Below are 72,089 nucleotides of genomic sequence, written 5' to 3' on the forward strand. Positions count from 1 at the left end.
TAATTGAAATAATGAAATTTTATAATTGGACCAGTGAACATTTGGATTCGGGCAACAGAAGACTGAATTACTAAACTTAATTGACCTTTATCAAAACGACAGAATTTAACTACACATCAATTGCGACTGATTTATAGGATGCATATTTGAGCTTGAAGGGGTGAGGGGCCATAAGAAATTTTGAATTCTTGATAATCTTAATTAAAAAAGAATACAGTAGGGCTTTAAATAAATACATTGACATTACCCTTGCGACAATTAATTTAAATGGCAATTTATGATCGGCACTTGGGGTTAAGATTAACAATCCATCCATCTATACATTACTGGTGCGGCTTGTCTTTACGAGGGTCACGGAGGATTAACAATGATAACTAGAATTTGTAATTTCTGTGGAAAGTGCGTGTGAAGGCGAAGAGACTGAATAAAAATTCAGGGAATGCTACAAGATTATGTTTAAATTTGGAACGTGTTGAATTAGTCAGAAAATGCATGAAAATATAGAAAGAATTTTGTAAAATTGGGTGTGAATTTTAAAGTTGAAAATTTGAAATTTTTCACAAGTGGGAAGTTTTGGAATAGGTAGGCATAAGACGAACAGTTAAAAAATTGAAATGGGTTGAGTCAGTGAGAAAAAAAAAAGGAAACTAAAAGAAATTAGAAGAGAAAAATGAAAATTTGCAAACTTTTACCGCAATGTCAAAAGTGAAAATGTAAAATTTTAATCTAGGAAGTGACAGAAGGTGAATTGGAGGAATTTTGAGGAAGAAAATGAGAAATGTTGAATGTGCCAGGAAGAATGAATGGTGAAAATTTGGCTTAAAATTTTTAAATTTCTCGCAAACCGTAAATATTTGGAATATTTGGCGTGAATATTTAGAATGTGTTAAAAGTGTAATGGAGTAAATCAGATGAATTATGTGTAAGTAGTTAAGATAAAAATAAAACAAAAGGCAGAAGAATGCAGAAAAAGTTGAATACCGTATTTGCCGGTGTATAAGTCGACTCGGTGTATAAGTCGACCCCCTAAAATTCGACGGAAATTTACGATTTTATGATATATCCTTTGTATAAGTCGAGCTCAATTGTTGCATTATATTAAATTTCAAAATTCAATCAGAAATATGCGAAATTTATTGACGAAATGTGTTCAAATTCCGGGAGGCCGTGCGCATACGCAGTGGCCGGAAATAGCTCCAGCCGAGCGGATCGGCTGTTTATAAGCACCGCGGAGGAGATCGCGGAGCCTCATTCGACTTCCAGCGGCCGGCGAGCTCGCGCACGCCGCCCGGCACCACCGGGAGGCCTGAAATAGCTTCAAGCCGAGCGGATCGGCACTTTATAAGCACCGCGGAGGAGATCGCGGAGCCTTATTCGACTTCCAGCGGCCAGCGCACTCGCGCACGCCGCCTGGCACCACCGGGAGGCTGTGCGCACGCGCCAAATGGCCGGAAATAGCTCCCGCCGAGCGGATCGGCTCTTTATAAGCACCGGGAGGAGATCGCGGAGCCTCATTCGACTTCCAGCGCCCAGCGAGCTCGCGCACGCCGACCGGCACATCCGGGAGGCCGTGCGCACGCGCCAAATGGCCGAAAATAGCTCCCGCCGAGCGGATCGGCACTTTATAAGCACCGCGGATGAAATCGCGGAGCCTCATTCGACTTCCAGCGGGCCGCGCACTCGCGCACGCCGCCCGGTTCAAATTTTCTAAGTGCCAATGCACAATGAGATGCATGAGAAACGGCCTTGGTTACCATCACATTTGAAGCGATGAATACGAAGTTACATTTTATGACTCGGTGTATAAGTCGAGGTTGATTTTTTTCGGTCGATTTTGGATGGAAAAAGGTCGACCAATACACCAGCAAATACGGTAATAATAAAGTCAAGTCAAGTTTATTTATATAGCCCACAAGCAAGTCTCAAAGGGCTTCAAATGTACACAAATTGACAATTTAAAGTGCAGGGATAACATGTGTGAGGGCAACAATGATGATCACGACAGCAAAAATATTTCTTATTGTTTTTTTTATAGCTGGGGGAACGTGGAAGAAGGTTTTCAAAATTTGTGATATAGCGTGACTCCATTATCAAGAGTAAGCATTTCTTTTTAATTCTAAGAATTGGCATCAACAAAAATGAGAACGATAATCTTCAAGGTGATAGTGTAAGTGGCGTATATTGTTTTTTTTAAACATTATTTTTAGTATCATTATTTTTTAGGAGGAGGGTCAGTAATGCTTGTGAGGAGATGAATGAAGGAACAAAGTAACAGTAAAAGGGAGTGCTCTATAAATTTTTGGTTCTTTGCAAGAGGTAGTTATTTGGAGGGATGAATTTAAACTGAAAGCAAAATGGAACTATTTCGTGGAAGAAATATGGGAAGGTGGAAATATTGAAGTTACAGCTCAACACAAAGTGTCAAATAGTCTAAGTGTGAGATGTGAGCAAACTAAATAGGGAGTTAAACCATGTTTCAGCATTATGCATATTGGCAAGCGATGAGAGGACAGGAGACCAGACAATTAGATATTAATTTTGGATTTAACAGAAAAAAGGGAAATTTTAATTGAGGAGAAAATTTTGCGTAGGAAGGGTTCCTTTTACAATTTAATATTGTATGGTTTTTTTTTTGTGTGTTGTGGGATGACAGTTTGTCTGTAATGGTGTATGAATGTCAAGTCTGTGCTTTTGGTGTGGTGTTTGTGTATTGTGAATGGTTCAAAGTTGGGGTGATGTATCACAGCAGAGGATAACATTCCTCTCACCTGAAAAATATAAAGATACTACAGATTTGAAAAAGCAAGATTGATCAGGGCTAATTTTGGACTAAATATGGGTTTAGGATTACTCTGGGGCACCATTGACAATGACCAGACGTGACTATACCAGCATTGACAATCAAGACTCTGAGCCAAGACAGTGTGTGACAACAACTCTGGACTTACCTGACAGTGTGATGAAATGTATGTGACGGAATTTGTGATGACTTGCTTTGTTTTGATGTTTTACCTAATTGTATTGCAGCCTCTAACAGCAATCCAGGGAGCAGATTGTGCTTTAGTTGTTAAACTCGTGTTTACTTTGCAGGTTGTCAACTGTAGTCTTGGAGAATTTTGTGTCATGTCTGTGAACATGCATTAACAACTAACCCCTTACTTTTCATAATGAGTTTGTAAATGTGATCGTTTTCAGGACAGGCTTGGCAGGCCCCAGTTTTCAATTTGATACGTTTGACATGCGTCCGTGTGTGGATTATCTTTTGTTTATCATTATGAATTTTACTTTTACCTTTTGGTATTATGGATGTTTATTGTGCGGAGAGCTGCATGCACAGCTACAGGAGGATGATGGCTTTTGTTCATACAGCCATGTGAGATGCTGCCAGTCGAGTTTCAGGGACTGAGAATTGGTGATTCTAGGCCAGATAGCATCTGGAGGTACCCCGAAGTCCAGCCAGCGACGGGTATGTTACAATGGACATTATTATTTTTACTTTTTAACCATAGTGACACATTTTTAGAATGTGTCAAAAGGGGGAGGGGGGGAAAAATAAAATAAAAATAAAGGGGGGAATTGTGAGATTTTAAGTGTTTTCAGATTTGATGTTTTTTAAGTCTTCAACATGCTAGACGGAGGAGAAGAACCAGCTCGGCAGAAATGAAGTGAATGGGAGACAACATCGTGAAATGGAGCCATAGCCTGATAACAAGTGTGGAGAGTTTTAAAGTAGCTTATAATAGACCTTTACAAGATAGGATCAAATAGGTGGGAGAGTATTAAATGTAAAAAATTGGAACAATAACATATAGACTACAAACGAATTGGGAACAGGTGGATAACTTATGAACGTTAAAGTTTGAATAACACATTATTCACGTGATTCATTTGCAGGATAAACAATGGAAGAGATTGATAAATTGAACAAATTTAAGATGACTGCAGGAGTATTATGTCGTAAACAAATAGATTCAACAAATTTTTCTTTCCCTATAAAATGGTGGCGTTTGGGTTTGAAGTACATCGTCACTTCGAAGGAGGAAAAGCATGATTTAAAATACGTGATTGATCAATGATTAAATGTTAGTAAAACAACAGATTGAATAAATTACGATGACTATGCTTTGAGAAGGCTATCCCTTATACCAGGGGTGTCAATTTTTTTTTTCGCGGGCCGCATTGTAGTCATAGCTTCTTTTGGAGGGCCGTTATGACTGTCACCCCAAATAAATGTATGAGCACCTCATATTATATACAGTAAAAGCTACAAAACAAACTGACAAGTAACTCGTTTTCAAATCAGACGAGGAAAAACTGGTCAAATATTTAAACATAAAATATTATTAAAAGTGAAGACAATTTGCAATTCGAGTAATGACACATGAATTTGAAGCACAATTTGCCTTCGCGGGCCACATAAAATGATGTGGCGGGCTGCATCTGGCCCCCGGGCCATGAGTTTGACACCTGTGCCTTATACAAAGGTAAAGTAGGATTAGAATTTGATAAAAATGATATGGACATTCACATATTCCATTAGAGTTTAAACTGCTTGCAATACTATTACAAATTAGTTAACACTTGTGAGTGAGTGAGTGAGTGAGTGAGTGAGTGAGTGAGTGAGTGAGTGAGTGAGTGAGTGAGTGAGTGAGTGAGTGAGTGAGAGATTGATTGATTGATTTATGGGTTGATTGATTGATTGACTGATTCATTGAGTGACTGACTGAATGACTGAGTGACCGAGTGACAGAATGACCGAGACTAAATGACTAAGTGACTGAATGGGCGATCGTTCGATGTCTGTCTGTATATATATGTACATATATATATGTATGTATGTATTTCGTTATTTGTTTATGTATTTTTCGCTCGCATTTTTTTCTCATCTTCCTCTTCTTTCGGGCGCTCCTGTTAGGGGCCGCGGCAACAGAGCAATCGTTTCCAAATCTTTCTGTCCTGTCACACCAACCATCTGCATGTCCCTTCTTCATCTCTGCCACACTCTCCATTATTTTGGCCAATAGAGATTTCCAAGCCTCGCTTCTAACATTCTTTCCCATAACTTCATGCTTTGCTTGATCAACATAACAACACCTCTGTAGCTACTACAGTTCTGCGCATCGCCGTGGTCTAAAATAATAGGAGTCAGCACCTTTCCAGGAATCTTCTCACTTTTTAAGGATCTCCCCTGCCATCTCTCCTTGATAGTTCCATGCTGTCACTGGAATGTCGTCTAGGCCAGGGGAGGACAATTAATTTTTACAAGGGGCCACATGAAAAACCTGAGTTGTGTCAGAGGGCCACACCTACGATAATGTAAACCTGCTCAATTTTCGTCCATTGTAAAACGCACTAAATTATGTATTTTAAATAGTTGGTACTGGTAATTAGAAGAATACAATTATTCTGTTTATATTTATATTAAGCTATGTGAAATTGTGGTGTAAAGGTCAAATAAAAAAACAATTATTAATCAATACAATTTATTCTTAACTTCTTTAACTTTTCCTCAAATGACAAAGCCGCTCCATCTCTGGGTGTGAAGTTTGATAAAAAGTCCTTGTTGGGCTTGCAGTTTTGCTAGCAATGCATCAGCCTCTGATGCGCCCTGTTTATCAGACAGATGTATTTTTTCTCATGCTTGGTTGTGTAGTGGCGACTCAAATTATATTCTTTAAACACAGCGACCTGTGTACCACAAATCAGGCACATGGCTTTACCTTTCATTTCTGTAAAGAAATACTTGGCAGTCCATGTCTTGTTGAAAACACGGCGCTCCTTGTCAACTTTTCTTTCTGAAGGTCAGCACACGTTTCTCGGGCAACATTACTTCGCACTATTCACCTTCACGCACAGCTCACATACACGTACGCTACACGGAAGTGCGACGCCTTTCAAAATAAAAGCGAAACAGTTGTATTGTACGCACGACACTAATTTAAAAAAAAAAAAATTATTACGATTGGCCTCATGCGGGCCGGACAGGGACGCACAAAGGGCCGGATGTGGCCCGCGGGCCGTAATTTGCCCAGGTTTGGTCTAGGCCAATTGCCTGGGTATGAATTTTATCTATATTTATTTTTCTCACTCATTGGCAGCCCCACAGAGGGACTTGAAGCTGCTCCACAGAGGGACGTGGTGTGCCAACAGAGGGACCCTGGTGGTATCAACGGTTTTGGTGACCTCAGTTTAACTGAGGTCAACAGAGGGAGTGAAGGAATGGGTTTGAAATACAAAAAGTCCTGCCTAGCTACAAAAACAGATATGCTCAAACCTCATTGAATAAAGTACACAAGCAGACAAGTATATTCATATATTGAATCAATAAAAGAAACATTTTAAGCATATAATTATACATACACACCAAATCAATAAAGAAGACATAACTAGACATTTTTGATAAGTGGTAATGAGAAAGGGTTTTGATCTGATATATATTTCTGAGCACTTTGAAATAACAAATGTTTTTGATATATTGCCCGAATAGCATAATGACCCTTAAGGAACTGTTTAATGCATGCCTGATGATTTTCTAAATCACGGACACTGCCAAAGTCGTCTAAAAATATTCAGTACTTGATTATATCTCATGTTTTGACTAATGCTAGACGCCAGTTTTTGATTACTACTGAACGTTCTGGACAGAGGGAAATATTTTACCTAACAAAGAAAAGATATGGTTGGAAGCATGATTAAACTAAGAATGTGATGACGTAAGCAAGTACAAGGAGTATCAAAAGAACAAACAAACAAAAACATGTTAAGTGGTGAGTACAAATTTTGCATAGTCAGGGAACATTAATAAATTGATGATGTCACAGCCAAAAGCTCACATAATTCCGTACAAAATGACAAAATTGAAAGAATGATGAATGGACGGTGTGCGACAGTGGGCGAAGTGGATGTATGTGCAAGAATGGTCTACAGGAAGGACACTTGGAGATAAAACCGGTAGAGGTGCCAGAGGAAGAGCGGCAGGAGGAAAAACAACCAAGAACCCGGCCAAAGGTGATCGCCAAGGCCCAAAGACGGTATGAAAGACAACAGCCCTCACACACACCGAATCGCCCATAATCAGCACCCACCACCACGGAACCAGCTCTCACCGAACCAGCACCCACTCCCATGGAACCAAACTCTACTGCGAACTTGCCCCACCCCAAAGACTCATCACCCATCAAACTCTGCCCACACCGGCATGTGCAACTGAATATAAGCTGACCAAAGAACCTTAAATGTTGCCTTTTCTGAATGGAGACCTTCTGCTCTTGAGCATGGTCGCACGAAAGGCCCAGCACTGTATTGTCCTTTCCTGAAAATAAAGCTTTCTTAACAAGAATTGTGATTGAACTCAACCAACCTGTGTAAGTCTAAATTTTGTTTCGGTGTCTTAGCCTTTTCCTAAAACTGAAGAAATAAAACAAGCATGCGGTGAGTAAATTGGATAACAGGTGATTGGCTATGCCTTTTGCCGTAAGGCGTGGATAGCGCGCTTCCCAAATTGTGGACCAAAAATCCAACAGTGGTAAACAGATCCCATCACTCAGCTTTTATGAAAATGACAATATTGAGTCTTTTATGGGGACAAGCAGCTTTGAGGACAATGACGTCACCCCTAAGAATCACACCGGTAAGTCAGTGACCTGATAGTTGTTGTGATACTTGCTGTTTTGGTAATCTTTGGCTTATTTTCCTTCCTGCTTGAAAGTCTGCGCTGAGCAGCTGGCGCCCACCTTTGCACGGATCTTCAATCGTTCCCTGGAGCTGTGTGAGGTGCCCTCGTGCTTCAAGAGCTCCACCATCGTTCCAGTGGCCAAGAAGCCCGCCATCACAGGTTTGAATGACTATAGACCTGTCGCACTGACATCTGTGGTCATGAAATCTTTCGAGAGGTTAGTGCTGAACTACCTGAAGGATGTCACAGGCCCCCTGCTGGACCCCCTCCAGTTTGCCTACCGGGCAAACAGGTCGGTGGATGATGCGGTCAACATGGGACTGCACTACATCCTGCAACACCTGGACACCCCAGGAACGTACGCCAGGATCCTGTTTGTGGACTTTAGCTCGGCGTTCAACACCATCGCTCCTGACATCCTCCAACAGAAGCTCATCCAGCTCGCGGTGCCTGCCTCCGCCTGTCAGTGGATCACCAGCTTCCTGACCAACAGGAGACAGCATGTGAGGCTGGGAAGCATCACATCTGACACCCGGACCATCAATACTGGAGCCCCTCAGGGGTGCGTCCTCTCCCCACTGCTCTTCTCTCTCTATACCAACGATTTCTCCGCAGGTGACTCTCCTGTGAAGCTCCTGAAGTATGCAGACGGCACCACTCTCATCGGACTGATCCAGGACGGTGATGAGACTGCGTACAGACAGGAGGTGGAGCGGCTGGTCCACTGGTGCAGCCAAAACCACCTGGAGCTGAACCCGCTCAAGACCGTGGAGATGACAGTGGACTTCAGGCGAGGCCCTTCACCACTTTCACCCCTCACTATTCGCAGTAATACTATTCTCTCCACAAACACCTTCAAGTTCCTGGGAACCACAATCTCTCGGGACCTGAAATGGACCGGCCAAATAGACTCTGTCTGGAAGAAGGCCCAGCAGAGGCTGTACTTCCTGAGACAGCTCAGGAAGTTCAACCTGCCGCGGGAGCTGCTGAAGACCTTCTACACTGCCATCATCCAGTCTGTCCTCTGCACCTCCATCACTGTCTGGTTTGGATCGGCCTCCAAACAAGACAAGCACAGACTGCAACGGACAATAAGGACTGCAGAAAAGATAATTGGAATCAACCTCCCATCTATCCAAGACTTGTACTTGTCCAGGACCAGGAAACGTGCAAGTAACATCTCTACAGACCCTTCTCACCCAGGTTGCAGTCTGTTTGAACTACTCCCCTCCGGACGGCGTTATTGAGCTCTGTACACTAAAACCAGCAGACACAGAGACAGCTTCTTCCCCCAGGCTGTCGCTCTGATGAACTCACACCACTCTTAGAGTCTCAGAGTCATTACTGTGCAATAACATCCCGCTTTCCATACCTTTTTTGTCTACACTGTTTGTACTATGTGTCCTCTCTGCATCCATTGCAGCCTGGTCATCCTAGAAGAGGGGACCCTCCCATCTGTGGTCTCTTCTCAAGGTTTCTCATTTCCCCTAGCTGGAGTTTTGAGTTTTTCCTTGCCCTCTTGGGAGTTTAAGATCAGTTTAAGATCAGGGGATGTTTGAGAATATCTTTCGTTCTTCACATGTCCTGAGTGTTGTTGTTAGTCACCTAAATGTTGAACAGAGGCTGTGATTTACCGAAGTCAAATTCCTTGTTTGGCACGCTCAAACATGGCGAATAAAAAACTCTTGAATCTTGAATCTTGAATAATGCCCCTCTGAAGGAAACTATGATGCGCCCATGACAAAAATGAGTTTGACATCCCTGCTCTAAAGGTACAACACATGCACAACAGTGTGAGAATGATTAACAAGGGAACGGGGAAGCTTTATCTTTTACACAAGTATGGGGGAGGTTTTATAAAGCCTTAATTTTAGTGTAAAGAACCACAATGCAACAGAAGATTTGTGGGCAACCACGACCCACTTTCGTTTTGCTCAGCATGATCTCCCCAGGGTTAGTGTGGTGTGTCAATCCTGATGGTGGACTCTTTGAATTGCTTGACAGGTAAACCACATTTTCTTCATACGATAAACTTGCACTACATCCGACTTACTGAGGGAAATGTGGACCTCACTCTGGCACCGGTGATAGTGCCCTTATCAGCACCCCTCACAGAACTCCCTGAGAGACAAGGCTGAACACCTTCTGCAAGTCCACAAAACACATGTGGACTGGTTGAGCGAACTCCCATGCACCCTCGAGGATCCTGTCGAAGGTAATAGAGCTGGTCCACTGTTCCAAGGCAAGGACGAAGACCAAGAGATCCGACCTCCCGACGGATCTCCAACACTCCTGACTAGACCCTACAAGGGAGTCTGAGGCAGTGTTCCCTTTAATTTTTCAAGTGTCTGTGCAAACAAACAAGCTCCCTCTGCACACTGTGGACCACTGTTTGCAAAACCAGATTGATTAAATAAATAAATAAATAAATAAATAAATAAATAAATAAATAAATAAATAAATAAATAAATAAAAAAAATATTGTCAACGACAACTTTAACTTGCTCGGGGTCGGATTTTGTTTTGTGTGACAGCTCGTTCCTTTTCTGTCGGACTTTTGCTATCTCTCGCAATAATGTACCAATCCTCTGTCCCATCTTGAGTCTTCAGACAATTTCAATAGCTTTCAAATGATATTTCTGCTGAATGTGACGCTTGAGGTAGTCCAACTTTCATTCCTTCCATATTTTTCCCTCCGTAAACTCGCCCACCACTTTGGCTTTCACTGCATGTTTAGCAGGAGACCTTTCTCATTCGAAAAAGAGAAATCCTCTTTCCTCTTGTACTTGCACACACTCCGGCAGCTATTCAATCTTAAAAGAACTGCCGCATCTCTTATTTATTTTGGCTTCGTGAGTCGATGCGTCGCTACTCATTCGTTTTGCCATGATTAGCTAATTTAGCATTTGCATCGCTTGACTCCACCGCACTGTCGTTAGCTAGTTAACCTGCGCGGCACGGATGGGTAGGACACATGTTCAGGCGCTGTCAATCCTATGATTGGCTATCTAGTGTAAGTGAACCATAACATATCATTGGCTGGACACCTGTCAATTACTGATTTACACTACAAAAAGGCCCAGAAAGAAAATCATCAATCAATCCACTTAGATTGATGCTGAATTTTATTTTGTGCGCATCATGGAGTTTCTTGTGCGACCAGTGCGCAATTGCGCAGCTGCGCAGCTTAGAGGGAACACTGGTCTGAGATGATTCCTCTGTCGTTGGAACACATCCTCCATTACTCCTACTTAAAAAGGGCGACCATAACCCCAGTCTGCCAAACAAGAAGCACTGTCCCCAATGTCCATGCGATGCTGTAGAGGCGTGTCATCCAGGACAGCCCCACACCATACAGAGCCTTTAAGAACTCCGGGCGATATGTACTCCCGGGGTCCTGCCAGCGAGGAGCTTTTTAACTACCTCTGTGACTTCAACCCCAGAGATGGGAGAGGCCATCTCAGAGTCTCCAGGCTCTACTTATACAATGGAAGGCGTGTCGGTAAAATTGAGGAGGTCTTTGAAGTATTCTCCCCACGTCCCGAGTCGAGGTCAGCTGCACTCCATCTCCACTGTACAGTGTTAAACAGTGCACTGCTTTCTCCTGAGGCATTGGATGGTGGACCATAATTTTCTCAAAGCCGCACAGAAGTCCTTCTCTATGGTGTCGCCGGACACCTCCCACACCCGAGTCTTTGTCTCAGCAACAGCCGAAACTGCGTGCTGCTTGGCCGCCCCGGTACCTGTCAGCTGCCTCTGAATTTCCACAGGCTAAAAAGACCTGACAGAACTCCTTCTGCTTGATGGCATTACTTACCACCGGTGTCCACCAGTGGGTTCGGCGGTTGCCGCCACAACAGGTATCGACTAGCTTACGGCCACAGGTCTCATCAGCCACTTCAACGATGAAGGCATGGAACATGGTTGACTCAGACACATCCAGACAGAGACACATGCCTCCCTCAGGATGTGGACAAAGCTCTGCTGGTGGTGGGAGTTCCGCCCCGTCTGTTCGTGATAGGGATGTTACAGACCGACTTTTGATTCAATCACATGAAATTTCGAAAATGGCCATTTACTAAAAAATAAAAGCAAAATTCACACCTACCAGGAAAACAGCTTCAATATACCAGGCTGCAGAAGCATAGATGAAGGCATCCACATAAAACATCCCTAAAAATGTAGCAAGGTTGAGTGTGTCTGGCTTCTTCTTACTGGACTCTAAATTGTGCCACTGTATCCCAACAACTCTGTGTTCGAAATGACCAAAATACCCAGAGCCATGTCCAAAGGCCACGGGAGACAGAAAGCTCTGAGAAAAGAAGCAAAAACAAAACACAGCAAAATAAAAACACTTTTAAAGGCGCATTTAGCAGACACGACACATTCATTGTAAAATGTTCATATTGCTTACAGCAAATATTATAGTTGTCTTAGAGACGCCTTTTGCGAATGAAAAAATCAGTGTGTATATCGCATGGAAGCTCAAGGACAGGAACCCCTCAAATACAGTAGCCATGTTGGCGGTGGAGAAGAATGTACTCATGAGGAAACACAGTGTGATATTGGCAATGGCAAATGATATCAGGAAAAAAAACACAATAGCCACACTGCTGTATGGCATGATCTCACCAAATTAGAAACAAAAAAAGAGAAACATTATTCAAAAAAGTTCACTCTATACCACAACACATGGGCAAAACTATACAATAAAAGCAGAGATGAAAAACTACTGCGTACACTACTACTACTACACTTGTGTCACGCCTCAGCCCCAGCTGTTCCACTAAGTGTCGGTTGTCTTGGTTTCTGTCTGTGTGATCGCCCCTCCCCTCCTGTGTGCCCATGATTAGTTTGATTATTCCCACCTGCCTCTTGTTACCTGTCGTGTATATAAGTCCTGTCTGCCCCTCACTCCCCGTCGGATCATTGTTGTGTGTTAATGTCATGATGTGTTTTTTGGTTCCAGTTGCTGTCATTGGTAATGTTACCCTGCCATTTTGTTTCACGTCTTTTTCGGTCAGTCTTGTTGTTAGGTTTTGTTAATCAGTTATGTCAGTTTACCGAGTCTGCATTTTGAGTTCCGCCAATAAACCCTGGTCCAAGCTGCACTTGGTCATCCTGCTCCTTTTCCACTCCGGTCCTGACAATTTGAGCCTGTTCGTTCAATTTCAGTATTATGCCTTAATGCATTAAATGACAATTGTTCTTGCCTTAAAAAGAGGAAGAAGGGGTATCGAAGACAGAAGGCAAACCACAAAAGTGCTGATGAACCAACTGAGCCACAGTGTGCCTACACTCAGACCCATTATTTTCATGGATTCTTTCAGCCTGGATTCCTTCTCGATAACCAGACGCTTAATGTTCATCATCACAAACAAGATCCAGGCCAATCCCATGGCAATTGGTAAAATTGTGGTGTGCAGCGATCTCATTCTATGAGAACAAGATGTAATTTTAGTTGAGAGATTTGTCAAATGAAACTAACAGGACATTCAATCAGGACGCAACAGAAAACACCATGAATGAATTGAGTACACTAACCAGCCAGAAGATTATCGACCTGCACCATTTACTACATTTACTATTAAGATTACAAAAGCTGCGTGAAAATTACATTCCTTTAAAGCAGAAGTCAAATATTTTGTTTGCAATAATATACTCTGTCGCTACTAGTCAATACATGGTATTCTGTAGATATTGCATGTGTGGAATATATTAAGCAGCAATATCCACCTCAGGCGACTCACCTGTTTTCTGGGCTGAGCCCAGGGCATTCTGAAATAATATTCAATCACCAGCAGGTGGCAGTGCAGTGTATAAGGCTCCCACTCATTGTTATTGCAATGTCTTCACTTAAGGGTGCACTTTGCAGGATTTTTCCCCGAAATATATGTCGATAATAGCCTTTTGATTTGAACATTTTTTACTCGCATATATTCTAAATAACTGATTAACACTTTAGCTGAAACTATACACGTGAGTAATTAATGCTTAGTAAATTGAAATTTAATAAATTTCACTCTTCTACCGCAAGGGGTAATACCGATTAGAAACGCAAAATCCTGCAAAGTGCATCTAACATATGTTAATTTTGTTCAAAGGTGAAAAGACTCTTCAGGTGAGTCTTTGCTGTTGTGAAATCAGAGTGGATAAGAACAAGTGTAAGAAGCAAGAGGAAAAAGACAAATAAAGGTATTATTTTGATTAAGTGTCTGTATTAAACCACCTTAGCCATATTGTTGTGGTAGATAGTGATGTCTTTCACCTCCAAACAAATTTAGAATTGAGTTAAAGTTGCATTATTCCGAATTTTGATACTGCATGACTTACATGTGAATCTTATTAGGTACAAAAATGTCATCGTCTCTTTCCTCAATTTCATATGATATGTTTTTACAAATATATGTTGTCTGATATGTTTTCCCCAATTAAACGGCCGATGTTTGGTTGCGCTTCTGTCAGAATATGGAAGATTGCCTTCTCCACCAGGTCCTGAACAGACACAAAGCTGTCCCAAATGTGTCGCATGTCACTGATTAGGTTAGTTGCTGGACCAGAATACCAAAACCTGGAGGGGAAAAATATCACACCAGTAACAGTGAGCATGCTCAGGGATTGTAAAAACATTTTCTTTGCCAGACAGTCAGGGGGAAGAAAATCCATCCATCCATCCATCCATCCATCCATCCATCCATCCATCCATCCATCCATCCATCCATCCATCCATCCATCCATCCATCCATCCATCCATCCATCCATCCATCCATCCATCCATCCATCCATCCATCCATCCATCCATCCATCCATCCATCCATCCCTCCCTCCCACTTCATACAAAAAGTTACAAAATAAGTTTTACGAAATTTATTAAAATGTTGTTGAAATTTGTTTCAAAACAGCTTACTGTACGTGTTTGAAAATGTAATAAATAACAGCAAGACTAGACCACAAATAACATAGGGCAAACCCCCACGTGCAGGCGTGCACACACAGCAATTATGGTACGAGGATGTTCCAAACGATGATATCCAGTTACAACCGTGAATTTACGAAATATGAGAGCCAAGACAAGTGCGTTATTTAATCGCATCTGGAATTCTTCCCCCCGTAAATACGACAAGCGACACAGCCAGAATCATTCGCGGATAACAAACAAATCTCACAATACTTTCACTTTACTCATTATTTTCCCAATATTATCACAACCACTTCCCTCCTTTCACCCGTAAAAAAAAAAAAACATGCCTCGTTGAGTACGAATTGTATCTTCGGCTGCTGTCAGCGCCGGTGCACGTATATTCACAATCTCTTAACTCACTCTCAAAACCATTAGCAGTGATAAGTCAAAAACCAACAATCAGGTTGCATGGATTGTGTCCCCTATGATAGCAGAAAGAGAGAGAATATAGAAGAGCTCCGCCTTTGATAGCCACAAAAATCTAAGAGTGATGGCGCCGAAGAAGGATCTTGCAAAGGGATCTGGCAACGGTGGAGTGTCTGTAATAAGTAAAAAATCAGCAGAAAGCTCTTGAAGAAGGAACTGATGGGGAGAGAAGCTCGGATGTAGGAGATCCAATTCCTCAAAAATGAGAAGGATCCAAGAAGGATCAGCTGATCAAAACCCTCACCAGCAGAGTGTAAGAGCTTTATCAGCAGAATAAGGTCAATGTCCTGATTTCAAATGCTCTCAAGATCACACGGAGAAAACACCAGACATCAAAGCAATGTGGATAAGAACAACCGATTCATGGAAGAAGCAAGTGTCGGAGTTAACACTGGATATTCCAAATATGGACTCATGCCACCTGCTTCCCAAGAGAGGAGACACCGGTGGTCAAGAACTGATGTTTTTATGATTTTTAAGCCGAAATGAATAGATTTTTTTGATCATTCGAATTTGGCAGTTATTAGCAACACTGTGGGGGTGTGTGAAATTTAGAAGGAATATTATCACTTGTGTGATAATTTGGCACAAAAAGCATCACACTACCTGTCCATCTTGTCAGTGGGGGTGGCATCATTAATGTCCATCCGGATCTTATAAATGATGTTGGGGGCAGCTCGGCAGAAGAATTGGGTACCTCAATCACCACACCTGCCAAAAACTGTCTGTCCTGCAGAAGCTCTAAAGCCCTGCTGATCAGCTGATCTTCATCCTTTAGACCAGGCATGTCCAAAGTCCGGCCCGCGGGCCAAATCCGGCCCCCGGTCATATTTCATACGGCCCACAGCTTCGGTCTTATAGTGTATTATTCATGGCCCGCCTGCACTGTCAAACTGAATTTAAAAAAAATAAAAATCATGAAACTTGAAACTGTAATTCCTCCTATTACCAAAAGGTGGCAGCACGAGCCCCCTCCGCTCATTTCTGCCATGGCGACTGCAACGAAAACGAGGAAAGTTGACATTGAGGGCCGCCGCTTTCAAGAGAAATGGGAATTACAATACTTCTTCACTGAAAATCAAGGCAATTGTGTTTGTCTAATTCGTAAAGGGACTGTTGCCTTGTTTAAGGATTTCAACCTTAAGAGACACTAGACTAAACATGCTAACACATACGACAAGCTAACAGGGAGTGACCGCGCTGATAAAGTGAAGCAGCTCCAAGCTGAACTGGCATCACAACAGCGATTCATCACGTGGGGCTGTGAGTCAAAAGTAAATCAAAAGTAAAAATTACTTAATATTAAATATTACGAAGTGGCCATGTTAATACTGTTGAAGTTATGAACCTGTAGACGTGACACAAACTATTACTTTCTGAAAAATATTTTAAATGACAAGAGCAAAATTCACTTGTTTTAAGTTTTAATAATAATAGACAACTTTGCATTACTTATAACTCCTGTTTAAAATGTTCATGAGGCAAAAATAATTTTAAACTCTTGTAAATTAAATTATTTCATACAGTTTGTTCAATGTTATCTGACTCTTCAGATATGAATGAAAGGCAGAATTTGTGTTTTTAAAGTTGTTCACATCTGCCTGAGTGGCTTATATTTGGTTATTTTGCCATTAAAAAAATAAAGACAATTGGGACAATGAAATTTATTTCATAACGGTATGTATTTGCATGAAATTTCTGTAGTTAAAAATGTCTGGGCCACTTCACTTTATCAAATCTGGCCCTCCTTGCAAAAAGTTTGGACACCCCTGCTTTAGACCCTCTAACTTGCTGATGAAAAAACACTAATGGAGATGAGAGATGTTGAAATGTATACTTGTTCCCAGTAGAAGAATAAATGAAAATTGCAATCAAAGATGGAAACCTCAGTGACTTGTGCAAGATAGCTGATGGTGTAATTGAGTTCTTTGTAGACGTCCTGCCACGTTGAAAATTCTCCAGGCGCATCTGGTGTAGGACTGGACAAGTAATGTGCCATGCTTGACGCTGTCCATGATGTGTGTTCTAGTTCCTGGTTGACCAGTTTAGTAATGTAGGGAAGCTGAAACAAACCCTGGCCCCACCAAGTAACCATGTACACACATAGTTACTATAAGGTACTAAAAATTGAGAAAAAAGAGTTTTCTCATGAATAAAACACGAGTTTCCATGAACAGACTGTCTATAGGGAGTTGAACCTGTAGAAGTGAAATCTCCACTCTAGTCTCCGTTGTTTGTTTTATTTCTGATCCCACCTTCAGCCAAGCATTCAGGTCCCTGAAGATCTGCAGGTCTTGAAAAGTTTTGTTCATCTTCAATTATAAGAAATGACAGGTGAAAATTCAAATATGTGCAATTGCTTAATCAATTTTTCAGTTGTCTTACAGGGAGATCAAATATGTGCAATTGCTTATTAAATTGTTCAGTTTTCTGACAGGGAGAGCTCAAATATGAAAAGTATACACGCATTTGTCTGACTGTTCTAAAACCAAAATTTAAAGTCTCTACATTCAAGTCTGGACCTCTATACCACTTTCATGACTTGTTGAACTGCAAGCGTGTCTGGTGTGTGCAGCAGTTTTCCAAGGAGAAGAGGTTTAATTGCTCGCCATATGATACCGGACACCGGCTTTGCCTTTACATCTTGAATCAAGCTCTTGCAGAAATAAGCTTTTTAAGATTCAAGATTCAAGAGTTTTTATTCGCCATGTTTGAGCGTGCCAAACAAGGAATTTGACTTCGGTAAATCACAGCCTCTGTTCAACATTTAGGTGACTAACAACAACACTCAGGACATGTGAAAAATGGCAGATATTCTCAAAACATCCCCTGATCTTAAACTCCCAAGAGGGCAAGGAAAAACTCAAAACTCCAGCTAGGGGAAATGAGAAACCTTGAGAAGAGACCACAGATGGGAGGGTCCCTCTTCTAGGATGACCAGGCTGCAATGGATGCAGAGAAGACACATAGTACAAACAGTGTAGACAATTCAAAAAAGGTGTGGAGAGTAGGATGGCATTGCACAGTAATGACTCTGAGACTCTAAGAGTGGTGTGAGTTCATCAGAGCAACAGCCTGGGGGAAGAAGCTTTCTCTGTGTCTGCTGGTTTTAGTGTACAGAGCTCTATAATGCCGTCCGGAGGGGAGTAGTTCAAACAGACTGCAACCTGGGTGAGAAGAGTCTGTAGAGATGTTACTTGCACGTTTCCTGGTCCTGGACAGGTACAAGTCTTGGATAGATGGGAGGCTGATTCCAATTATCTTTTCTGCAGTCCTTATTGTCCGTTGCAGTCTGTGCTTGTCTTGTTTGGAGGCCGATCCAAACCAGACAGTGATGGAGGTGCAGAGGACAGACTGGATGATGGCAGTGTAGAAGGTCTTCAGCAGCTCCCGCGGCAAGTTGAACTTCCTGAGCTGTCTCAGGAAGTACAGCCTCTGCTGGGCCTTCTTCCAGACAGAGTCTATTTGGCCGGTCCATTTCAGGTCCCGAGAGATTGTGGTTCCCAGGAACTTGAAGGTGTTTGTGGAGAGAATAGTATTACTGCGGATAGTGAGGGGTGAAAGTGGTGAAGGGCCTCGCCTGAAGTCCACTGTCATCTCCACGGTCTTGAGCGGGTTCAGCTCCAGGTGGTTTTGGCTGCACCAGTGGACCAGCCGCTCCACCTCCTGTCTGTACGCAGTCTCATCACCGTCCTGGATCAGTCCGATGAGAGTGGTGTCGTCTGCATACTTCAGGAGAGTCACCTGCGGAGAAATCGTTGGTATAGAGAGAGAAGAGCAGTGGGGAGAGGACGCACCCCTGAGGGGCTCCAGTATTGATGGTCCGGGTGTCAGATGTGATGCTTCCTAGCCTCACATGCTGTCTCCTGTTGGTCAGGAAGCTGGTGATCCACTGACAGGCGGAGGCAGGCACCGCGAGCTGGATGAGCTTCTGTTGGAGGATGTCAGGAGCGATGGTGTTGAACGCCGAGCTAAAGTCCACAAACAGGATCCTGGCGTACGTTCCTGGGGTGTCCAGGTGTTGCAGGATGTAGTGCAGTCCCATGTTGACCGCATCATCCACCGACCTGTTTGCCGGTAGGCAAACTGGAGGGGGTCCAGCAGGGGGCCTGTGACATCCTTCAGGTAGTTCAGCACTAACCTCTCGAAAGATTTCATGACCACAGATGTCAGTGCGACAGGTCTATAGTCATTCAAACCTGTGATGGCGGGCTTCTTGGCCACTGGAACGATGGTGGAGCTCTTGAAGCACGAGGGCACCTCACACAGCTCCAGGGAACGGTTGAAGATCCGTGCAAAGGTGGGCGCCAGCTGCTCAGCGCAGACTTTCAAGCAGGAAGGTGACACGCCGTCTGGGCCCGGTGCCTTCCTGATCTTTTGTCTCCGGAACATCTGGCGCACTTCCTCCTCGCGAATCTGGAGTGCGGGCGCGGCCTCTGCAAGAGAGAGAGTCGGTGACCACGGTGATGGAGGTGTGGACAGAGCAGTTGTGGGGGGAGGTGAGTATGTGGATTGTGCTGCAGAAGGTCCCGTTGTGTGGGAGGACCGATCAAACCTGCAGTAGAACCTGTTTAGCTGGTTAGCGAGCCTTGGGCTCGCCACAGGACGGGGGGTTCGTTTCTTGAAGCCCGTGATGCTCTGCAGGCCTTTCCACACTGTTGAGGGATCAGGATTGGCAGAGAGGTGTCTCTCCAGGCTCTCCCCGTAACACCTCCTGGCTTTCCTGACCTCTCGGTTCAGTGTGTTTCTGGTCTGCTTGAACAGGTCCCGGTCGCCGCTCCTGTAGGCCTCCTCCTTGACTTTGCGCAGCCTCCTAAGGTTCGGTGTAAACCAAGGTTTGTCGTTGTTGTACGTGCAGAAGGTCTTAGTCTGCACACACAGATCCTCACAAAAACTGATGTATGATGTGACAGTGTCAGTGAGTTCATGCAAGTCTGAATTTGCAGCTTCAAAAACTCTCCAATCGGTGCAGTCAAAGCAGGCTTGGAGGTCCTGCCTTGACTCCACTGTCCACTTCCTGACAGTCCTCACCACAGGCTTAGAAGTTTTTAGTTTCTGTCTGTAGGCAGGGATCAGATGAATTAGACAGTGGTCCGAGAGTCCTAAAGCGGCACGAGCCACAGAGTGGTATGCATCCTTAATTACGGTGTAGCAGTGGTCCAGTGTCTGTGCCCCTCTGGTGGGACACGTTATGTGCTGTCTGTATCTGGGGAGTTCGTGTGCAAGGTTTGCCCTGTTAAGATCACCCAGAACAATGATTAGTGAATTTGGTAGAAGTTTCTCCATGTCTGTCACCTGGTCAGCCAGCATCTGCGTGGCTTCACTCGCACGTGCGTGTGGTGGGATGTAAACAGCTGCCATGACGATCGAGGAGAACTCCCGTGGTGAATAGAACGGCTGGCAGTTTATGAAAAGTGTTTCTAGGAGAGGGCTGCAAAACTCTTTCAACACCATGACATCGGTACACCAACGTTCATTAATGTAGAAACAGGTTATGACTGTCAACCCAAATAAATGTATGAACGTGTACACAACAAACTGATGAAATCAAAGACTAGTAAAAACTGTTAAATATATAAAAAAGATGAATGATAGATAATAGAACTTGCTAGCAATATCTCTATTTGTAAAGACACTTTGTAATTTTAGTATTGACACGCAGTCGGTGCAGAATTTGTCCAAATTTGGCCGACGGGCCAGAGTTTGACACCCTTGCTTTACAGTAAAAGAACAACTATACTATTGTCCCGTGACTCGAGTCCCAACTCTTCCTGCACCGGCTGATTCTTTTCCCTCGCGCGTGGCTGGCTGCTGCCTCCCGCGCTTGTGATTAGTCAGCACATTGCTCACTGTGCGCCCTGCGCGAAAGCCGCTCATTGCTGCCATCTGTCCCTTGTTACCCGCTCATCAGGAGGGCATGTATTTAAATACTTTTTCCGTCATTCCTGGTCAGCTTGCCACAAATTATTTTTTTCCATGAAATTATCATAAAAATCCGCAAAATAGTGAAGCCACACAATAGGTGAAGCACAAAGTGGCGAACGATTACCGTATTTTCAAATTGGCTGTTTGAAGAAATCCTTCTTGTGGCTGACTTGGGTTCAAATTGAGAAGCCAATCCATCAGTATCCAAAGGCACAATGACAGACTTGAACTGAATATTTAAATTTTAGTGTTCATGTATTTCGTTTTATTGTTTCTAATTAATTACTATGGCAAAAATTGCTTTGATTCTGGTTTTGTAACAATAACATACCTGGATGATGTGTATGCTACAGGTGAATATGGCATACCTCAGCCATGGTACTTCTCTTTGACATCAACTATTGGAGAGGAGTTCTGGTGGTGGTCAGCGGGCAGATTCCGTCAGCTTCTAAGGACCTGGATGAAGGTTAAACTTACATACTGACTAATGCAGATAACTTAGTGGACTCTAACACAGTCTATGGGTTTAATACTCTTCCTGATAGCCCAAGTTTTGGCCACAGGTCCAGGGGTGGGCAAACCTTTTGACTGGCGGGCCGAATTTGGTTCTGAATTTAGACCGGGGGGCCGAACCAGGAGCAGATGGATGTAGTGTTTGTGTGAAGTAATAAAAATGACATGTAAAGGTCATTGCATAAAAGGTTTGTACTTTTAGTAGGTAGTAAAGCATGGATATTCAAAAAAAGCTTTTTGAAAACAAATGCATTTATTAACAGCATTAAAAAATATTTCACCAAAAAACTACTATCAGTGATTCTCATTATATACGACACTGTTATTATGAATAATAGTTTCCATCACTTCAGCGCCTGCAGGTCAGATTTATGAAACATGTTTATCTAATGAGGCGAAATCACATCAAACGGCAAACATTCTGACCAAGTACATCATCTTGAAGAATCAGTGAAAGAATACATCTAAATAAAGTAATAAAGAAATCAATAGTATTGTTGGTCTCCCTTTTTTGCAAGTGCATCATGGTCTGGAGTAAAATTTGTTGTGGTGATTCTTAGGACAGAGCCGAGGTGTCGGTCCGTTAACCTAGATCTGTGATGGGCTTTGTTGACGTTCATGTGGCTGAACGTCTGCTCACACATGAAGGTCGAGCCAAATTGTCCACTCTTTTTTTAAACACTCGGCACTTAGTGTCCACCTTTCTTTTCCACGGGCCACTCATTTTAATGGAAGGACTCCAGGGGAAGGTTTGTGGGTGCCATTAAAACTGTATCTGAAAGCTCAGCGCGCGAATTACGTGAATGCTGACGTCACAGCCCACACTCAAAATTCGGCACTGATGGAAATAGAGCGCGGAGTGCGCCGGGTCCGTACTACTTAGTACGTACACACACTTATGACTGTGCACCGAGCTTTCTGACACGGCTTCCGGGAGTAAATGCCCGGGCCGGCGCTTCCCCATCTATTGGGTAAACATGGTAATTGCAGGGAAAATGACCAAAGAAAAAGTTTAACAATACAATTTATTCAGGTTTGGCGGGCCGGATTAAACAGCCCCGTGGGCCTGATGTGGCCCGCGGGCCGTAGTTTGCCCATGTCTGGGTTAGACAGCTGCACAATACAGTGAGCTCAGAAATATGAGCCAGACACAGCTGAAGTTTCGGCCACAGGTTAGACAGTTGCACAATGTAGTGAGGTCCTAAATATGAGCCAGTTAAAAGGCACATAATTCACACGTTAAAAGTACCGTATTTTCCGGACTATAAGTCGCTCCGGAGTATAAGTCGCACCAGCCATAAAATGCCCCAAAAAGTGAAAAAAAAGATATATAAGTCGCTCCGGAGTATAAGTCGCATTTTGGGGGCAATTTATTCGACAAAATCCCACACGAAAAACAGTCATGAACGAGCAACAACAGGCTAAACGATAGCAACAACAGGCTAAACGATAGGTATGCTAACGTGACAAACACAAACAAAGAGCTGAGAACGGGCCTGACGTAATATATAGAGTGATTAAGGACAACTATTACATAAATAACATGTTTATAAAACCATCAGTGTCACTCCAATTCATTAAATAGCAACAACAGGCTAAACGATAGGTATGCTAACGTGACAAACTCAAACAAAGAGCTGAGAACGGGCCTGACGTAACATATAGAGTGATTAAGGACAACTATTACATGAATAACATGTTTATAAAACCATCGGTGTCACTCCAATTCATTAAATAGCAACAACAGGCTAAACGATAGGTATGCTAACGTGACAAACTCAAACAAAGAGCTGAGAACGGGCCTGACGTAACATATAGAGTGATTAAGGACAACTATTACATGAATAACATGTTTATAAAACCACCGGTGTCACTCCAATTCATTAAATAGCAACAACAGGCTAAACGATAGGTATGCTAACGTGACAAACACAAACAAAGAGCTGAGAACGGGCCTGACGTAACATATAGAGTGATTAAGGACAACTATTACATGAATAACATGTTTATAAAACCATCGGTGTCACTTCAATTCATTAAATCCATCGATCGTTCTTTGTCAACAATGGGTGCGCACGGTGAGGACGCTTGCATTTATATTCCACAGGCTCATATAACGATAGATGAACTATATTTCAAATAACTATAATACAAGCCAATAATATTATCAAACCATCCGTGCATTTTAATTCCATTAAATCCATCGATCAAATTCCTCGTCCTTTGTCAACATCGCCGCGCGTGCGCCCTGACGTCAGCCTCGTCTTTATTCCACAGATCTACTATATAACTATATTGTAGCGTTAACAAAGTACAAAGATAGACGTGGGTTTGGTAAACGGCTCTTTATTAAACAAAACAAACTTCCAAGCGTGTGGCGGCGTGGACTTCCAGACAGACCGGGCGTGCGTAATGGCCATGTCCGAGCCCCGCGCACCGTTCGCGGACAACCACTCGGCCGAGCGCCGGCCCCCGACTCAGTAGAGTAGGACCGGGCGTGCGTAAAAGCCATAATAGTTTTTCAAACCTTCTATGTCACTCCAAATCCTTAATTCCTTCAAACTCTTTGTCCTCCGTGTCACTTAGAAATGATCACCGCTAATGATGTCCTTGTGTGGGCACGTTTGTATGTAAACAACTGCCGCGCCGCGCTACTGACGTCACTTGAAATAGTAATCCATTGGTACATCACGGTTCTCCAAACTTTCTTTCTGCTGCTCGATTACTGTTTTCAGCTGCATATTTTACAACTTGAAGTTTGGAACGTGCAAAATATGAGTTTCTCTTTGGTGCCATTTTTCTTAAGCCCACCCAGTTGATGAGTCACGGCCAACGGTGAAATTTAGAGCGCCCTCATCCAGTTTCGTCTGAAAATATAATTTTTTTTTGGTTGTTTTATCAAAGTCAAAGTCTGCTTTATCGTTGATTTTTTTTTTTTTTTTTTTATATACTAAGACACGCAAAGAGATTGAAATTACGTTTCCACTATCCCTTGGTGAGATAGTACACATGTGCATACAAGCAACACAAAAAAAAACAAGAAGGCACAAACAATGAATAAATAAGAGTGTTGAATAAATGATAAATAAACAAATAATAATTATTAATAATAATAAATATAATAGGAGCAAAAATGGAGCAAGTGTACATACAGCAGACAGTGGACTTGGATATGGTGCTTTAAAGTGTTAATTGCTTTATTTGATGTTTTCTCTATTTTTTATGTTTTGAATATGTTCAAGATAAAGATATAAAAGCATGTGAAGTGATCAACTATACTAAAAATAACATGGGAAGTGGTCAACTATACTTGTAAGTGATGTCTTAATGATCAAGTAAAAATTTGTGAAAAAAAACATATATAAGTCGCTCCTGAGTATAAGTCGCCCCCCCACCCAAACTATGAAAAAAAACGCGACTTATAGTCCGGAAATTACGGTAGATTTTTGGGTAGTAGCAAGTGAGACAGCATTGTGCAGCCATCAAGCAATAAAAATACAGTGTACTATAAACACATTTATATACGTATTGTGTTTTACTATAATTATAATGATCATTTGTATTAAGCTATAATTGCGTCATTTAAGGGGAAATTAGTTAATGGTTCAGGTGGGAGCCAATTGTTACAAACTGGCTTTTGTCCAAAAGTATACCATATTTTCCGCACTATAAGGTCCACTTAAAAACTTAAAGTTAAAGTCCCAATGATCGTCACACACATCTGGGAGTGGTGAAATGTGTCCTCTGCATTTAACCCATCCCCCTGTGATTTTGATCTATCCCCTCGGGGAGAGGGGAGCAGTAGCGATGCCGCGCTCGGGAATCATTTGGTGATCAAACCCCCCAATTCCAAGGAAACAAGTCCCATTTTCATAGTCTTTGGTATGACCCGGCCAGTCTCAGGGCGGACACTCTACCACTTGGCTACTGAGCTTTTTACTCAAAATTTACTCAAAAAACAACAGTGTGCCTTATAATGCAGAACGCCTTATATATAGATCAATTGATGACTTTGTTGATCCATACTGGTTGTACACAGCCCTCTGCCAAAATATTTCAGTATGTTTTAGTATGACTAGTGAATTACAAGGTTGCATCGCTTTCAGCATTATGGCAACCGTGGTCAGATGCGTCACTGAAGTAAGCTACGACTGGTCGATCGCATGACATTTAAAAAGACAACATTCTTTGTATAGGCTAGAATCCATCCCATCACTTGATTGACATACAAGTAAGCCTGTCAGGAGGCAGTCACAGTGAACCGCCATTCCTCACCGCAGCACATAAACAAGCCCTTCACCAAAGCTAACAAGCTAATCAACGCATTACGCATCAACGCACGCACTCGCTTCTTTCTTTTCAACTAAAGAAAGTTCATGACAATAAAAAAAAAAAAATGGGTGGGGTTGCCGGACCAAGTAAGAAGCTAAACCGTATCACTTTCATACGGAAAGGGAGTTGGACTTTACCTCATTGACTGGGTTGACATTCCCTTTAGCACAGCACCATCTAGTGGATGCATACCGCAACCCTAGTCAACCTGTTTGATGCTGTAGCTTTCTTTTCTATGCGCCTTTTAATCCGGTGCGCCCTATATATGAAGTAATTTATAAAATAAATTCAATGAAAGTGTGCTTTATAATCCAGTGTGCTTTATAGTGCAGAAAATATGGTAATTTGAAATTTGTTTTTTAATAACACGACTCTGTTATAATCGATTGTAATGTAATTGACACCTCAGCAATTTTACCTGGGATGGCAGTTGTGAACGGACGCACGCACATGCACCCACACAAAGAAAGATTTCCATCCATTGACAAGCAATCTAGCAATCCACTCAATTGCAAGTGGTGGATTAACATCATGACATGATCCATTCCAACATGACGCCGTGTATTAAATGATAGAGAGGGGGATTATTTTGGCAAATATAAGACTAGACACAGACATGGGGTACACCACATCTAGGACCTCCTCGTGTACACTTTAAGGTCACAGACTCATTTTGACCTATGTTATGATTTTGTCAGTGTGTGATCTTCAGGGACAAAAATCAGGGCATACTATATTTAAATTATTGTATGGTCATTTTAACATTGGTGTAGTTTGTTGATATAGCAGTTGATAGTCTCTTCATAGCATTTTTTTTTTTTGTGAATTTAGATTGCGTTGAGGCAGATCCAAGTGACCTGGTGCTTGGTATCAGCATAAAAAACCTGGTGAAATCTACAAGAGAGGAGACATGATGGCTGTCAACCACCTCAACATGAACTTCTATGAGGGACAGATCACCTCATTTCTGGGTCATAATGGAGAAGGAAAAACTACTGCCATGTACTAGCAGATTGAGGTTTGCAATGTTTCACAAATGTTTGTCTCAGTTAAAGCTGCAGCTATGTCCCTTTTTCCATTATCTAATGCCAAAATTGTCACGTCCCGTCTCCAATTGTTTCCTTGTGTGTTCCTCAGTGTTGTCATGGTTTCCGTTCGCGTCCCTGCACTTGCCCCCCATAATCAGTGTAATCGTCACCTGCGTCTCGTTACTTGTCTTGTATTTAAGTCCTGTCTGCGTGTCACTCTCGGTCGGATTGTTCTGTTAGTTCCTCGGTTCTTCCTGTTATTCTGCCTCTGTTAGTTTGTCGGTTCCTCTTGTTACCCTGCCTCAGTTCTGTTTCTGTTAGCCACTGTTAGAGTGGTGCTCACTCTAACTTATTTTGCAAGAACCACACGGGAGACAGTATGCCCTTTAAGCACTTGCAAGTGGAGAATTTGCTCGTTACTGTAGGTACAGCAATGTTCGAACAAAGTCTGCCTTTGGTCTCTTGCAAGAGCATATTTATTGAGAACAAGTAGGGTGGGGGTGACATTGGACATGTTTGGTGGTCACCTCAGCAACTGGTTAATCAGTGCGGAGGGTCCCAGCTCATTGTTTTACAAGGTCGTGGAAACAGGAACTAGTGGAGCATTTTAGATAACTAACTAAGCAAGAATGTTTCCACACCATTTGGAAAGTTTCAACAACTGAATGGTTAAACTTTTCAGAGTCAAGGAATGGTAAAAGGTTTAAACAAAGTTAATAATTCTAGTCTACATTCCAACATAATCATACGATCAAGATAATCTGTAAACCCTAACAGCCACCCCTGTCGGTCAGTCCCGTTGTTGTTTTGTTAGCCCGTCCTATTAGTTTGCCCCCCTGTTTTTCCAAGTTTGTTCCTGCCATGTTCTCCTGCTTGTTTGTTCCCCTCATCCTCTCCTCTACCACCCTTTTCCCTCAATAAACCCTGGTCCAAGCTACATTTGGTCGCCCTGCTCCATTACTGCCTGTGACACAAATACTTAAATTTCAGTTGTATTTACTTTGTACTTGTTACACAGTTACTTTCATATTGCTAAATGCTATTTAGATAATTCCATTTTAATATGACATGTATACTAATGACAAAACTGTGCATGTGTGTGTGTTGGGGGTGTGTGCGTGTGCATGTGTCAGATCTATATTGACTGGTCTGTTCCCACCCACCTCGGGGACGGCGTACATCAATGGAATGGACATCCGTTGCAACATGGACATCATCCGAAAGACCCTAGGAGTTTGTCCACAACACAATGTATTGTTTGATGCGTAAAGATTGTCTTGTGTCTACTATGCTAATGAATCCCATAATTTAAAAAATACTCTTGCACCATCACAATACATTCGAGGAAAGTGGGATGTCAGACTTGGAACTTCCAACTTGGAAAAGTGCACAAGAACACGCCTTCAAAGTGGCAGGTTCAAGTTGAGAAGTCGGTTGAAAAAAAAGGACAGAGTTCACAGATCAATGTGACGTCACTGATTAATGGTAATCACGTGGAGACAGTTGTGAATTGCAAGGAGAGGAGGCCCCAAATGCAAGGAAGTAGAAAGGCAGGCCCTTTTGTTCAAGAAGAAGCGGAACTAATGGCAAAAAGTTACAAATAATGGCTGTCCAAGTGAAATTTGAACGTTGAACATAAGTTCAAAGTCCTTTTACCTGTAAAGGTTTGAATCCACATGTTCAACTGTTACATGTTTTAGTCACCTTGTTTTAGTCACCTTGCAAATTTATGGTTATGAGCAGCAATGTTTAATAACTGTCATCGTCACATTGCCTCTCTCTCTTTGCTGCAGTCTAACAGTGGAGGAGCATGTACGGTTTTATGGATGACTGAAGGGTATGTCTGAAGAAGAGGTTATGTCTGACCTGGAGTGTTGGCTTGATGAAGTCGGACTTGTTGATAAACGTCACGAACAAGTAAAAAAACTCTCTGGTAAGCTCATAAGTTTCTATTATGGTAACAATTACGGGAGGAAAATCTTGTTCTACAAAGCCAAAAGTTGAAATGAGAGATTGCCATTTGATCAAATGTCAAAACTACAGAATGAGCTGACAGCGGCACGAGTAAAACGATCTGTAAAGAATGTTGTCCTCTCTGCCACCATATCCGTCTCTAATTTGATTTTCAAGAAACCTCTGCGGCAGAAAAAAAACAACCAATCAACCGGAAATTTTAATCATGTATGTCTGACTGCTTCAACAAATCAGTTATTTTTTGGGGGAAATTGCAAAATCCCCTTTTATATCCTAACAGGGGGAATGAAGAGGAATCTCTCGGTGATGCTTACATTTGTCGGAAGCACCAAGGTAGTGATTTTGGATGAGCCTACATCAGGGGTGTACCCATTCTCCCGTCGGCGCATTTGGGATTTGTTCCTGAAATATCGCAAAGGTGAATTTAGATTGTCAGTTTGAGGTGCATACTATCATTCTTTTGCTCAAATTATCAGTTTGAGGTGCATACTATCATTCTTTTGCTCTTCAAGATGGCATAACATCAGTTCAATTATTAAAAAAATTTTTGTTGGTGAATTTTTGGGTCGAGTAAGAATGCTCGAGGTATCTTAGTTCCATTCATGCTAACCATATGACAATGAATGCATTTTTTTTGTCTTTCAGACCAAACCATATTGCTCTGTACGCACTACATGGACGAGGCAGAACTACTTAGTGATCGTATTGCCATCATCTCCCAGGGAAAGCTGTACTGCTGTGGCTCATCGCTTTTTCTTAAGTCCAAACTGGGATCTGGCTATTCCCTAACGGTGGTCAAAAAGGCACGAACACAATTATCCTACCTTGCATTCTCTCACCACTTAATTTTTTTATTTTAGTACTTAAAAGTCAATTTAGAAGTATAATTCTCTTCAAACAGATTACCTTCAAGTCCCTCTAAAGCAGTGGTTCTTAACCTTGTTGGAGGTACCGAACCCCACCAGTTTCATAGGCGCATTCACCGAAGCCTTCTTTAGTGAATTTTTTTTTTCTTCAAATTCAGAAGTTTTTTACTGATGCACAAAATGAGCCGTGCATGAACATCACCTTGTTAAATGAACAAAACCAACACAATGCATCAGGGCCGGACGAGAGATTTTTAAAGGCCAGGTTTGCTGGTATGCGAGATTACAGGTGAATGCAAATGTTCTAACATGGGTTTTATCTTGGGGGCTACTCCACTAAAATGTTCTAGATAAACCAGTATACAGTATCCACAATGCATTAGGTTTACTATGAATAACACAAGTAACACTTGGGCATTTAAATATTGACAAACTGACAGTTGCATTGTGATGTCCAGGGAAGATGCATTTTAGCTATCTTAGCATAACATATCCAACCACACATTATTGTGGTCGAAATGGGTCATAGTCACTGATCCAAACAGATGGGTGCCCTTTTAGCAATGCCCAAAAAATCCAGAAAACTGAAACATGAGCAGTTTACCTTGTAGCTTCACAATGGAGTACGAGACAGTTCTCTTTTTGCACATTTTCAGCAGTTTTATCCAAACATGTATATCAGAACAATTTACTTTACAGGGTCTTGAAGATAGCTCATGGTTTTTTTTTTAGCTCTGAAAGATTCAAGATACCAAATCAGCGCAAATGTAATATGTTTCAGGACAGTGATTCATTAGGGAATGTAGACCCATCCAGTCTGGATACCAATGTGGACAAATGCTCACGTGAGTGTTTTATGTAAATCTAACACGAGAGACATGTTTAAAAAGTAAATTTCAGATGATCATACAGGCACAGTTTGAGTATTATTGATTAGCATTTTATGAGTATGTGCTGATTGGCATTTCATGTGGTAGCCATGAGAGCGCTGCTATCTCTGGCACAGCGCCACTGTCCAAGTGCCAGGCTTATGGATGACTCAGCGCATGAAGCAGTGATCAGACTACCACAGGAAGCCTCCAAGGACGGCCGCCTAGCTGGCCTTCTGTCTGAACTGGAAAATAATCTCAGTGAGATTGGAATTACCAGCTATGGCTTGTCTGACTGTAAACTGGAGGAAGTAAGCAAATCTCTGCCCACATAAAAACACATAGGTTTTTCACAAGATTTTTCTCAAAAGCTTCCATATACCCTTACACCTTTGATGTACTATTTAAATATGTGAAAGAGTCATACATTGTCCAGATCTTTCTACAACTGGCGGAGGAAAGTGAAATTGAAGTGGAACTAGAGCAACAATCCCAAACACAGCAGAGGGAACGGAGGCAACATGAAGAGCCTGGGATAGGTGTGTGTGCATGTGCGCGTACCGATATTGCTCATTAAACCCTCCACAGTTGCACTTATGGCATAGGTCAAAAGTTCTTGTACTTAGGTGATAAAACATTTTTTTTTATTTTGACCAGTTACTGCTGCTGCATATTTCAATTAATGGTTCCAGACTTTTTAAACATTTCCTTGATATTTAAGAAATATTGTTGATTCAGGAAATTAGTATCAATACCCATCCGTACAAATTACTCTGTCCAGGTGTGCTCTAAATCTTCAATTCATCCATGACTTTGGTGGGTCAGGGAAAATGAGCCACATAATTCATTTAATGGTCTATATCAGGGGTCATCAACCTTTCTTAAACCTAGGGCTACTTCCTAGGTACTGATTAAGGCAAGGAGCTACCAGTTTGACACACTTCTGAAATAGCCAAATTGCTCAATTTAGCAATTTATTTGTGTTATTGTCATTTCCAGTTCACTTGTCAGTGTGATTTAAACAAGAATAGCAAAAATAAAATAAATAGATGCAGATAAGTGCTGCTATTTGAGCTAATTTTAGAACAGCCCTGCGGGCGACTCACGCGGTCCTCAGGGACCACTGGGCTATATTAAACAATAACCTATTGTACTCTTTTGAAAACCACACTAAAATTGTATGCACGACCCCTGCAACCCTGCATATATGCTACCTGTGCAGACCCTAACCCTAACCCTAACCCTAACCATTTACACTCACTTTGGGCCTCATTTACTCATACACGCATAGGAATATTTATACAAATTTAGCATATACGGAAAATCTCTGCACTCGTGTGCACATGTTGATGAATCAGAATTCCCCCTTAATAGCAGCATATGTGTCAGGACTCGTCCCCGATCGTTTCATAGTTCTGTTCGTGTGTCTGTGTGCTCGCCCCTCCCCTCCTGTGTGCCCATGATCAGTGTGATTATTCCCACCTGCCTCTCGTTACCTGTCGTGTATATAAGTCCTGTCTGCCCCTCACTCCCTGTCGGATCGTCGCTGTCGTCCCGTTTGCTGTCCCTGTGGTTCCTGTCTGTTTCGAGTCTGGTTTTGTTTGCCATCCCTGTCGGTCAGTCTGCCATGTTATTAGTTTGCCAGTTCTCGTCTGCTTTCCTCAATGCCTCGTTCCACTTCCCTTTTCCCTCAATAAACCCTGGTCCAAGCTGCACTTGGTCGCCCTGCTCCATGTTCCATCCGATCCGTGACAATATGCCTGCAGCGCACGAATTTGCAAAAGGCGCGCCCCTATTTCTCCCAAAAAGGGTGTCCGTTTGGCGCGTCTCAGCCGGTGTGTGTATGTAAAAAGTTAAATGATAAAAATGTTTCATGAGATGGCATTAACAATATTGCTGTCAATACAAATAATATTGCTACTGCTATTGGGTCATATCAGAGGGCTTGAAGAAACACTGTCAAGTGGCATGGAGGTTCGGATGGTACGTAGTTGGGTATTGGATTTGCCCCAGGCTATTTGGCAATCCTAAAACATGTAGTAATTCCAAATTTCACCAGGAGATGGTGTTAGAGTAGTAATTCCAAATTTCACGAGATGCTGTTGGCATAATTTTAATCTGTAACAGTTTGAACAATATCACTATATATGTTAAAGTTAGAAGAACCCATTATTATGGCTAACGTGGATTATCTGTTATGTTGACTATTGTGAAAACATGCTTTATTGATGTTGAAATGTTTAAGTGGTATCCAACATGTATTTAACATTGTCGTTCCATCTATACATGAATGTATTAAGTTGAGAGGAGACATCAAGGGTTAATAGTGATACTAGCGATGCAGTTAGCAGCATCGATATGAAAACAGTAAAATCTAATTGGATGTTCATTCTGTGGTTGTATGAAGACATACAGTAATTGCCACCACCTTGCTTACATAGTAGTATTTCTGCACAAAAAAACCCCGAATTACATTGAATTGTAATGTGTTCTTACAGAAGTTCAGGAGACAGAACTGCTGAGTGGATATGGTGATGGGGTCACCCTCACCGGATGGTGGCTGACCTGGCAGCACCTGAGAGCTCTTTTTAGTAAACGATGGCTACATAGTCGCAGAAATATTCTTGGCGTCTTTGGTCAGGTGATAACAAATTGCAAGTAGAAACATGTCAGTATTGAGGACCTGGCACTCAGAAATGAAAAATGGTGTTCTGCATTCGCAATGCATTTAAAATGTGAGTTTAAATACCAGCGCCATTCAATATAATGTATATAGTGACTTGCTGAGGTAGGGCTGCTCACTTTTGACTAAAATCATAATCATGATTATTTTGTTCAATTTTGAAATCAAGATTAGGGAACAGCATTTATTTAACGTATTTAGGCATGTTTGGAGTAGTACTTTTGTAAAATTTGATCAATTGAATAGGCCTACTTAAACATGTTGCACCATGCACAGCAGACATTATTTTAAATGTTTCACTTGGTTTGAACCCTTCTAACCAAAAGTATCACTCAAGCTTGAAGCAAAATTTTAAAACCTTATTGGAGAATTTTAAAACTGAATGCAAAAATATCAAGATGTAAAACAAGGACAACAAATAATGGCCAAAGAAGAAGTCATAAGCTTCTATTTCTATTATCTATCTACACTTCATATGAATGGCAACTTGTGTAAGCCTGGGTTGCACCGACAATGTTTAATTTACCGTATTTTCCGAATTTTAGGGCGCACTTAAAAGTTGATAATTTACTCAAAAAACCACAGTTCGCTTATAATGCAGAGCGCCTTATATATGAATCAATTGCTGAATTTGTTGATCCATACTGGTTGTACACAGCAGTCTGCCAAAATCTTTCAGTACGTTTCAGCACGACTAGTAAATTAAAAGGTCGCATTGCTTTCAGCATTACGGCAACCGTGGTCAGGGTCGTCACCGAAGTAAGCGACTACTGTTCGATCGCATGACATTTAATTATTTTTTTTTTTCCATAGGCTAGAATCCATCCCATCGCTTGATTGACATACAGGTAAACCTTACGGGAGGCAATCACAGTGAACCACACATATGCAATAGACAGTGACCACTCCCCCTCACCGCAGCTAGTTTGGCTGCACATATGTAAACCTGGAACGCAGCCTATCAAACGGCCTCAATATCGTTGGCCGAAAGAGGCGGACCAAGGCTTGGAAGACACTCTGTGTGGCCTCTGGGACGCAGGGGTGTTGGAAGTGTCCGACGGCCAAATCGCACTCCTTGCTGTGGCGTTACCAAACTGGGTGGAGCTTGGGTCAAGGTGGACAGGAGCTTCATTGTGCACTGAGTTTGACAGAACTGAGGAGATTTGATAAAAAATTGAATAATGCGTAGAGCTACAGAGAAAAGCATCATAGTCAGAGATTGAACAGATTTAGATAAAACAAATAGGCTAAAACGGTAAGAAACAAGAGCGAGATCTGATATTTTGGCTCGTCAGGCTTAAGAAGTAGAAGTTGAGTTAGATACATTTTAGAATAGGACATTTGGACTAAAGTGGATTCAGTCAAGAGGAAGAGGGGCATTTTGGCATTTTAACAGGGATTGACAGCAAGGGAGATTGAGGATACAAGATCTGGACAGCAATGACGTAAATTACATTAAAAACTGCCCATTCTAGGGAGAGGTGCTGGATGGTGTGACAGGCAGGATTTTTAGGAAGAGAAAAAGGGGGGAGTTAGACTCGCCAAGAGGGGCAATAAAGAGAAGCAGACTGAGAAACATATTTGAGCTAGACAACAGGAAAAAGGGGGAGAGCCAAATGATGACGTAAAAATCCAGAGGGAATAGTCGGACCCATCTTTATTGAATTTAATTAGGATAATTAATAGAGATCGAGTTTGTAGGAGCAATCTGAGGTTATGGAGGCTCCCCTGACACGCGGGTCCCACAGTCGTCCCCCCCCAGATAGACATATATGACAATTTGCGATGAATCTGATGGGTGAGTTTATGGAAAATTGAATTGGAGATTTTACAATAGGTCATGTTGACAAGTATGTCCAAATGTGAAGAGTTACTATTAGGAGTCAATGTTTGCCTGCACACTAACATACTAACTTTGCTTAGTGTGGGAGGAGAGCTGAGTGATAGAGACGGATGTGTGTGTCTGCGAGTGTGTGGATGGGTGCGTGCGCATGAGATCATCTATGACTGTGTGTGCGCAGTATGATTGGCCAGAGAGGTCTGAAGTTGGGGTGATGTGTTTGCAATTGAGGATAAAATTCCTCTCACCTGAAGGGGTGGTACAGACTGGAGGGTCTGGAACTGGTAAGTGATGAGTTCTGACCGGAACCATGGCTCAATGATCAATCAGGGGCACCATCGACAACAAAACGGTGCGATGGAGAAGGCCCATTTCAGTGATATGGTCAGACAAGACAGAACTAGTATCGAACAGCAAGACTTTGGACGATTTGACGTGTGACGACTTTGAGCTCACCCGACTGGGTGACGGACTAGGTGGACAGTGACCAATTGTTTGACGCTTGAACGTGTTTGCGACAATAGCACGCTCTGCTTTGTTTTTCTGTGTGACTTGATTTTTTTTGCAGCATCAGCCACCAGCTAAGGAGCGGATTGCGCGTTGCTTGCGTAACTTGTTTTCCTTTTTGCAGGTTGTCGATTGCATTCGTGGAAAGTTTGTGTTGGATTTACAAGAATATGTTAACCCTTGCCCTTTTGGTTTTTATGATGAACTTGTTGATGACGTGGTTTTCAGGACATGATCCGCGGGCGCCAGGATTCATTTTATGACTGTTTTTATTTTGATACTTGATGTCTGTTTTTGTGTGTACAAATGTCCGCTGTCAGCCGAGCTATAAGCTCACTGACAGGAGTGCGATGATTTTTGTTTGTGTTGCCGAGTGTGTGTGGTGGACAGTCAAGTTTCAAGGACTTGGGGTGATGGTCCCGGGGCCCAGATGGTAACTAGAGGTTCCGTGGGCCTGTCTACAATGAGTGTGGTGATGAGAGGGGACGCTTTGCAGGTTCCTTTTGATACGTAATGACACATTGGGTGAATGTGTCAAAGGGGGAGTGGTAAAATAGAAATGGGTGAGTAGGTTTCAATGTGTAATTGTGATATACAATTTTTTTTCCAAATTCACTTGCTTTCAAGCTTTAACAGGACATGCCAGAATTCACCCAGCAGTGATGGAAGGAGCAGAGGAAGACCAGTGACATCTGGTTGTGGTGTGGAGATGACAAATTATAGGATCGCTTGCCGAAGAATGCATCAGGTATCTGTGCCCTCGTGTCGTTGATAATGCCCGTGGTGGTTGTCCCCATTGAAATACAGAATCTCAATTGGAACCTGGAGTCCCCACTGGCGGGGCTCCTGAAGCAAGCAAAAGAGACGTTTTGCCCCAGTGGTTGAGCGACGACGATCCAACATATATTGACACTATAGGAGTGCCCCGGGGTGTGCCAGATAAGTATAAACTCGTTAATCAAGTGTTCTCGGGATTCGAAAGTATCTTCCTATGGATCACTCCCAATAAAAATGTAGACCGTACTAATTACTTTCATTACAATGTCCAACGACTGGGTAATTATACAGCTGAATCATTTGTCGCAGTTCATGAACAATTGGCTGCAACGTCGTTAATGGCGTTCCAAAATAGAATTGCGTTGGACAGGCTATTGACTAAGGAACATGGTGTGTGTGGAATGTTTGGTGATGCATGTTGTACTTTCATCCCAAACAACACGGCACCAGGAGGCCGACTGACCAGGGCGTTGGAAGGACTAAGGACACTGAACAAAAAGATGAAAGATCATTCAGGTGTACACACCGATATTTGGTCTGATTGGATAAAAACTTCCGGAAGCTAGAAAAGCCTCATCATGTCTGTGCTTGTTGCTGTGGCTATTTTTACTACAGTTATGATTTTATGCAGTTGTTATTGTATTCCATGTATTAGGTCACTCACTGTCCGGTTGATCGAGAAAACCGTTGGCCCGTTGCCACCGATGGGCCAATATACCCTGGTGACTCAACATGAGCAGCGGGGGGAAGGAAGGATCGACAGCGCGCTGGTAGCTGTTTGCTAGAGTAACGGGTGATGACCTCATAAATGAGGTCATGAGAGGGAATAAAGGAAAATGTGCTTTCGGGAGTTTGCAAACATATTTTTTAAGGTTGTGTTAAACTTATAATCATATTCATATCTAGTATTGGAGTGCTCGTGTGGATTGGTGGGGGCCGAGGAATGTGCAGGCAAACTGCATGAACTTGTTTTCTTCGAAGTGTTGTGGAATAGGCCCGGATAGGGAGTACCGGAGGAGACCGTCTCAAGGTCGGTGAGGAACGAGAACAACAGCACGTCTATGAGACCGGCCTTCGAGGGGAAAACCCAACCGTCTGACCTCAGCGACACCTGGACCGGAGAGGAGATGGCCATCGCCCAATCATCTCACAATATTTTGCATGCTTTAATATTCATATTGTGTTTCTTTAAAACTGGGCAACCCGGAAGAATGTGTCGTCTTTTGGTGGTCACAAAAACGCACGAGTTTTAGTGTGAGGGACCCGGGACCCAGGCCTGTATTAGTGCGCTTTGTCAGGAAGAAATAATTGGTAAATTTGGTCTAATTGATCTACTGGTCTTCTCTTTGACAGAACGAACTCGCAAAATTGTTAGGTGCGCCAGTGTGTGGATTAGGACATAGCAATTTATGTGTTAAGTGTTGATCGCAATTTGGAGTCAGATCAATAACTAGAATCCGTAACCTAACACTCATATGTATATATAAAAAAAATAAAAAAGTTCAATGAAGGTGCACTTTATAATCCAGTGTGCCTTATAGTGCAGAAAATACTGTAATCTATGACAGTTAAAAAACAGTGCCGTTGTAGTCACAGATTCAACTTGTACTTGTTAGTATAATTGCACCAAGCGCAATGAGCTCCCAAGGCATGCAAGACATTTTTTCAATGCAATTAGGGTGAATGATCGCTTAGAAAAGGGGTAGAAGAAAACTGTTCAAAAACACCGCTCCGTAAAGTAAAACGCATTATAACCAATGAGAGCATTTTACTGGAAGTCTCATACTGGAAGTTCTTCCCACGTTTGTTTTTCCATAAAAGCCCTCAGGAATAGGCTACACCACTACAACACTACCAAGTTCCTGTGTCAAAGGGTGCTCCTGTGTCCCCCCCCCCCCTCACCTGTGTCAAAGGGCGCGGGTGCCCACCCCCCGGGTGCCCACCCCCCCCGCCAACGAAACATTACAGTCCGTATCTCACCGAGCGGCAGAGAATTGGTTTGCTAGTGTGCGCACGTCGCGAATGTTGTTTTTTGAGGGGGTGTATTTGAAGTTTACCACACACTCACAAACGGTTTATCATGTCCCAATCAAAATTTGAGACCCCTGGCCGAATGAGGGAGCGTTCACTGCATGCGCGCACACACACACACGGACCTTCGCCGCTCAGCTAGCACAAACCTTCGGCTAGGTCGCATTTGCTGACCAAATTAATGGTTCAGTTCCCCGACAGTTATAATAGATTAACCACAGAGAAAAGGAAACGAGACATCGCTCAGTTCAAGCTTGCTGCAAAAACAAGAGCTGCAGTACCATTCATCGTATAACTGCATTTCTGTCACTACCATGGATGACAGTTGAACAGATGTGTGTTAAGCTGCAAAACTGTTTACTTATAGTACTATTCTCATCCAAAATTCCTTTTCATTATAAAAGGAATTTTCTATCAATTTTCTTTGAGAAACTTAGTTTTGCTCTATACACCTAAAAAATGTAGCCTTTGTTCAAATAAAACAATCTTAACTGTCCTCTTAAGATAGAATTTCAGTCACAATTTCAACTGGAGGTAAATGCTCTGGTGCAACATGATTAAATTCAAATGTAGTTTAACAGTAAAAAAGTAGAGTTTAAAGACCAATTATGATTGAATCTTGTATTAATTTGAAATTAGGCTTAGACTTTGGTGCAGCAGAATTTAAACATAAATTAAACTTGTTTCTAAATTAAAAGTTGTTGATGCATTCCTGCCTATGTGTATTAAACTTGTGAGAGAAGTAATACTATTCATATACTATTCGCAGATTGTTCAACTATAGCAGGTAATGGGGGATGTATATCCCCAGCGATAAGTGTTTTCACTGTAATGTATTTTGCTACAGATTGTGCTGCCAATATACTTTTGCAGGTCTTTCTGTTGAACAGAGAGAGTGAAGAAGGCATCAAGCTTGACAATGGTCCAAACTATCGATATCAGTATGCGAAAAAGATGTACGGTAAAAAACTCAAACTATTTGCTCTACTCTGCAAGTAGTACTGCAAGTACTACCGTATTTTTCAGACTACAAGTTGCTCCGGAATATACGTCACATCAGCCATAAAATGCACGATAGTGTGAAAAAAAACCATATGTAAGTCGCACCAGAGTATAAGTCGTATTTTGGGGGAAATTTATTTGACAAAATCCAACACCAAGAACAGACATGAACGAGCAACAACAGGCTAAACAATACGGTATGCTAACGTGACATAAACACAAATGAAGTTTCTGCCCATAGTCTATATATATATATAGACGCTCCAATTTCCATAACATCTGGCGCCCTCAAATGACGACCAACATTCGTGCCGATTGTATCCGGTTATAACCAGTCTTTCACCTGTCGAAAACGGAATCGCCGCCATCTGCCCAGTGTATGAGTCAGTCGTGCTAGGTGATCGAAGCCGGACAGTTGCGATTCACGATGGAACATGATCAAAGGTAAGCTCCGGGATATTATGATAGAATCGACATAGGGGCGTGAAACTTTTAGGGAACAACTATCATATAATGGTTATTGACTGATGTGATTGTTGTGATGATTCGCCTTGACGTATTTCCTCCATGTATTATTTCACGCAAAACATCTATATATAGACTATGGGCGTCTACGCGTACAAAATCGGTGCTGGATGTCCTCGATGCAATCGAAGATGAAGACGCAGCTGTGGATGAAATCTTCGTTTCTCCCCCCGCAGTCAGTGTGGAGTCTGATGAAGACAGCGGCGAGGAAGACGGCGGAGGAATGATCGATAATCTCTCGGGCTTTGCGCTCCCGCCGTGGCGGTCCTCGCCGACGGATGTGTGATCGGAGATAATGATGGCGACACGGAAGAAGAAGAGGAGCCCCAACAGGCCTCCACCTTGAAGAAATGAGCGAAGAAACGCTCACAAAAAGATGGGGTGGACTAAAAATGGACCAACAGTAAAAAGCGCCTGACAAAATTCCCGGACGCCAGCCCTCTCGCCGCCCCCACGATTGTCGTCGGAAAGAGCGCAAATCAGAAGCTGGACTTCTTCCTTTCTGATGTACATCCTCACGTTGTTCGAGAGACCATCAAGTATGCGGCGGTGACTGACTCCAACTTCCAGCTCACCATCGGAGAATTGAAGCGCGTGTTGGGGATCTTGCTGCTCTCGGGTTACCACTCTCTCCCCAGTCGCCGACACTACTGGAGCACAGATGAAGATCTCCAGTGCGCCCTCGTTGCTGGGGCCATATCACGCAACAGGTTCGAGGAGATCATCCGCTACATTCACTGCGCCGACAACGCGCACCTGAACCTCAGCGATCGGATGACAAAGTTGCGTCCCATGATGGACATCCTCAACGCTCGGTTTGGCGAGGCGTATCCAATGGACTGCAATGTTGATCTGGACGAGGCAATGATCGAATATTTTGGAAGACACGGATGCAAGCAAGCAATCCGAAACAAGCCGGTGCGGTTCGGCTTCAAGGCCTGGTGCCTGAACAGTGGGACCAGCGGCTTCCTGCTCCGCTTTGACATCTACCAGGGGGCGAGTGGAGATGCCTCTGAAGTGGAACGCAAGTTCGGCAAGGGCGGTGGCACGCTCCTTCGACTTCTGGACGACCTCCCCGATGCTGTGCGTGCACTTCCACTACGCGTCTACATCGACAACTATTTCACCGGCCTCCCGCTAGTTGCAGAGCTGCGCAGGCGGGGCTATGCTTGCACGGGGACGATCCGAGAAAACTGCATCCCGCGCTCCTGCCCGATCACAGATCAGAAAGCTATGAAGAACAAGCCGCGTGGTGCCGTGTCTGTCGTGTACGACATGGCAAACAAGATTGGCTCACTCGGTGGAAGGATAACGCCGTGGTCACCATCGCCTCCACCCTCGCCGCCGAGCATCCTCTGCAGAAGGCGTCACGCTGGTCAGCGAAGGAGAAGAAGAAGGTGGCAGTGGACCAGCCATTTGTTGTCCAGCTGTACAACCGCAGCATGGGCGGCACGGACCGCGCCGACCAGAGCATCGGGCTCTACCGCATCAACATGCGTCGGAAGAAGTGGTGGTGACCGATATTCACCTGGATGCTGGACGCGGCCGTCTTCAACGCATGGGTGCTGCACCGGCTGGATGAGCATAGCGGGATGTCTCTGCTGGACTTCCGACGCGAGGTGGCCCGAACTCTGCTTGCAGCACCAGGCGTCTCTCGAGCTCGGAGAGTGGGCAGACCACGCCTGTGCGCAGTTGCCGATGACTCACGCTTCGACGGCATGGAGCACTGGCCAGAAGTGGCGGAGCAAGGCCGAAAGTGCGCACTGCCGACTTGCAAATTGCGTCCGTCCAGTGCGTGCTCCAAGTGCCGCGTGGCACTGTGCATGAAGTGCTTCCGTGGTTACCACCAGCCGGAACAGAATGTGTGAGAAGCACTGATCCGTTTTCTGACCGGAAGTGGCGGCGCAAGGCTGAACAAATCACGGCCGTCCACTGCGTTTATGGTACCGCAATCTTCAGTCCACTGCGTTTATTGTACCATGGTTTTGTACCGTTTTCCCAGAAAGTTTGTTGCCAATAAATACGGCTATGAAAGCCAACTTGTGTTCATAGAAACTTCAGCATTTTCTTACGACTGGTCCCCATACCCCATACAGACGGCCGCTGTTGACTGGAGGCGTTGCACATGCATGCCCATTGAAAATTGCGAAAATGGTCCCTTTCATGTTGCAGACAGCTGTTACGTGTAAAACACAACTAACTCTGAACATTCAAATAAATTACATCATGTTACACTTGTAAATCATCAGAATGCTCCGATTTTTGTGCACGTATCAGCCCATAGTCTATATATAGATGCCGCATATCTCGTGTACGCGACGTCATGAACAAAAAAGCGCGGTGTATTCGTACTTAGGGACACCTAAGGACCCAGAAAATATGCACCTTTTAAGAAAAAAAAATGTGGGCAGATCCGGGATAATTATTAACAGTTATCCAAATAACTATAACATAAAGAACACCTTTATCAAACCATCTGTGTCACTCCAAATCATTAAATCCATTGATCGTCCTTTATGTAAACAATGCCACGTGTGCGCTGCGCCGCTGACGTCGGACTCGTCAGTTGCAGTTCAAATTATTCCACAGGCCCATATAACGATATATAAATTATATATCAAATAACTATTATATAAACAACATTATCAAACCATCTGTGTCACTACAAATAATTAAATCCATCGATCGTCCATTATCCTTAATCAACGCCGCGTGTGCGCCGCACCGCTGACGTCAGACTCGTCCTCAGTTAAAGTTCAAATTATTCCACAGGCCCATATAACGATATATAAAGTATATATCAAATTCCTATTATATAAGCAACAATATTATCAAACTACCTGTGTCACTCCAACTCATTAAATCATTCTGAACCCTGCAGCACAATAACCCCACTACAACAACACCTGTATTACCTGCATATAAGTCAAAGTCTGCTTTATTGTCAATTTCTTCACATGTCAAGACACACAAAGAGATCGAAATTGCGTTCCCTACTATCCCACGGTGACAAGACATTACGTATTTACATATATATATATATATATATATATATATATATATATATATATATATATATATATATATATATATATATATATATATATATAATAATAAATATTATTAAATATAAAAATAATATTTTACTATATTGGTCCACGGACAAACAAAACATTCAAGTAAACAATACAAAAAGTAAAAACAAGAAGGCACATACAATGAATAAATAAGAGCAATGAATAAATAATAAATAAATAAATAAATAAATAAATAAATAAATAAATAAATAAATAAATAAATAAATATAGTACTGTCCATATCTGCATATAATTCTATATAGTCAATATATTTATTCATCACTCTTATTCCGCTTGTACATATCTGTTCATATCTGATTATACAGACACTATATATAGTTATAACCCTATATTTCTAATTAGCATTCTAGTACCGCCTGCAAATTTTTGTTCTACTGCACCTTATTGTAAATACTTAGTCAGTCATATCCTCACTCGTCCCTCTTGTATATCATACTCACCTCATATTTACCTGATTGCACTGTACCTACTGCTCAGTATTTTTACTCTGCACTGTCACGCCTTCGCCCCAGCTGTTCCACTAAGTGTCGGTTGTCTTGGTTTCTGTCTGTGTGCTCGCCCCTCCCTTCCTATGTGCCCATGATGAGTTTGATTATTCCCACCTGCCTCTTGTTACCTGTCTTGTATATAAGTCCTGTCTGCCCCTCACTCCCGGTCGGATCATGGTTGTGTGTTCATGTCATGATGTCTTTTTGGTTCCTGTTCCTGTCATTGGTAATGTCACCCTGTCCTTTTGTTTCACGTCTTTTTGGTCAGTCTCGTTGTTAGGTTTTGTTAAGTCATGTCAGTTGCCGAGTCTGTTAGTTTGCGTTCTTCAATAAACCCTGGTCCAAGCTGCACTTGGTCGTCCTGCTCCATTTCCACCCAATCCGTGACATGCACTTTACTGCCTTTTGCACTTCTGGTTGGATGTCAAAGTTCTTTTCGCTGTACTGCACTAGTGGTGTACATTGACAATAAATTTGAATCTAATCTAATCTAAATCCATCGATCAAAATCTTCGCCCTTTATGTAAACATCGCCGCGTGTGTGCTGCGCCGCTGACGCCGGACTTGTCGTCAGTTACAGTTCAAATTCTTCCACAGGCCCATGTAATTAGAGTCAAACCTCGGTTTTCGAACGTCCCGGTTCTCGAACAAATCGGAATTTGAACAAAACATTCGAGATTTTTTTGCTTCAGTGTGTCAAACAAAATACGGACCAACCTCGTGAGATGAGCCGGGAGGACCCGAGAAAACCCGACCGCGCGGCCTGGATGCCAACTGACTCCAATGTTATTGTATTTTCGTTACTTTGAGGATTGTATTAACCCCTAATCATGCCTCTAAAGAAAGCAAGTGGGAGCAGTAAAGCCATCCTAAAACGCAAAGACGGTCTTAAAGCAATGCGACAGTGAGCGCCCGGCGCGCTGCGGTTGCGCGACCGGACCATATTAACCTCCCTGCGCACTGAGGACCACTTAAATTTTGGAAAGTACATCAGGACTTTAAAAATCTTTTCTAAATTTCAGCGACGGCTCTGTCACAATAATGCGACCAGCGCGGTGCAGTTGTGCGATCGGTGACGCGCTACGGTTGCGCGTTCGGCGGTGCGGTGCAGTTGCGCGATCGGACAAAATTCAGCCCCCTGCGCACATAGGTCCACTTAAATTTTGGAAAGTACATCAGGACTTTAAAAATATATTCTAAATTTCAGCGACAGCTCTGTCACAATAATGCGACCAGCGCGGTGCAGTTGCGCGGTTGGCGATGCGCTACGGTTGCGCGTTCGGCGATGCGCTGCAGTTGCGCGATCGGACAAAAATGCTCAAATGAAAAAAATGCTTAAGAATGACGGTTTTTTTTTTGTCTTGGAACGGATTAAATTTTTTTCCATTATTTGTAATGGGAAAATTAGATACGGAATTCAACCAATTCACTTCTTGAACCGCCTTCTGGAACGGATTGTGGTCGAAAACCAAGGCTGGACTGTATGAACAACAATTTTATCAAACACTCTCTGTCACCCAAGTCATTAAATCCCGTGATCAAATCCTTTGTCCTTTATGTAAACAACGCCGCGTGTGCGCCGCGCCGCTGACTTCAGTTGCAGTTCATATTACAGTAATCCCTTGCTACAACGTGGTTCGTTTATCGCGGTTTCACTACATCGTGGATTTTTGAATTTTGAGCATTTATGAATAATTTCACATATAAGTCACTCCTGAGTATAAGTCATCCCCCCACCCAAACTATGAAAAAAATTGCGACTTATAGTCCGAAAAATACGAGACTCTACTCTAACTTCCAATGATAGTTTTCCCCCACTCTACCTTTTATGCAGGAAACACACGAGAGACAGTTTGCCCGTTTTATGCTTGCAAGCGGAGAAAGCCATCAGCACCCTGTGTGGTACAGAGGTGCTTGAAAACAGTCTGACTTTTGCCTCTTTCAAGGGTATTTATTGCGAGAAAGCAGGGTGGCGGTGAGACGGAACATGATTCGGGGGTTACCTCTGCAAACTGGTTAATCAGTACAGAGGGTCTTAGGTCTTTGTTTCTGGAAACAGATACCAGTGGAGCATTTTTGATAACTAAGCAAGAATGCTCCTGGAGAATATTTTAAATTGATGACCAGTGATTGTCAATAAATACTGATTGCTTCCGTATGTCCAAATAACCAGAATCTAATCCAATACAATGCTCAAATAGCATTTTTATTTAATTTAGTACCGTCATTTTTGTACTATAAGGCGCACGGGACCATAACCCGCACCAGCTAAAATTCTGGGATATTTTAGTTTTTTCCTTACATAAGCCGCACCGGACTATAAGCCGCATGTGCACACAAGTTTTTTACAAAGAAAGACAGTACACAGAAAGCCTTTTTAAAGTTTGAATAACATACTTTAACATGTCTTTCTAAACATAGCCTCTGACGCAGCAGTAGTACCGCAGCAACACGGAAGTGTGCACGCGAGTTATTAACAAAGAAAGACTAGACACAGAAAGCTTTTTTAAAGTTTTAATAACATACCTTAACATTTCTTTCCAAACACTGCCTGTAAACATACCGGTAAAAGTCACTGAGACGCGGCGGTAACACAGCAGCAACACGGTAGCACAGCACTAACAGGACTGGTTAAAGTAAAAGTAAAAAGAAAGCGCTTCATCGTCTTCATCTTCCTCCTGTGCACTGAAACCATCGAAGTCTTCCTCAGTGTCCGATTGGAATAGCGTTAGATATCCTTCGCCTCACACTTTCTCAGTCTCTCTTTTGTCGTCGCTTTTATGCATTTCTTCGAGTGTGATGAGGGTCTGTTCATGCTAATCTTATTCATGCACGAAGCACTAAATTACATTAAACTAGCGAGCGACACATATAGCTCCAGAGTAGATGGGACCACGAAATAAAGAAAAGGGTGCCGCAACACAATGTCATCAACATCGACTGCCTTTAGCTTAAAAGCGGCATCATATGCATTTCTTTTGTCCCCCATAATGACGGTTTGTGTATAAAGGCTTCCTTTCAGTAATGTCCGTCTTGATCGCGTTCTGCGTGATGCGCGAAACACAAACTAGCACGTCTTCTCGGCGCATTATCTCTTCTTCGCCTGTCTCGCTCTTGCTTCCTGCTAGAGCGCCCCCTGGAGGCTGGAGGCCGTACAAATCCATAAGTACGCCGCACCGCCATTTAAGCATCAGGGTTCAAAGTAACCTTCTGAATAAAATGCATTAAAAGTTCACATTCATTACAACTTGTTTTTGGTGAGCAAAATGTCAGAAGAATTGAATTTAAATGCTGATTGATTGGGTTTTAATACAATGCAGAGCGCCACTGCTTTGTGTAATCTCCGAGTCACATGGCAGAGTAAGAGAAAGGGTTTAGAGCACAGGTGTCAAACTCAAGGCATGGGGGCCAGATACGGCCCGCCACATCATTCTATGTGGCCCACGAAGACAAATTGTGCATTAAATTCGTGTGTCATTACTAGATTTGCAAATTGTCTTCACTTTTAATCATATCTTTTTTAAAAAATATTTGACCAGTTTTTACTCGTCTGATTTGAAAATGAGTTATTTGTCAGTTTGTTTTGTAGCTTTTACTGTATATAATATGAGGTGCTCATACATTTATTTGGGTTGACAGTCATAATGGCCCTCCAAAAGAAGCTATGACTACAAGGCGGCCCGCGAAAGAAATTAGTTTGACACCCCTGGTTTAGAGCCCTTTGACGCAGGTCATCTACCGTGCATTCCTACTAAAGCTCATAATAGTCACAAGCAAGACAGCCAGAATAAGCAGCAGTCATAGTAGTGTTTCAAAATAGTATTTTTGTTGTAGTTTTTTTCTTCAAGATACCGCACAACAGTGGTCCACAGCCTTTTTACGAGTGTATAAAAGTGATCAAATCATCACAAAAATCACGAAAAAAATCTTATATAAGCCGCACCTGATTATAAACCGCAGGTGTTCAAAATTTTGGAAAAAAGTCGCGGCTTATAGTCCGGAAATTACGGTAGTTTGATTATTCTCACCTGCCTCTTGTTACCTGTCGTGTATATAAGGCCTGTCTGCCTCTCACGCCCTGTCGGATCATTGTGTGTTGTTGTCTTGATGTTTTTTTGGTTCCTGTTGGCGGTTAATATCTTCACGTCCTTTCTGTCACGTCCCTGTCGGTTAGTCCTCTAGTTATTTTGTTAAGTCATGTCAGTTTGCCGAGTCTGTTTTTGAGTTCCTCCACTAAACCCTGGTCTAAGCTGCATTTGGTCGCCCTGCTCCATCCGATCCCGTGACAGATTTCACCTTCTGCCTGGACAGTTTTGGACTCAAACAACACATTGATTTCCCTACCCACACCAAAGGCCATATTTTAGATGTAGACTGCTGCTCCGGTGTCCATCCATCCATCCATCCATCTTCTTCCGCTTATCCGGGGTCGGGTCGCGGGGGCAGCAGCTTTAGGAGGGACTCCCAGACTTCCCTCTCCCCAGCCACTTCATCCAGCTCATCCCGGGGGATCCCAAGGCGTTCCCAGGCCAGCTGAGAGACATAGTCTCTCCAGCGCGTCCTGGGTCGTCCCCGGGGTCTCCTACCGGTGGGACATGCCCGGAACACCTCCCCAGGGAGGCGTCCAGGAGGCATCCTGATAAGATGCCCGAGCCACCTCATCTGGCTCCTCTCAACGTGGAGGAGTAGCGACTCTACTCCGAGTCTCTCCCGGATGACCGAGCTTCTCACCCTATCTCTAAGGGAGAGCCCGGACATCCTGCGGAGAAAACTCATTTCGGCCGCTTGTATCCGAGATCTCGTTCTTTCGGTCACGACCCATAGCTCGTGACCATAGGTGAGGGTAGGAGCGTAAATCGACCGGTAAATTGAGAGCTTTGCCTTTTGGCTCAGCTCTCTCTTCACCACAACGGACCGGTACAGGGTCCGCATTACTGCCGACGCTGCACCGATCCGCCTGTCGATCTCACGCTCCATCCTCCCCTCACTCGTGAACAAGACTCCAAGATACTTGAACTCCTCCACTTGGGGCAGGATCTCATCCCCGATCCGGAGAGGGCATTCCACCCTTTTCCGATCGAGGACCATGGACTCGGATTTGGAGGTGCTGACCCTCATCCCGACCGCTTCACACTCGGCTGCGAATCGTTCCAGCGAGAGCTGGAGATCACGGCCTGAAGAAGCCAACAGCACCACGTCATCTGCAAAAAGCAGAGACGCGATGCTGAGGTCCCCAAACCGGACCCCCTCAACGCCTCGGCTGCGCCTAGAAATTCTGTCCATAAAAATTATGAACAGAATCGGTGACAAAGGGCAGCCTTGGCGGAGTCCAACCCTCACTGGGAACGAATCCGTCTTACTGCCGGAAATGCGGACCAGACTCTGGCATCGGTGATACAGGGACCGAACCGCCCTTATCAGTTGGCTCGGCACCCCGTACTCCCGAAGCACCCTCCACAGAACCTCCCGAGGGACACGGTCGAACGCCTTCTCCAAGTCCACAAAACACATGTGGACTGGTTGGGCGAACTCCCATGCACCCTCGAGGATCCTGCCGAGGGTGTAGAGCTGGTCCACTGTTCCACGGCCAGGACGAAAGCCACACTGCTCCTCCTGAATCCGAGGTTCGACCTCCCGACGGACCCTCCTCTCCAACACCCCTGAATAGACCTTACCAGGGAGGCTGAGGAGTGTGATTCCCCTGTAATTGGAACACACCCTCCGGTCCCCCTTCTTAAAGAGGGGGACCACCACCCCAGTCTGCCAATCCAGAGGCACTGTCCCCGATGTCCACGCAACGTTGTAGAGGCGTGTCAGCCATGACAGCCCCACAACATCCAGAGCCTTTAAGAACTCCGGGCGGATCTCATCCACCCCCGGGGCCTTGCCACCGAGGAGTTTTTTGACTACCTCAGTGACTTCGACCCCAGAGATTGGAGAATCCGCCTCAGAGTCTCCAGGCCCTGCTTCCTCAATGGAAGGCGTGTAGGTGGAATTGAGGAGGTCTTCGAAGTATTCTCCCCACCGACTCACGAAGTCCCGAGTCGAGGTCAGCAGCACGCCATCCCCACTGTAAACAGTGTTGACGTTGCACTGCTTCCCCCTCCTGAGACACCGGATGGTGGACCAGAATTTCCTCGAAGCCGTCCGAAAGTCATTCTCCATGGCCTCACCGAACTCCTCCCACGCCCGGGTTTTTGCCTCAGCAACCGCCGAAGCCGCGTTCCGCTTGGCCATCCGGTACCTGTCAGCTGCCTCCGGAGTCCCGCAGGCCAAAACGGCCCGATAGGACTCCTTCTTCAGCTTGACGGCATCCCTTACCGCCGGTGTCCACCAGCGGGTTCGGGGATTGCCGCCACGACAGGCACCAACGACCTTACGGCCACAGCTCCGGTCGGCCGCCTCAACAATGGAGGCGCGGAACATGGTCCACTCAGACTCAATGTCCCCCGCCTCCCCCGGGACGTGGGAAAAGCTCTGCCGGAGGTGGGAGTTGAAGCTCTTCCTGACAGGAGATTCTGCCAGACGTTCCCAGCAGACCCTCACAGAGCGTTTGGGTCTGCCAGGTCGGACCGGCATCTTCCCCCACCATCGGAGCCAACCCACCACCAGGTGGTGATCAGTTGACAGCTCCGCCCCTCTCTTCACCCGAGTGTCCAAAACATGCGGCCGCAAATCCGATGACACGACTACAAAGTCGATCATCGAACTGCGGCCTAGGGTGTCCTGGTGCCAAGTGCACACATGGACACCCTTATGTTTGAACATGGTGTTCATTATTGAAAATCCGTGTCGAGCACAGAAGTCCAACAATAGAACACCGCTCGGGTTCAGATCAGGGGGGCCGTTCCTCCCAATCACGCCCTTCCAGGTCTCACTGTCATTGCCCACGTGAGCATTGAAGTCACCCAGTAGAACGATAGAGTCCCCAGAAGGAGCGCTCTCCAGCACTTCCTCCAGGGACCCCAAGAAGGGTGGGTACTCTGAGCTGCTGTTTGGTGCATAGACACAAACAACAGTCAGGACCCGTCCCCCCACCCGAAGGCGGAGGGAGGCTACCCTCTCGTTCACCGGGGTGAACCCCAATGTGCAGGCGCCCAGCCGGGGGGCAATAAGTATACCCACACCTGCTGGACGCCTCTCACCGTGGGCAACTCCAGAGTGGAAGAGAGTCCAGCCCCTCTCGAGAGGGCTTGTACCGGAACCCAAACTGTGTGTGGAGGCTAGTCCGACTATATCTAGTCGGAATCTTTCTGCCTCGCACACCAGCTCGGGCTCCTTTCCAGCCAGAGAGGTGACATTCCATGTCCCAAGAGCCAGCTTCTGCAGCCGGGGATCAGACCGCCAAGGTCCCTGCCTTTGGCTGCCGCCCAGCTCACATTGCACCCGACCCCTTCGGCCCCTCCCACAGGTGGTGAGCCCATGGGAAGGGGGACCCACGTTTCCATTTCGGGCTATGCCCGGCCGGACCCCATGGGCGAAGGCCCGGCCACCAGACGCTCGCCTTCGAGCCCCGCCTCCAGGCCTGGCTCCAGAGGGGGGCCCCGGTGACCCGCGTCCGGGCGAGGGAAAACAAAGTCCATTTATGGTTTTCATCATAAGGGGCTTGGGTGAGCCGTGCTTTGTCTGACCCCTCACCTAGGACCCGTTTGCCATGGGTGACCCTACCAGGGGCATGAAGCCCCCGACAACATGGCTCCTAGGATCATAGGGGCACGCAAACCCCTCCACCACGATAAGGTGACGACTCGCGGAGGGGTGCTCCGGTGTCACTCCTTCTAACTGCTGTGCTGTGGATCTGGGAGCAGGCTTGTCCGATCACTTGCTGATTTCTTCTAATCTTAGTCTTACACTGTCCAAAACCAAACAGTCACGCGTCATATCTTACCACAACATCAAAAACATCAATTTAGCAAATTTCACAACAGCCATTGGACATGATCATGCTCACAATATTGGCGTTGCAATTGCTCCACCAATCTCCCTAATAACAAAAAGAGAAAATACCAAATTATCATTTGCTATAATTCATTTACAAAGTGTACATTCGTGCCAATCAAACGGGAAAGGAGTAGCCTGAGGATAATGAGGGACTTTGGGTAAATATCATGTTTAGCTTATTTAATTTAAACCCATTCACTGATCAGCAATTGTGCTTTAAGTCATACTGTCAGAAAAAGACATACAAGGGTCACATGTCTCACTATTAAAAATCAAAAAACAACAGAGAAGGGCACATTACCAAACCAAATAAAAATTGCTTAATTTGACTGTACAAGATTGGAAGGAATACCATTTTACAAACTACAAACCTGTTTCACTACTGCCTCATTTCACCATCTTTTTTTTAGAAAAGTTCAATAAAATGTTCGATTCATTCTCAGCAAATTCAATTTACACTCAGAAAGTCAATGTGGATTCATAAGTAACAGATGAACAGCACATGCAATAATAGAATCAATTGAAATAATAAGAGACACAATAAACATGCAATTAGCCTTGGCATATTCATTAATTAAAAAAAATATTTGAGATGATTGTTTTTTTAATTTGACCTTTACATTCCAGTTTCACATAGTTTAATATAAACCAGCAACTGGTGTTAGCCATCTTTGCGGCTTGCTCAGCCATAAGCAGCCAGTTGTTGGTTTGACCGGTTATTCCTGTGGGGGCTACAAAATAGCTGTCTACATCAGTGAGGAGCACCCTTGTGATTTTTGCTCCTACTGACACGGTGTAATTATTTATAACGGGACGGTCTGCGATCGACATTGTTTTGTTAATGCAAATAGCAATAGGAAAGTGAGGATCAATTCCAGAGGACCAAGCCCACAGTTGAAAACCCCAACAGGAAGTGTTAAACAAGGTGGCATTTGGAGGACGAATTTGACCATCAGGGAGTGTAAGAGTCAAAAGGAGGCTTGTGCCCTGAATCTTCAAAGTTACTCGTTTAGCAAAGAACACAGCCTCTTCACTGGAACCAGAGGGCCAAAAATTTTGCGTTTGTGTGGTGACAAGGGTGCCCCAGTCGGTGCTAACCGGGTGACCAGTTAAATACCACCAATATCCGAGCCATTTATCCCCAGTAGTGGGGTGACCATTTCAAAAACCTTTCAAACTTTTCATAGGTAAAATAATAGAAGAAGATGTATTAGGAGCCACAGTAAACATTAATGAGTCATTTTAAGTCCAAGACAAAAGCCATGGCACGCAAGTTGGAACGCGGCCGGTTTCTGGTGTACAAACAACATGATCAAAAGGGGATTTTGTGTTGCGCTTATGTCTAGCAATTTTTCCCATGAGCCATATTGATTAGAATCAGCGTTGGTAGCTGCCTGAGAGAAGAATGTTCGAGGCTCATGGTACTCTATCCATACAAATAAAATAACCCCCCCCCCCCAAAAAAAAAATAACAATAACGCAAACCGGCAAAAGCAACCAAAAGCACATGGTAGACTTTGCGCAGGCTACACCCCGATTAAAGCACTTTACGAATGACTCTCTAATGCTCATGTTTTGGATCTCCTCAGAGTCAACACCCTGAGCTTCGGGTTGGTGTCTTGGAAATTGGCTTCTGTTAGCTTTCGTGTCAACCCTGGATCTTGGCACCAGGATCAGGCACTATTACCAGACTTTGCTCACCTTCCGTACTTAGGTTGGGTCTGTGTAGATCACCTTTTTACAATGAGATAAATGCAGAAAACAAATAAATGCAGAAAAAACAATATTCTTTCCCTTCACATTTATGTAATTGGATATAAACCATATGTATTGTCTGAAACGGATACAATGGAGTCGGGAACTTTCCTCTCTGAGGTCTTAAATTGCCTTGTGAAAAAGCTGCAAAACCGTATGTTGTATAAATAGCTTCAACTTGTTTCACTATACCCCCCTGTCGAGACATGGGTGACCCCATGACTCAAAATAGCAGCCCATTTGAACAAGTTACGAGGCAAGACAGGTTTGCCCAAAGGTCACACAAAAAGACCATCAGTTTTTAGTTGCACCCCGCTATTCCCAAGAGAGTCATTCCTGGGAGGGGCTCTGAGACTGCATGTCAAGCAACACATCAGGGGAGATGTGTGACATCGAATCATGATCAGTGAGAGACGAGAGGACATGGAGCAGGCCTTCTGCAGCGGCCTTAGCGGATTTGTCAGCAAAAGCATTACCGAGAGAAACAGGATCAGAGCTTGCAGTGTGAGCAGCACATTTGCAAACCGCCACCTTTAAGGGCAGCTGGACAGCGTCCAAAAGTTGAAGTAGTAATGTGGAATGGGTGATGGGCTTGCCCGTAGAAGTTATCACGCCACGGTTGCTCCACTGCTGAGCAAAAATGTGCACTGTAGCAAAAGCCTACTGACTACAGTCCAGATAGCGACGGATTTGTTTGCAAACAATTTGCATGCCCCAGTCAAAGCAATGAGCTCAGCGGCCTGTGCTGACATATAGGATGGCAGATTAGCAGCCTCCAAAACTTTGTCAGCAGTAACAATGGCATACTCAGTAAGGGTCACACCAAATTCATTTTTCTTAGAAGACCCATCAACAAAAAACACATGACCATCTGGCAGAGGAGTATCTCCCAAATCAGGCCGAGCCCTTGCAATCTGTTGAGCAGCATCGACACAATTATGGAATTCACCGTCTTCAGGAAGGGGAATGAGAGTGGCAGGATTGAGTGTCGTGCATCTTTCAACGGTCAGGTGCGGCTGAGACAGCAACGTAGCCATGCAAGAAAGATGACGTGCAGGCGACAGAAAGGTCATATTAGTCTGTAGCAGAAGAGCCGAGACAGCATGAGGAACTTTCAGTGTCAAAGGATGAAACAACACAACACCAGCACTGCTCTCCGCAGCTATGGAGGCCGCCACCACGGCCCTCACGCATGGTGGGAGAGCACATGCAACACTGTCCAGTTTAGAGGAATAAAAAGCAATAGGTCGCAACTTTGAGCCATGTGATTGGAGCAAAACAGAGGTCATGTAATGCCCTTTGCAGTCAACAGTTTGCACAAATGCCTTATCATAGTTGGGTAAGGCCAGAGTGGAGCTGGAGACCAAAGTCTGTTTGAGCAAAACAAAAGCATCCTCCGCTTCAGGAGTCCATTTTAAGTGAGTGGACATTGAGATGTTTTCCACATACATCAATTTGGACAGAGGAGCAACAATTTGGGCATAATCAAGTATCCAGCTTCTACAATGTATGTTTTCTCTTACTCTCACATTTTTATGAGGGTTGGGCACTCTCCTCGTCGGACGAGTTTCTGCCCACAACCCTCATATTATTCTATAATTTCTAATTTTTACATTTAACAATGTAAATCTGATAAACCATTGTCTAGCACACCGTTTTCGTGCACCAATTTAACGCAATTCCAACCTTTATAACAAACTGATACACAAAGACAAACATACACAGAAACAAACACACGGGCCCACAACATAGACATGACAATCTTCCCAGCTGATAACAAGGGTGGGGGGAGCAACTGAAGTGCGGAGAGCCTCGCCACCGCCACGTCTGCTCTGCTGCTGTTCCAGGTGTCTCAACACAGCATGCCCGGTATGCGAACTGATGGGGTCGAGTGTGGGAGGGAGGCAGTCCTTGATGTATTGGAGAACCAGTCTCTCGAAGCACTTCATTATTACTGGGGTGAGGGCAACAGGGCAGTAGTCGTTGAGGCTGGTTGGGGGTGAATTTTTTGGTATGGGGATTATTGTGGCTGACTTCAGGCAGGTAGGAATGACTGCTTGTGCCAGTGAGAGGTTAAAGATCGTGCAGAAAACCGGGGACAGTTGGTGGGCGCAGGCTCTGAGCACTTTGCCATGTACTCCATCTGGACCAGGAGCCTTTCTGGGGTTTACTGCTTGAAGCACACGCCTTACCTCCTGCTCCTTTACAGTGAATTGAGGGATGCTGGGATCTGGTGTGGATGGGGGTGGGGGGAGGGCTACAGCAGGTGAGTGAGGCTTTGGTGATTCAAAGCGGACAAAGAAGCAGTTGAGCTCCTCTGCCAGCTTAGTTTGTCACTTGGGTCTGACGTCACCTCACAGCCCCTGAAGTTGGTGATGGTCCGGATGCCCTGCCACACCTCTCGTGGTCTGTTGCTGGCGAGGTGGGACTCCATCTTCCTCATGTACTCTGCTTTGGCTTTTTTAATCCCTTTCTTCAGGTCAGCCCAAGTTGAGCTGTAAAGGGCTCTGTCGCCTGACCCGAAGGCAGAGTCACGGTCCCTGAGGAGTGAGCGGACCTGGCTGGTCATCCAGGGTCTCTGGTTGGGAAAGACCCGAACGGTTTTGTCAACACATACGGTTCCCATGCAGAATTTGATGTAGTCCAGGACTGACTCCGTGAACATGGCCAGGTCTTGGTGGTGAAATAGGTCCCAGTCCGTGTTTTGAAGGCAGTCCTGGAGTTGACCGAGTGTATTTCCAGGCCAAGTTGTTACAGTCCTAATGGTGGACCTGGATCTGCGTCTGAGAGGAGTGTATGCGGGGATGAGTAGCGAGGAGAGCTGGTTTGACTGTCCGAGGTGGGGGAGGGGCATGGCTCTGTACCCATGCTTGATGTTGGAGTACACGTGATCCAAAGTCCTTTCCCCTCTTGTTGGGCACTTAACGTGCTGGTGAAACTGTGGGAGTACAGTCTTCAGATTGTTCCTATTAAAGTCTCCTGCTATTATGTGAACACCCTCGGGGTGGGCCCGCTGCTGTTCATTGATGGTGTTCAGCAGGAGAGAGAGCGCTGCGCTAGCGTTAGCATTCGGCCAGATGTAAACAGCAGTGATGATCACCACTGTTACCTCTCTCGGTAGAAAAAGGGGCCGAAATTTAACAGACATGTACTCAATATCGGTGGAGCAGTGCCTCGCTGTGATGCTGCTGTTGTTGCACCAGTTCTCATGCACGTAGATACAGAGCTCCCCACCTCTTATATTGCGGGAGTCCACAGTCCGATCCCAGCGGTGTAGCGAACATCCTGCGAGCTGCACGCTAGCATCGGGGATCTTCAGATTCAGCCAGGTCTCCGTGATAATGAGGGCGCAGCAGTCACGAACATAGCGATTTCCCGCAAGCTGTAGTTCCAGATGTTCCATCTTGTGGGTGAGGGATCTCGCGTTGGTGAGATACAGGCTCGGGAGGGGTGGCTTGTGTGGTAGGTTCTTTAGCCTTAGCAGGAGGCCGGACCTGCGGCCTCGCTTCTGCTTTCTCTCCCTCCTCCGCCTGCGGCGCTTTCCAGTCCCGACAACAATCCACGGAGAGTCTAGCGGTCTTGCTAGTTCGTCTGGGATGTTTTGGCTGTATTGCAATTCCCTCGAGTCTGCGGTCTTATGTCGATAGCCGATGTCTACGAGGTCCTGTCGGCTGTAGTGGTGTGCCGCCGAAGCAAAAATACAAAAAGTCCACAAATAGACACATAGAAAAAACAAAAACAAACACTGAAGGGGAGAACCGTGAGCCGCAGCGTCTGAACGCGCTGCCATCTTGTGTTTTTTTTACTGATTTAGTTTGGCATGAACAAAAATTTACAGACTTACGTCCATTTTCTATACCGCTTGTCCCCACGAGGGTTGCGGGCGTGCTGGAGCTTATCCCAGCAGTAAGGCTGTAAGCGGAAAACACCCTGAACCAGTTGCCAGCAGGGCACAAAGAGACGAACACCCATTCCACACTAACACCTAGGCGCAATTTGGAGAGCTCAATCGGCCTACCAAAGACGTGTTTGGGATGTGGGAGGAAATCGGAGTGCCCGGAGAAAACCCACTCTGGCACAGGGAGAACATGCAAATTCCACACAGGGTGGAATCAAACCCATACCCTCCTCACTGTGAGGCGGCTGTGTTAACCAGGGCTCCACCGAGCCGCCCTACAGACTTACATGTAAAAGGTAATTTAAAATCAATCAAACGGCAAAAAATCACAGTCACTCGTGGCCACCATTACCATGTACAGTAAATTTATTACATTGAAATAAGAACAGGCAGCACGATAGCGCATTGGTTAGCACGTCTGCCTCACAGTTAGGAGGGTGGGGGTTCCTGTGTGGAGTTTGCATGTTCTCGCTTGAGTTTTCTCCGGGCATTCCCACATCCCAAAAACATGCTTGGTGAGCCGATTGATCATTCCAGTGTTAGGTTACGGATTCTAGTTATTGATCTGACTCCAAATTGCGATCAACACTTAACACATAAATTGCTATGTCCTAATCCACACACTGGCGCACCTAACAATTTTGCGAGTTCGTTCTGTCAAAGAGAAGACCAGTAGATCAATTAGACCAAATTTACCAATTATCTATTCCTGACAAAGCGCACTAATACAGGCCTGGGTCCCGGGTCCCTCACACTAAAACTCGTGCGTTTTTGTGACCACCAAAAGACGACACATTCTTCCGGGTTGCCCAGTTTTAAAGAAACACAATATGAATATTAAAGCATGCAAAATATTGTGAGATGATTGGTCGATGGCCATCTCCTCCCCGTGTCGGTGTTATCGCTGAGGTCAGGTGGTTGGATTTCCCTGCGAAGCCGGGCCACATAGACGTGCTGTTGTTCTCGTTCCTCAACGACCTTGAGGTGTTCTCGTCCGGTACTCCCTGTCTGGGCCTATACACAACACTTCAACGAAAACAAGTTCATGCAGTTTGCCTGCACATTCTTCGGCCCCCACCAGTCCACACGAGCACTCCAATACTAGATATTAATATGATTATAAGTTTAACACAACCTTAAAAAATATGTTTGCAAACTCCCGAAAGCACATTTCCCTTTACCAGTGAGTGCGAGTGCGGATGCTTGTTCGTCTGCTCTGCAATTGGCTGGTTCACCCAAGCCTACTGCCCAATGACTGCTGGGATAGGCTCCAGCACGCCTGTGACTCCTGTGGGGACAAGCAATATAGAAAATGGATTGATGGATGGAAAACAAAACACATGCCTTCAAGTGCCCGTGGCTGAGGCTGGAGAGCGGGCAGTTTGAACTGGCTCCAGGCTGTTCATTGTAAGAGCAAGACACTTCACACACTTTGCCTCCAGGGCCACTTTCACTGGTGCCTGAGTGCCAATGTTTGGTGGTGGTCAGAGGCGCTCACTGGCAGCCTTTTTTTTTTTTTTTTTTTTTTGTCACACACATATTCACACTATCATATGCGGGGATCGAACTCATGGTGTCGGCACACAAGACAGGCAAGTGTACCTTTACACCAGGGGTCGGCAAGCCAAAATGTTCAAAGAGCCATATTGCCCCCAAAAAACAAAAACCATACCTGTCTGGAGCCACAAAAATCTAAAAGCCTTTTATAAGGCAACATAGATCAACAATCGAGGAGCGGAGACGTGATAGTATGTGTGTAATGAAGTGCAAGTCTGAGGTGCTGCCGATATACTATATGCAGACGGAGTGAATAAAGTGCAGGAAGCTGAGCTAAAGTGTAGTTAGAGCTGCTAAGCCAATCAGCTGTAAGGACACAGATCAACATGTTCCCATTGGCCATTAGTGTCATAAGGGCAGACAAAGCCCTGCGCTCCAAGCTCCAAATGACGCCGCAAAAAGCCCCGACCATCGGGGAGTCGCTGATGGTGTAGGGGTGCACTTGCCTGTCTTGTTGCCTGGCTTGTGTGCTTCATTTTGTGTCCCTCAGGGTGAATAGGCTTTGAATATTTGCTGGTAGCATACATCTAGAAGCTTTGTACACATTTAACAGTCCTGCAAAAGTGATTAAGTCTTGGAGCTTCAGTATTCCAGTGTTTATAAAGAGGTTGTTCGTGTGAGAATTGTACGGCTTTTTGCAAATGATCCTCAGTGCTCTTTTCTGTTGTTTGTAAAGTGGTTCTATTGATGTCTGGTATGCGTGACCCCAGACCTCTGAACAATAATGTAGATGTGGCTCTATGAGTGTCAAATACATTATTCTTAAAGCAGATGTACTAATTTTATTTTGCAGCCTCCACAGAATGGCCATATTTCTTGATATTTTTTTGCACAAGTTTGTAGTTTGTTGTTTCCAGTTAAGTAAACAATCAAGTGTTATGCCGAGCATTTGATACTCATTAACTCGTTCGATCTTGGTACCGTTTGACACTAAGTTTAAGTCTTCGCTTGGTTTTCTTTTCCCAAATAGCATATATTTCGTTTTGGATGGATTTAAAGATAATTTATTTGCATTGAACCAAGCTTGTAAAATTGACATTTCTCTGTTTATACAAGCTTCCATGTGTCTTAAATTATGTCCAGTACATAATATACTGGTGTCATCGGCAAACATTACCATTTTGAGGGAACATGCCTTTGCAATGTCATTTATGTATAGCGTGAATAACCTAGGGCCCAAAATTGACCCTTGGGGGACGCCACACGTTATTTTCAATGTAGGTGACCTGTTGGTCTCTACCTGTACAAATTGGGTTCTATTTTTTAAGTAACTCCTGATCCATTTTAAGGCTGTACCCTTTACCCCATATCTATACAATTTCTCAATCAATATTTCATGATGAATTGTGTCAAAGGCCTTTTTAATATCAAGAAATATTCCAACACTATATAGTTTTCGATCCATCGCCATTTTAGTGGTTTCTACAAAATCTAAAAGTGCATGTGCAGTCGAATGTTTTTTACGAAAACCATATTGATTTTTTGACAGTATATTTTTTTGTTCAATGTAATTCTCCAGCCTGCTATTAAATAATTTCTCAATGATTTTAGAACATTGGGGGAGGATAGAGATTGGGCGATAGTTGGTGATCTGGTGTTTGTCTCCTTTTTTAAATATGGGTAGAACTTTGGCAATTTTCATTTTATCAGGAAATATCCCACTGTTGAATGATAGATTGCAGATATGTGTAAGTGGAGGCGAAATGGCATGCACTATATATTTTAGCGTCCTCATGTCTAGTTCATCAACGTCAATTGATTTCTTGCTTGAACAATTCAGTATAGTATCTTCGACTTCCTTCAAAGTTATCTGGGACAGTGAAAAGTCGTCAGCAGTATTGTCTATTCCACGATCAAAAACATTCCAGTTTATCTCCTGAGGAGGAATGTTTCGGGCGAGTTTTGCCCCCACTTGGACAAAAAACTGATTAAACTTATCTGCGATTTGCTGGGGATCATCCACTATTTGACCGTCAATGACCAAGTGTGTTTTTTCATTTCTCTTTCTTCTGCCCTCTGCGATAGAATAAATTATGTCCCAAAGTTTTTTAGTGTAATTTTGGCTTTCGACTAATAATCTTCCGTTGTACTCTTGTTTGGCTGTCCTCAATTTGTTATTGACGGAATTTCTATAGGTTTTATACTTTTTGTGAGATCTTGTCCTTCAGAAATTGCTTATATAATTTATTTTTTTTCCTGCATGCATTTAGTAGTGTTTTGTTTAGCCATGGCTTGACATTTTTGGTTTTTTTTGATTGTACGCTTGTATTTTTTTCTGTGACAATAGGGCAATGCTTTTCATATGTTTCAAGCAATGTTTTTAGAAAGTTTTCATAGGCTCTGTTTACATTATTTTCCATATAAACCTCGGCCCATGAATTTCCTCTGAGTTCTTGGTCTAGGTTTCTAAGTACGGCATTGCTTTTTGTTCTCTTTGGTGAGTTTGCTGACTTTTGGGGGTTTGGCATTCTTTGGCCACTAATGCAGAAGACCGGTAAATGATCAGATATATCACATATCAGGATGCCACTGATATGTTTACCGTAATAATTAGTATAGATGTTGTCAATTAGTGTTGCACTCTGAGGCGTGATTCGGCTTGGTTTGGTAATGAGTGGGCGTAGCCCGTGTGAGTACATTTCGTTCACAAAAACTTCCGTTTGCGTGTTTTGACTTCGTCTTAATAGGTCAATGTTAAAATCACCACATATGTAAATTTCTTTGTGTCTTATTTTTGAGAGGAGTACGGTCACTTGATTGTTGAACATTACAAGGTCGTTCGACGGAGCTCTATACATACAGCAGATTACAGACTTTTTTCCTGTACACAATTCAATTTCTACCGTCAGACATTCGAGCACATTCTCTATTGCAAGGGACAAGTCTTCCAAAATCTTCCAGTTGAGCCTGTCGTCAACGAATAGCGCGACTCCACCTCCAGATTTCTCCGACCGTTTTTTTTGGGCAAAATTATATCCGTTAAGATGAAAAGCTGCTCCCCTTTCTTCAGTGATCCATGTTTCCGATATTGCAATAATGTTGAAGTGTTTGTCTAAAGTCAACAGGTAATCCTGGATTTTGTCAAAATTTGCGTATAAACTCCTGCTGTTTATATGGATCAAAGAAAGTTTCTCTCCGTCATCATTTATTTTGTTTAGGTTTTCTTCCAAAAAATATCCACAAGTGTCCACTTCGCTTGTATAAAAATTGCTTTCCGAGTCAATGCTTAGATTTGGGTCATGGGCACAATATTGATTTGTAGGCAGAGTCACATTTTCATAGGCTTTTACCAGGTCCATCAGGATCTTTTGTTTATCTTGATTTGCCAGATTCCATGATTTATCCGAGCTAATCAAAGATGTTTTTGGACTTTCCATTTTCTTAATTTGCAAATTGATCCAGCTCAACCAAGGCTCTGATGAGCACTGGTCTTGTATTTTCTGGGGTAGCTCCATTTGGTTTCACGTAGATTTTACAGTTTGACGTCCAGGTGCTATGAATTTTCCCTTGTTTTCTTAATTGTCGGGCTTTCCAGGCGATGGTGGCGTTTTTTTTAGTAAGATTTTCGTTTATGTAGACATTGGAACCTTTCAAATTTCTTCCTCTCTTGAGCAGATCTGTTTTAAATTTTTTGCTTACAAATCTCAGCAATACAGCACGGGTGTCGTTGCCTCTGTCACTTGCAGCTTTTTTTGGAAGCAGGTAACATGAATCCAAAGTGTCTTTTTCCAGAGCTATGTTCTTTGTTTTAAAAAACGCGGTAACTTGAGCTTCAATGGAGCGATTGTCCTGCTCCTCTGCCTGCGAGCCAATAACACCACTCGCCTGATTTGCATAAGTTCTTGGCAAAATTTTAAGGCCGGTAATGATGACATCATTACCTTTGATCTGCTGGTCGAGTTCCTCCACTTCGTTTGTGAGGTCGCTGATCAATTTATCCTTGTTCTTGTTCTCTTCTTTGAGAGATTTGACCTCTCTACTTAGTTCCTGGACCTCCGCAAGTTGTTTGATGATTTCTTGCTGTCCACTCTGCATTTCTTTCAGGACTTTTTTAACTTCTTCTATTTCATCTTTAACGTCTAAAACTTTTTCTATTCTACTCTGCATTTCTTGCAGAGCTTTCTTGATTTCTTCATAACTTTCGGACTCCCGGGTATCCCTTTTCGGTGCCATTTATAATCCTCTCGTCTTGATGTTAGCTTTGGTAGCCTAGCATGGTTAGCAACCAGGATGGCGATTTTGTGCAGTATTTCCTTCCAAAAAACCGTGTAATGGTCGATCGCAGTAGCTTGGGCTTTCAACTTCCAGCTGATGTCCTGGGCCAGGTCTGCGTGCAGATTCAGTTCGTTCGTTCGTTCGTTGTACGAATCGTCATTGCATATGACGCTGTGTGTGTGTGTGTGTGTGTGTGTGTGTGTGCGTGCGTGCGTGCGTGCGTGTGTGTGCGTGTGTGTGCGTGTGTGTGTCAGACTTAAAAAAAAAAAAAAATCCAGGATGCACCAAATCTATCTGAAATATTTATTTAACAAAAAATCCGCGATAGCCCGAGGCCATGATAGGTGAACCGCGAAGTAGCGATGGATTACTGTACAACTCTTGGCTGCCCTCCTTCTGCCTAGCCTGCGTGATAATGTGTGACCTTGCAGTCCTAACTGAGATCAACTCATATGTTTGTGCAAAGAGTGTCATAGAGAAGGGAAAGCCAGTGAAAGCAAGAGAAAGGTCATTGCAAAATAACTCTCTCAAAAAAATCTCAGGCTACCTTGCTAATCACATGTGCCAAAGAGGCCTATTCTAACACGACACGCATGATTGAGCTCAAATTACCATAGAAAATTAGCTGCAGCCGCTGAAAACCTCTTCTTCCCTCCTCGTTGAAAATGCACAGTCTGACCGATGAACCCAAAAAACGTCAAGCCAAATGCGTAGATGTGCACTCGGGTGTCGTGCTGCTGTTCCCCGGTCGGACAGATATGACGAAAAATCAGCCTCCTGCACACAGAGTGTCAGGTCTAAGTACCATCAGATATTAAACCACACGCTGGATGAAAGAGGAGAAGACAACCAGGATAGATTTACTCGCGAGGAAAACGATAGAGAAAGGTGTTAGAGTGGTGCTCACTCTAACTTATTTTTGCAAGAACCACACGGAAACAGTATGCCCTTTTTAAGCATTTGCAAATGAAGAGCCATTCGTCGCTGTGCGTACAGCGATGATCAAATGAGGTCTGACTCTGGCCTCTTGCAAGAGCATTTTTATTAAGAGAAACAGGGTGGGGGTGAGAGTGGACTGGATGGAGAGAAAGCCCTTGACCTCTAGGCAAAGCATAACAGGGGGTGTTTTACGACGTTGTGTAGGATGGGACAAGCTAGGTTATTTAATACAGGTTACATTCCAACATAAGCATAAAACTATTCTAGCTAGGTTATTTATTACAGGTTACATCCCAACATAATCATACGATCAAGATAGTCTCGAAAACCCTGACATATCCCACCTGTTTATCATATGATTATGTCACCCCAATCAACAAATACATGCAAGAAGATATAACAAAGAAAGAAAAATAATAAAAATAACAATTAAAAAACCCAATAAAAAACAGAGATGATAGTGGACGGGTTGGGGATAGTGAAGGGTGATACATGATAAAAACAACAAACAATGACAGTAATAATTTCCAGTAAAGATGAGGTTTTTCCTCAATACTCCAGCCCAATTGTAGTGTGTGAGTGAAAAACCTGCGGCAAGATGTTTCATCATCATCATCAGGTGTCTTGCCTGGAACAGGCATTGACGGCCATGGCCCTCCATTCTTCTCTGTCATCCGAAGCTTTCATGAACTGGTTGTTTGTTAGCTCTTTATGAGTTGCCCATTCATTGAGGCTGTCCACATACATTTGTCGTTTGCGTCCTCTGCTTCTCTTTCCCTCAATCTTTGCTGTTGCGCTGAGATGTTCTATTCCCTTTGTTCTGTAGGTGTGCCCAAAGAATTTCATCTGTCTTTTTCGTACTGTATTGAGGAGTGATCTTTTCATATTCGTCATTTCGAGGACCTCCTGATTTGTCCGTTTTTCCTTCCATGATATCTTCAGAATTTTTCTGAGGAACCACATCTCTGTTGCCTCTAGTTTTTTCCTTATGCTGCTGTCGATTGTCCAGCATTCGCATCCATACAAGAAAACCGACCATACATATGCCTTTAGTATTCTGAATTTGGTTGTAGTTTTGATGTTTCAGTTGGTCATGACTGGGGACAGCTGTTTAAATGTGACTTTCGCTGTGGCAATGCGTTTTTGTACTTCTGATATGCATTTCCCGTCTGATGTAATGGAATAGCCCAGATATTTGAACTTGTTGACTTGTTTTACCTGTGCACCATCACTTTGTAGTTCGCATGTTGGTGCTATAGGCTTTTTTGAGATTGTCATGCTTTCCGTTTTTGATATATTTAGAGCCAGTCCTTTCCTTTCACTTGCTTCCACAACAGTATTCAGTATCTCTTGGAGCGTCTGTTCTGACTGTGCCATTAGAACAACATCGTCAGCGTATCTTAGATTGTTGATATTGTGTCCGCCCAGACATATTCCTCTCATGTCTTCGATGTTCCTTAGAATCATTTCACTGTATAAATTGAAGAGGTCTGGGGATAGGATGTTTAAATGCAGGAAAAGTCTCACACGGTCCCTTTGCCTTAGGCGACCAGAATGCTATTAATCAAAATATAAGAACAAAAAGAAAAACACAGAAACAGTACATCATTGTATCCATCACTGGCGAGGCATTGTCGATGGTCAAATCACCAAGTTACTGTAAAACATGCTCAGCTAAACAGCATCTACGCAATCCACGTTTCATTATAGTCACCACACCCGTCATGTCTGAGAAGTTATATGTGTACTTGTGCTACGGTAGAAGACACAACCCTCGTCACAGCAGACTTCAAACATGGGATAACACAGGTCGTAAACAAGCACAACAACACCAGCACAACAAGCACAGGAGTCACAAATTTCAACAGCAGTTGCCACCAGTTGCCAGAGAGTAGCCATGAAAAGAAATCCCATTGTTGTGGGACTTTGTCTTTCGATATGGCCTGCAGTAAGTTCTTCAGTGAATCCATGGCGTTGTTGATGTGTGTGTCATTTTCTCCTGGTATGTATCTGCAACAAGAAGTCCCAACAATGTGGCACACCACCTTGTGCTGCCGTCAACAAATCCAGAACCATCTTGTTTTGCAAGACCATCAGTCTAATAGCCTGAATCTCTCTATTTTGTCCATCGTTGATTTTCCGTGAGAGATTCACAAAGGATTGAAAACGATAGTTCAGTGTCTCGATGAAGAGTGCTTGTTTTCCAACTCCGATCCAAGGAAAAAGCGCATGAACAACTTTGTCTCCGACGGACCATACTTTATGGTCGTCTGGAACATTCGAACCCCAGACAGGGTCATGAGGGTCAAAGGTTGCAACAGCCCTGCGTCGACGTCCAGAAGAGTTGTGTGCCGTCGTCAGCTGATGATGTTGAACCCTGTAGGTGTGGTCACCCACACTCGTGCACACACTTGTGTCCAGTTGGCGGGCAGCATCAAACAACTCTTGTGACCACAAAGCCACGATCCGTTCTGAATGAAGTAGGTCCCATCCGATGGTGCAGCCATGTTGGTAGGAGAGCCCTTACGCCTTGAAATGGCTCTCCCATCCTGGCACTCAGCGGTGATGTCCAAAGCTCCCATCCATTTGCCTCCTGGAGAGCAGTCGTTAATGCATTCGTGGGTTTCATTTTGTTGGATGAAACACGTGTAGTCCATTCCAGGTAGCCTTTTTGTTTAGGCCACTTGTGGCATCTGTCGTCCTTCAACAGTCACATTGGGATTAATCCAAAAGAGTTCGATCACAGATTCATTTCTGCGAGTCCAGGGCGGTAGGGGTAGCGTCACTGACTGTGACAGCACGGTGTTGATATCCAACTCCTCCCATGGATGCCATACATTTTGCTTCAGTGACATTCATTGCTCTGGCCTTCAAGTGAACTTGTGTGGATGAAGGGGGGGGAGTTTGGAACACACAGCATCCCTCCTGTGTGTGGGATCGCACAATGAACGTCACACACCGGTACCAAGTGTTGGTTTCCTGTGGGTTTCTGGGGTCTCATGACCAGTCCTCAAAGTTCTCATCATGTGGCCATCTTTTTCCTCGGTCGACATTGTCACTTGGTCTATTCAGACGAGTCCATAGACCATAGTGTCAGGTCTAAAACACCATCAGACATTAATCCACACGCTGGAAACAAAGAGGAGAAGACAACCAGTATTCCTTTTGCTCATGAGGAGAATTACGTAGAGGACCCAGTTACAGTCCTCCACCAATTCTGAGCTCCTCTTCTGCTATCTCCTCTTTTTATTTTGGGTTGCTCTGGTTACAAGAGGCGTTGCTACACTAAAGGGAGGGGAGATTGTGGCTGTAGCAATGCCGATTAACTAGCTAACAATGTTGTGTGGTGCGAGGCCACATGGCCTTGGCCGATTCGTGACCCCAGGAATGCAGAGTCTGTTCTTAGGTGGTTGGCAGCCTTGTTCTCGGCTGCGATCTCCAAACCTGGATGCCGTGTCCCTGTAAAACAATGCTCTAGACCAGGGGCGTCATACTCATTTTTTTTCGCGGGCCGCATTGTAGTCATAGCTTCTTTCAGAGGGCCATTAGAACCGTCAACTCGAATAAATGTATGATCGCCATATTATATACAGTAAAAGCTACAAAACAAACTGACAAATAACTCGTTTTCAAATCAGACAAATACAAACTGGTCTAATATTTAAAAATAAAATATTAAAAGTGAAGACAATTTGCAATTCTAGTAATGACACGAATTTGATGCATAATTTGTCTTCGCGGGCCACATAAAATGATGTGGCGGGCCGTATCTGGCCCCCGGGCCTTGAGTTTGACACCTGTGCTCTAGACTTTCTTGCTACGTTTCATACAATAATAATGATGAGTAAATAATCAGATACCTCTTGTGCATACTCTCCAACAAATGTTAAGTAGATGTGAGATAACTTGCATGAAGTCTACTTAACCAAACATTGAGTAAATATGGGATAACTTAAAAACTGTCCCGGTCAACAACAATTCATGAATAGAAACTACAAGGTATAAGACAGAAAGAACTTCTCTTGAACTAAAAGAACAAAGGTGTTCTGTTCATAACTAGTGAGGGCCTCACACAGAACACAAAAGGAAGGGAGTATAAGAACTCCTTAAGGCTAGAAAGATATGTTGGCCTTGAGCGAAGATATGAGACCTCCGGTTCAGGCCGACCAGCGCTTCTGAAAAAACAAATTTTCTAACATATAGCACGCTCCAACCACAACGCAGCAGAGCATCCACCTGGCATGTGGAGCCCCGTTGCTACTAGGATGACAGAGACACCGATATTTCCCATTGCCTAGTCAGAGTGGGGATCTTATGGATTCCATTCTTCACCAACATTGAGACGCCGTGCCCTAAACGACAAGGCCCCTTTGTAGTCAAACTTCCCCCCAGTCCAAAAATGGGGTACAGCACTCTCTGTAACGTCCAGTGGTTGAGGTGAAACTTCGCTGGGCCTTCCAGCTATGTTCAGTGCAGTGGGGGTAGTCAGCAAGACTTGGAACGGACCCTCCCACCATGGCTGGCCCAGTTTGTCCTTTTTGATGATCTTTATGTCGTCTCAGTCTCCTGGCTTGGAGCAGTTGTTGACCTGTGGGGAAGAAAGATCAGGCGGCAGTAAATTTGCATTTGACACATCTTTCAGTTTGAGTGCTCTGATCATGCTACCTGCCAAGGAATGTTCTTCGTCTGCTTTTTGCAACTATTGTAGTCAATTTTATTGCCAGGGAAGCGCATAAACGCGTGCCCTTAACACCTACACAACTTCCTCATAGCTTATGTAGTCACTTTTCAATCATCTTCCGATTGCTTCAAGCAAAAGTTTGAAAAGCTTGAGAAAATTTTAACTTAATGGTGATGTGGTGAATTCTCTTCGATGGTCAGCTGGTCTTCCAAACAACGGTGAAAAAGTGGCTGGCTTGGGGAAGGAAGACTTCAGTCACACACGGCTGATTGGGGAAAGATTTTATTCAACCGATGTCAGAGAGAAGTGTCTCGCACCCTAGCCAAGATATCGAGTTCCTTTGTCTACTCTCGCCATAAAACTTAACCCCCCACGCTTCCCTACACTAGGGTGCGCGCACACGGGGCCGCTGGATGATCTATGACCCCCCAGTCAGCCTCCCCAACTCTACACGGTGCATATCTTGTCATTTGTTAATGGAAACCAAATGTGTCTCGTGCCAATGAGTATACGTTCATGGACCAAGGCCCAAACAATCCTGCACGAACCTGACCCGAACATGACCCGGTGACATTTAGGCTTACTAGTGAGATATACATTGCATGATACCAGAATAAAAATTTACCACAGTATAACACCAAATGTATTAGAAAATCCATATGTCGTAAAGTGTTGTATTATTACTATCTTCCACTATCTGTCCTACTCACTATCTGACCACAGTCTAGCAAATTTCTTTACGCTAAAAGTTTCGCCAATTTTCATCGTTTTAACACATATGCACACACATGCACAGCTCTCACGCGCGAAACGTAGGTCCCAGCACCAATGATTCGTCACAGGCTCGCCATTTCCTGCAGTCGATCATGAGCTGGTCCCTCCCACGCACACGAGGACAGCACATTCTAATTTTCTGTTTATCTTCTAGAAGCAAGTTGCATTTATTTACCACTTGATTTGCAAATGTTAACTCTAGTGTGCACACAGTTAGACTTAGACTTAGACTTAGACTTAGACTCAACTTTATTAATCCCTTGGGATTACTCCTTCAGGGAAATTCTGTGTCCAGTAGCAGTAAAATACAAAATATACAAAAAAAATATAAGAGATAAAAATAAAAAGTTTGATCAGTCTTAGTCATTTGTCATTGGGCATACAAACAGCATTGTCATACTTCTTGTATGGAAAGGAGCTCTAATCTAAAAAAAAAATTCTAATAATCTGACAATGACATGTTTTGCTGTCATATGGGGGAGGTTTCAGATCTTTTAAATTTGGATACATTATTTGCATAGGAGCGGAATCTCCTCTTGCCCCTTTGCTTGAGCCGCGGCTTGAGCTTCGGCCTTGCACCTGCGCACTGGGCCCTTATTGTGTTCTGGTCTGACAAACACTTGTGACCTCATCAGTTTTTATCTTTCTATATTTTGTCTCTTGAATTTGTTCTCATCTCTTTGTGAAGCTTTCAACCACACTCTAGCACAATGCACTTCTCTCTCTTTTCTTTCCTTTCTCAATCCCATTGTCTTCCTAGCCACACTTCTCCAAAATGTCTACCACTACGTTCCACATTTCAACTTTCAACTTTTCTTGTACTCCATACCTTTTCTTCCATTTCGGCATGTATTGCATACAATTCGAAAATCTACTCGCCATGAACTTCTCATCTCCTTCAAGAGCGAGAGATTTATCGTTCCTTTTTCCCATCTTAATTTTAGTAGTTTTAGTTTTTCCAATTTTTTTTTCTTTTTTTTCTTTGAGGATCCTCAATGCAGGTTTAAAATGACGTTTCAACAAATTACTAGCCTGTGTTATTGCCGTGGATCAATGCTAGAACTGTTTTTAGTCAATTTATCCTACCAGTCACACACTCAACCACACAAGTTTTTTATCCCTGCCTACGCAAAGTCCTCTTTTAAAAAAAAAGAGCTGCTTCATCCGGAGAGGGGACTCTACAACACCCCTTCCTTCCCTGGGAACTAAAGACAACAGTCCTGTTACCCAGCCCTGCCAACGCAAAGTAGTACTTTTTAGAACAGTGGTTGTCAAACGGGGGTACACGGAGGTACTCTTGGGGGTACGTGAGATTTTACAAAAATATATAAAACAGTTTGAGAACCACTGCTCCAGAAGAGCCACTTAATCCGGAGGGAGACTCTACAACACCCCCTCCTTCCACAAGACTTAAGATCTTCTGTCCTGCCCATTAACTTGTACTTTTCCCTGTGCACTTTTACCTTTTATTTGTACGCATTTCAAAACAGCACAATCACAAAACTTTAGGGCTTTAATTTACTTGTCCCTTGGTTCGTTGTACTGCCGGGTCCCGTCAATCCACCTCTGTCAGACGAAGGCAGACCTAAGATGCTGGCCCAGCAAAGAATTTTTTCCCAGGTCTTTGTTTTCCAGGTCCTCCTAATGGACGCTGGCTTGTCGACAATGCAGCACGTCCTCCTCCGTCAGCCAGATGGTGGGTATGAGAGAATCCGGGTCACGGCACCAAAATGTTAGAGTGGTGCTCACTCTAACTTATTATTGCAAGAACCACATGGAGACAGTATGCCCTTTTTAAACATTTGAAAATGGAGAGCCATTCGTCACTGTGCGTACAGCGATGATCGAATGAGGTCTGACTCTGGCCTCTTGCAAGAGCATTTTTATTAAGAGAAACAGGGTGGGGGTGAGAGTGGACTGGATGGAGAGAAAGCTCTTGACCTCTTGTCAAAGCATAGCAGGGGGTGTTTTCAACGTTCTGTAGGATGGGACAAGCTAGGTTATTTATTACAGGTTACATTCCAACATAAGCATAAAACTAATCTGCTAGGTTATTTATTACAGGTTACATTCCAACATAATCATACGATCAAGATAATCTGGAAAACCCTGACAAAAGGCAACTCAGTTACAATCTCCATCAATTACTCCACGTGCCCCTCTTTTTAATGTTTGGGTTGCCCTGGTTACAACGGTGTTGCTACACTAAAGGGAGGGGAGATTGTGGCTGTAGCAATGGTGATTAGCTAAGGAATGTAGTGTGGTGTGATTTAGCCTTTAATTGTCAGCCCGTGACCCCAGCACTGGAATTGCAGAGTCTGTCCTGTTTCCTCAACTGGCTGTCTTCTCCATGGTTGGCCGACTCATCCTGGACTGTGATCAGATAACTTGAAGCACGTTGAATGCCGCTTTCCTGTGGAACAATGCAACTAAACCTTTGCTAAGTTTATCTTCTTGGTAAACTAACACAACACACAATAATAATGAGTAACTAGCCCTAAACACTTCAACACACATTAAGTAATTACAAGGTAACTGGTATGCAGTTCCTTAAACAAACATTGAGTAAATATGGGATAACTTATATGCAACTACTTCAAACTGTATATAACACTTAACAAAGAAAAACATTTCAGATCAACAACAATCTATGAATCAAAGCTACAGTTAACTTAAAGGAAAGAAGTTCCTTTGAATTAAACAATGAACATTTTGCCTGTGCAAAGGAGCTCTGCTCATCTCTAGTGAAGACCTCTTACAGCGTGTTAACAAACAGGGATACATAAAACTGATTGGGGGTTAAAGGACA

General features: G+C 43.7%; 1 protein-coding gene, 1 long non-coding RNA gene and 1 pseudogene across 5 annotated transcripts; 1 reads left to right on the forward strand and 2 right to left on the reverse strand.

Annotated features, from left to right (window-relative positions):
* Nucleotides 1-15,664: 15,664 nt before the first annotated feature.
* LOC148394614 (phospholipid-transporting ATPase ABCA1-like) lies at nucleotides 15,665-17,736 on the reverse strand (annotated as a pseudogene).
* Nucleotides 17,667-24,331, reverse strand: LOC148394615 (uncharacterized). The gene is made up of 4 exons (XM_088383410.1): nucleotides 24,028-24,331; nucleotides 19,262-21,443; nucleotides 18,919-19,181; nucleotides 17,667-18,806 (listed from the first exon to the last, which is right to left on the reverse strand). Exons 2-4 carry the CDS (start codon nucleotides 20,514-20,516, stop codon nucleotides 18,105-18,107), a joined length of 2,220 nt encoding a protein of 739 aa, XP_088239536.1. The 5' UTR covers nucleotides 20,517-21,443; nucleotides 24,028-24,331; the 3' UTR covers nucleotides 17,667-18,104.
* On the forward strand, nucleotides 23,052-37,823 carry LOC148394616 (uncharacterized). Of its 4 annotated transcripts, none has more exons than XR_015859935.1 (7): nucleotides 23,052-23,578; nucleotides 26,664-26,850; nucleotides 27,994-28,793; nucleotides 29,115-29,252; nucleotides 29,480-30,545; nucleotides 30,678-30,880; nucleotides 31,006-37,823. It is a non-coding gene; the product is annotated as an uncharacterized LOC148394616 (long non-coding RNA). The 4 variants fall into 4 exon arrangements; XR_015859934.1 differs by having other exon boundaries at nucleotides 27,994-28,111; nucleotides 28,654-28,793; nucleotides 30,678-37,823; XR_015859933.1 differs by having other exon boundaries at nucleotides 30,678-37,823.
* Nucleotides 37,824-72,089: the final 34,266 nt, after the last annotated feature.

This window comes from Syngnathus floridae, chromosome 8 (assembly GCF_059516105.1).
Source record: "Syngnathus floridae isolate MCC-2025c chromosome 8, RoL_Sflo_1.0, whole genome shotgun sequence".
NCBI lineage: Eukaryota > Metazoa > Chordata > Actinopteri > Syngnathiformes > Syngnathidae > Syngnathus > Syngnathus floridae.

What these genes read in the sequence shown, in the direction of transcription:
- LOC148394615 (XM_088383410.1), bottom strand. Translation starts at nt 20,516, where the DNA reads ATGGTGTTGAAAGAGTTTTGCAGCCCTCTCCTAGAAACACTTTTCATA. An exon ending in CAAGAAGCCCGCCATCACAG is followed by an intron (nt 19,182 to 19,261) that starts GTTTGAATGACT and finishes AACTACCTGAAG; the next exon opens with GATGTCACAGGCCCCCTGCT. An exon ending in TGACCAACAGGAGACAGCAT is followed by an intron (nt 18,807 to 18,918) that starts GTGAGGCTAGGA and finishes ATTTCTCCGCAG; the next exon opens with GTGACTCTCCTGAAGTATGC.